This window comes from Rhipicephalus sanguineus, chromosome 10 (genome assembly GCF_013339695.2).
Source record: "Rhipicephalus sanguineus isolate Rsan-2018 chromosome 10, BIME_Rsan_1.4, whole genome shotgun sequence".
NCBI classification, from domain to species: Eukaryota; Metazoa; Arthropoda; class Arachnida; order Ixodida; family Ixodidae; genus Rhipicephalus; species Rhipicephalus sanguineus.
In genome coordinates this window covers 89,821,540-89,893,628 of record NC_051185.1, presented here as the reverse complement: position 1 = coordinate 89,893,628, position 72,089 = coordinate 89,821,540, and positions in this window count along the sequence as shown.

The window sequence follows — 72,089 nt, the reverse complement described above, 5'->3', positions numbered from 1 at the left end:
CCCATAACGTGAAGTCACATGATGATGTCATCACACAATATCGTCGCTTGGTCATAATTGGGCCGATCATAGAAGTAGTGCAAAACGAGATGACGTGCAGTGAGTATGTGATGTCTTCGATCTTGGAGGCAGTGCAAAACTAAGGAAGGTACGAAGAGTTTTCATGTCGCGGGAGGGTCTATACTTCGAATAAGAGAAAACAAGAAGACAGCTTTTGTTGTAGTCGTCTTAGGGAAATGCATTAGGCACCCTGTGAGTTTTATTGATATGCCAGTCTTTGCCGGCCATAGTGGGTTAGATTTAGTATTTCTTGGGGCTAGATAATGTGCCTTTGGAAAACCGACTGCTTCAGGTGAGTGAAGAAACGATGCACGTTTTGAGCATGTGACGTCATTTATTGTAACCTCAAAGCTTTTTGTGTTTTATTGCTGCTGCGTTTATTTTTGCGTTTACTCACACAGGGTCATTGTTTGTGGTTGCATTTTTTTTTGTCCCGCAATTTTTATCGCGAAATACATGCCATGTTGGCACGCATTCCGCGTTATTTGGAAGAGAGTCGAGATACTTTTAGGCGTCTGCAAAGTGCGGTAACGTCACTCCTTGCTTCATAGGCGACAGTTGCCACTTCCCGACAACTGCAGCCTGTGGGACCGTAATATTTAACGGGAAAAGCGTGCGGTGAATGTTACGTACTACACATTAGGATGGAAGGTTGGGCGAGTTGCTACATGATGAACGTGAACAAAGGAGCAATAACCTAGACGAAGCGGAAGGAACAGAGAACACAAGACGAGCGCTAGTCCTGTGTTGCTTCTCCTTTGCCTACATTCTATTGCGCTGTTTCCTTTCAATGTACTTCCCGTTCCGGAACATGCCTTATCTACTACTGGTATTGGATGCTTGTATTGCTTTTTCATTGGTGCAAACTGTTGTTCGGTATGTCTTCCCTCCTAATTCTCATGAAAAATCCATGTTTCGTATGGGGCCAGCGCCACTTTTCGCTTTAATTTGTGTGTGATCTTCAGTAGACTGTCCTGGTAATGGAGACGAAGAAATCCCTGGATATGGGTCATGCAGAGCATCCTAAAACTGCAACAGTTGTTTCGTAATAACTTTTCTGGTGGTCCTGCAGAGCTTTCGCAGACCGGGCCTTAGGTGTTCCAAGTTATATTCAATAAAATTGCATCTGATGACGTTTACGTTGTCGCATAGTCGATGCCAAACGCTCCTGAACACCATTGCTCCACGCGCATCACACCGTAATTCATGGCATGAATTTGTATCATGCATTGTTGGTGCTGGCGCAGAGAATGCGAAACACGTTCTATCGTGGCATCTCATACACTGCGTTTCGCAACCGGAATCGCTGGGCGAGCTTCTAGAATGCACTCGAGGACTCGTCTTGTTACAGACCGCATAAGCGCTCAATTGTCTTACCGCTTTTCGCGAATGTTCACATTTGTAAAAAAAATTATGTTTATGGCACGGTTTAATGAATACTTTTCCTGGCTTGTTTCATTGAACCATTTCTTTCTGGCAAAGTTGGACAATCATATGGCAAATGCCAACGTCCCAACAAAAGAGCAGTAAAGGGATTTGAGGGCGAATCTTTCATATAACACGACTGCAAAGCAGTGCAGTGCACTTCATTTCCCGGCTTTTCTTGCCAGAGATACACGCCTCCTCCCGGTGTAAATATTTACCACATGTGCTTTTGTCATTTATTCATTTTATGTCATTCTTCTCGCGTTTCATTGTTTCACGCATGTCCGTCATTAGTGCCAATAGCAACAGAAGGGTTGCACTGCAAAGGACATGTGTGAATATTTAATTCCAATGTGTAGGACGGAAAAACTAGGGAGTAGCTTTGCGCAATGCGACAGAAACAAAAGAAAGAAAGAAAGAAAGACAAAGAAAGGAAGAAGGAAATAAAGAAAGAAAGAGAGAAAGAAAGAAGGAAAGAAAGCAAGAAAGAGAGAAAGAAAGAAAGAAAGAAAGAAAGAAAGAAAGAAAGAAAGAAAGAAAGAAAGAAAGAAAGAAAGAAAGAAAGAAAGAAAGAAAGAAAGAAAGAAAATTGGACCATCTGCCCGAAGGGAACCCTGATGGGATGCGAAGCAGCAGCGTTGCGCACGGGTGGCGTCACGGGTTGAACGGCGCTAACGCGGGTGCTGCGGTGAGCGCTGGAAGATTCGTTAGAAGGGAAACTAGGTGTAGCGTTTACTGGTGTAAACGTTTGTTTGAAACGCAGACGTGGGAGGCGAGCGGGTGTTGGAGCCGGCAGCTGCGGGCGCTCCGGCGGGTGAGGGAGAGAGTGACGTACGCGCGCACCTGCAAGGGAAGCGTGCGAGGGGAGCGTGACGTCAACGCCCAGCGGCGGCGTGACCTACTTGGCACCGCTCCAACATCTGCGCCGAGGGAAGCGCGTTGCACCGCGTTTGTGCGGACGGAGTAACAGTGTTACACAGGCTAGTCAAAGCGCTGCTTCGCATCTAAAAGAAAGAAAGAAAGAAAGAAAGGAAGAAAGAAAGAAAGAAGGAAAGAAAGAAAGGAAGAAAGAAAGAAAGAAAGAAAGAAAGAAAGAAAGAAAGAAAGAAAGAAAGAAAGAAAGAAAGAAAGAAAGAAAGAAAGAAAGAAAGAAAGAAAGAAAGAAAGCAATTGGGTGAGCATGCGCACGCTAGCTTTACTTGCCCCCATTTTCCCTACAGCGTAAGGGCCTCTTATTTGTCTTTAGCGCCCACTACCTCATGTTTATCTTAAGACCTAAGTTCTGTGAAGAAGAAGACGCGCCGCCGGTCAGCAGTATCGCGAACGCTCGCCGCGCGCTGCTGGTCGCTGGCATATTTCTGGACGGTGCTCTGCCCCGACTCGCTGTGTTTGTTCAAAGCGTCACCACAGGAACGCATCGCCAATAAACCTCGTCTCAATTGGTGGAGGGTGCTGAGGGTCCCCGTCAACTGAACCTGGAGCTGCGAAGCAGAACACTTCCGCCCGTCATGACAACCAACGTGGACCAACCGGCTCCGTGCCCAAGTCCTCGCACTTCTCCTGCTAACGTAGTTGCCGTATCTGTCGATGGTGTTCCTTCGTTTGCCCTTGTAGACACCGGCGCAGCCGTTTCTGTTATAGCCGCCAAGCTCTGCCGTTCACTACGCAAAGTGACCACACCGCTCTCTGGACTGTCGCTACGCACGGCCAGCGCACAGCACATCACACCTCTCGCAGCCTGTACTGCCCGCGTATTCATACAAGGCACTATGTACGTCGTGGAGTTTATAGTTCTTTCTGCTTGCTCGCACGACGTCATCCTCGGGTGGGATTTTCTATCACGTCACAATGCCGTCATCGACTGCGCACGCGCTGAAGTTGAATTTTCGCCGCTGTGTGCAGAGCCATTCCACGACGCTCTTGTTCAGCTGCCTAAACTCGTCGTGCGCGAGGACACCGACATTCCGCCTGCCTCACTTGCCGTTGTCCCTGTCTTTTGCGGTGGCCTCAACGATGCTACGGTCTTGTTCACACCTTCCGACACCTTCTTGAGTCGCAGAGCCGTCCCACAGCCTTTTGCTGCTCTTGACATCGCTGCCGGCCACAGCAATATTTTTGTCTACAATCCCCTCTCCGCACCGGCTCCGTTGCTTGTCGGCGAATGTCTCGGTCGCGTGGAAGAGCTTGACTCTTCGTTCTTTCTGAACACGCCAGACGAATCGTGTCATACTGACTCGAGCGACCTTCTTGCCCTTTCAACACCGGAGGGCTCGTCGAGTGAATTATTCACGAGTTCAATCGCCGATACCCTGACTGCCGAAGAACGCGCCGCGCTTCTTCGACTTCTCCAACACTTCTCGACTTCGTTCGATGTTTCTCAGCCGCAGTTGGGCCGCACGTCGGAAGTCCACCACTACATTGACACCGGTTCGCACCAGCCGTTGCGTCAAAGACCGTACCGCGTCTCTGCTGCAGAGCGTCGCGTAATCAACGACCAGGTCGAAGATATGCTACGCCGTGGTGTTATTCAACCATCCCACCTGCCACGTTTGAACGACTCATGGACAACACATTGCGTGGCCTCAAGTGGTCTATGTGTTTATGCTACCTCGACGATATTGTCGTTTTCTCTCCCGATTTTCCTACCCATCTACATCGGCTCAGACAGGTTTTGACGTGTTTAACGAACGCTGGACTGCAACTCAACCTCAAGAAGTGCCGCTTCGCCGCGCGAGAGCTGACCATCTTAGGCCACATAGTATCTAAGCACGGTGTTCTACCCGACCCTGCGAAACTTCGTGCCGTCGCCGAGTTCCCGAAGCCTGTTACCATTAAAGAGCTTCGAAGTTTTGTCGGACTGTGCTCCTACTTCCGGCGCTTCGTCCGAAATTTCGCGTCCATCATGTCGCCGTTGACCCAGCTCCTACGCGGTGACACAGACCTCTCCTCCTGGTCTCCTGAGTGCGACGTCGCGTTTGCTACGCTCCGTCGTCTGCTCACCTCTCCTCCCATCCTTCGCCATTTCGACCCAACAGCTGCAACTGAAGTGCATACAGACGCTAGTGGGGTCGGTCTTGGCGCTGTCCTCGCCCAACGTAAGCCCGGCTACTCCGAATACGTCGTCGCCTATGCGAGTCGCACGCTGACAAAAGCAGAGACCAATTACAGCGTCACTGAAAAGGAGTGCTTAGCTCTAGTATGGGCGCTTACCAAGTTCCGCCCGTATCTGTACGGTCGCCCGTTCGACCTGGTAACGGATCACCATGCCCTTTGTTGGCTCGCCACGTTGAAAGATCCGTCTGGCCGACTAGCCCGTTGGGCACTCCGAATTCAGGAGTACGATATTCGCGTCATCTATCGCAGCGGACGCAAGCACTCTGACGCGGACGCCTTGTCCCGCTCGCCTCTACCTCCAGACTCGGCCTGCGCAACGAACTGCACAAACTCAGTCACATCTCTCGACATTGACTCCGTTGCTACTGAACAACGCCGTGACCCATGGATCGCTTCTCTTTTCGGCTATCTTTCTGGAGCATCGACCACTCCTGCATCCCGATCTCTCCGACGCCAAGCTGCCCATTTCGCCATTCGTAATCGGCTGCTACACCGACGGAACTACGCTCCCGCAGGCCGTAAATGGCTCTTGGTCATTCCCCGCAGTTTAAGATCACAAATATGTGCTGCCTTCCACGACGATCCACAATGTGGCCATGCCGGAGTTTTCAAAACCTATGAACGTATTCGCCATCGCTACTACTGGCGCGGCATGTACAACTTTGTACGAAAATTTGTTCAGTGCTGCCCTGACTGTCAGCGTCGCAAATCAGCGCCTTCACGCGCGTCTGGAGCCTTGCAGCCACTTCCGTGCCCTGCCAACCCCTTCGACCGCGTCGGCATGGATCTCTACGGCCCACTTCCGATGACACCGGATGGCAATCGGTGGATCATAGTCGCTGTGGACCATTTGACACGCTACGCCGAAACTGCTGCTCTGGCAAGTGCCACAGCGCGGGACATAGCGTCTTTCGTCCTACGCCGATTCATCCTTCGACATGGCGCACCTCGGGAACTCCTTAGTGACAGAGGTCGAGCCTTTCTCTCGGAAGTCGTCGAAGCTCTGCTTTCCGAATGCCATGTTGTTCATCGACGGACCACGGCATACCATCCGCAGACTAACGGGCTCACCGAACGATTCAACCGCACCCTCGGTGACATGCTCGCGATGTACGTGACATCTGATCATGGTAACTGGGACCGCGTTCTTCCATTCATAACGTTCGCATACAACACCGCGACACAGTCTACCACGGGATTCTCACCTTTCTTCCTCCTGTATGGCCGCGAACCTTCGCACACCATCGACACTCTCCTACCATATCGTCCGGACGCTTCCGAATGCCCACCTGTGTCTGAAGCTGCCCGACAAGCGGAAGAGTGCCGCCAACTCGCGCGCACCTTTACATCCCAAGAACAACAGCGCCAGAAGGAAAACAACGCCGACTCACTTCGAAGTCCCAGCTATTCCTCTGGATCTCTTGTATGGCTGGCTGTTCCCTACCAAACTCCTGGGCTTTCCTCAAAACTCGTCCCAAAGTACGAAGGGCCTTACCGTGTTTTGGAGCAAACATCCCCGGTGAATTTTATCATTGAGCCAGTTTCCCCATCTGACGACATGCGCCGGCGTGGACGTGACCTCGTCCACGTGGCACGTCTCAAGCCATACCACAGCCCTCTGCCTCCAGACTCCTAGGTCGCCAGGATGGCTCTTTTTCGGCGGGGGCGAATTGTGAAGAAGAAGACGCGCCGCCGGTCAGCAGTATCGCGAACGCTCGCCGCGCGCTGCTGGTCGCTGGCATATTTCTGGACGGTGCTCTGCCCCGACTCGCTGTGTTTGTTCAAAGCGTCACCACAGGAACGCATCGCCAATAAACCTCGTCTCAGTTCTTTCATGAACAGTGGATAAAAAGAAAAGGTGTTGCCTGCTGCGCGCCCCAAAAATGGCGGGAGCCGCCTGCTTGAGCCCATTTCCGCTGTGGCGCAATGAGACGGCACGCACGAACCTTGTTTACAGAGAACACAGGTGTCGTTGTGTTCTTTCTTAAGGAGCCTGGAAAACTTGGCAATATTATTGGCGATGTTACCATGAATCGCCTGGATGCACTGTTTTCTTCGAAAACAATGATCGTTTATTTTGTCATTTGTGCCTTTAACGATATTCAGTGTCGTTATTCAACGTCGGCTACCACAAATTTCGACATTCAGTGTCGAAATTCGTGGTAGCCGACGTTGATATCCCTTCTTGCCGTTCGAGGGTACCTCAAAACGCAGCGGCTCATCGCATGCTTCTACACGACCTTCACCTCACCTACACCTCACCATCTCTACACCTCACCTGCTTTTACATTGCTTTCGTGATCGACCCCCGATCACGAAGGTCAATCACGAAAGCAATGTAAAAGCAGGTGAGGTGTAGAGATCTTGCAGTGCCTTCGATCCTGTCGACAGTCCGAAACCACGCTATGTGGAGAAAGCTTTCGGAGAGGAGCGAGGAAGGATCAATGCATCGACTGACGAAAAAGATGGCTTTCGTTTTCGAGTCATCTCAGGCGAATGCATAGGAGACCATGTTTTTTTTTTCATGTATTTTTTCGCATATATTTTACCTATGCGGTCTGTTCTTCAAACTTTATGGGTAAGTCTAACATGTTTACATTGATATTGGTGACCACCGCGTTTTTTATAACCTCAAGGAAACAAATCGTCAGGCCACACATCGTCAGAAATATTTCTGGCTACAGAAAGCGGGTTTGCGCGCCACACACCATGTTATTATTGTTAGTCTTGACGCAAATGGCAAGCATGTCAAGTTAGTGATGCCATGACCTACCGGTCGTGTTGGGCATGCGTACATTCGTGCCCCTCCGTGCCAATTTTCGTGTATACCACGTGAACGGGACGCGAGTAATTGTTTACTTTTGGTACCGCGGCCACGCCGAATGACACATTCGGCTTCGCATGAAATGGCTTTAAACAGCAAAGCGCCGCAGGCAGCCTTGTAAAAGAAATCGAATGCACGAAATAAAAGATAGGATATGAAGGGTGGAAACGCTTTAGCATACATGAGGTAGTTACTACGTGCATTATGTGCTACGTTCTCCTGGTTATCTCCAGTTTATTCTCTCCTGCAGCAAGTTTACGTTCGTCATTCCACACGAAAGTAAGTTAAGCGCTTTTTCTCACGATGGAGTGCGCGCAGGCTGCGTTCCTCAAACGGCTGCGGAAGTGTGGTCGAATGCGCTCACAAACCAGCTGAAAGGATATATACAAAATTCCCGTTTCACAACACACACACTAACAAACGCGTTCTCTGTGCGATGAGTCGCTGCATTATTATGTTGCAGTGACGCAGTATTAAATATTGCCCAAATGTCCGCAATTTTAGCTAATAGCGGCCAAAATATCACGCGCGTAGCAGACGCTCGCCGCTTTGACACGGCTTCCGCCGCGGAGAAAGCCCACTGATGGATGGATGGATGGATGCTATGAGCGTCCCCTTTATAACGGGGCGGTGACAAGTGTGCCACCAGGCTCGAAAAAAAAAAACTTTACACTTTATTATTCTTAGTGTTGGCCTAGTGTCTTTACTTCAATTAAAACTATTTTACTCCAGAAGAAAAAAAAAACCTTAAGTTTTCAGCTCCGTTCTCTGTCCTTTACGGCAGAGTGTCCTTATTTTTTTTTCCCAATATTTATTTTTGTCCTTTCTCTCTAGTTTTCTGCCCCCAATACTCTAATTGTCTCTAACTTATTTCAATCGCGGGTGTGTTCAGCTTTCCATTGTCTCTAAAACCCAAGGCGTCATGTAGGCTCGTGCCCAAACGTACACATGGGTGGATGTCTCCACATTCAATCAGAACATGGTCCGCCGTTTCCTGATCTTCCCCGCAGCACGCGCATTGTTCTTCTTCTGTACTGAATCTCCCTTTATAACTGCCCGTTCTAAGGCAACCCGATCTCGCTTCAAACAGTAAAGTGCTTCCCATTGAATTGTCGTAAATGCCTCCCTCCTTATTTCATTTCGTGAATCTTTGTCACCCGGCGTTCACGTTCGCCGCGGCGCGGAAGTTCACCGCAAAAGGCCCTCGCTCCTCCCATGTATTCGCGCGGCGCTTTGGACACTCCCCCTATTCTAGGTCACTCTACCCAAGGAGCCATCCAGACCGCGGGGCTTCGTCCGCTCGCCGCTAGGTGCCGACACTGCTCGATCTCGCCGCCAGTAGCCATGATCACCCTCCGTGACAGAGGAACGGACGAAGAGACAGTTTTTCTCGCTGAGTCGGCATAGAAGTGCTTACGCATTTACAAGGCTCTCTCTAAGACAAGATCTAAAGCGGACATTGGGGATTTTACATATCAGGCAACTTTTGTACTTCGCTAAAACTTAACGCCGAGCTTTCGTTTCGGTGGGCGCGGGATGCGGCTACAGTGGAGCCCTTCCAGACGCTCACGCATGCTAGGAAGATCAAAGGCGCCATAGCGATGCCGCCTAGAAACAGCTTTCTGGGGAATGTTGTAACCTACAATAAAGCTACACGCTTACTCATCACTTAGCCAACTCGCAAAACAGCTTCTGCTTGGATTTTAGGGGCGAAGCTCCTTAAAGCGGCACCCGTTCGTCCCTCGTAGTAGTGCGTAACCAGTCGTAACGCTAGTACCAGATCTTGACCTCCAAGGTGGTGCCGGTGGGAGATTTTTCCTGTGCGTTGTTGAACAATAAAAAATTCGCAGCGTGCGCGTTAACTAAAAGCCGAATTCTTCTGTCTCTCATTCCCCATTAGCAGCCATTGGCATGTTCCAGTAGGAAACGTTAGTAGAAGTAGAAGTGTAAGTGTTAGCTAAAAGCCGACTTCTTCTGTCTCCCATTCCCATTAGCAGCCATTGTTTACCTCCAAGGTAGTGCCTGGTGAGATTTCTCCTGCGCGTGATTAAACAATACAAATTTTGTTCAAAACGCCGTTGATTGATGAAATAAACCAACGAAAGACGGCAGATGTTTTCTAAATTCAAAACGAAAAGACACCAGATGTTTCTAAAGCAAAACGAAAAGACGCTAGCTGCTTAACGAAAGACGCCAGATGTTTTCTAAAGCAATGGTTTTCTAAACAATGAAAATTCACAGCGTACATGTAAAATTAAAGTGAGCTGCAAGTCGTCATAACTTTCATCGAACCTTTAGTATAAACGCGCCCGATCTCACGTCGGTGATGATGTACTGGGCAGAATTCACGGAAGATTCACGGTTTACCGATGAACCTCCGCAGCTTCGCCCACTCATCATCATTCACTCCGTCGATATGCTGTGATTTCTTTGCTTCCACATCACGAGTGGGTACAGAAAAGGCCACTTTGTCGTGCGCGACTCAAGGGAAGTTTTCAAATTGAAAGAAAATAAGAGCGTTGAGTGACGGAAAACACGCTCAGGCTACTCCGAGATTTGCTTACAAGCAGCGGTACATGGTGTATATAAATAGCTCGCCGTTATTTCGCCGGTGCATACATGGATTCGCGGTCGTGTACTTCAGAAATCTTACTTCTGCTTTATTTTGCCTTGCGCCTTTTATATATATATATATAAATATATATATATATATATATATATATATATATACATATATATATATATATATACATATATATATATATATATATATATATATATATATATATATATATATATATATATATATATATATATATACGGGACATAACGGCGTCGACAGACGGTGACGGCAAAAATCAGCCGAGAGTGTCCATATAATTGCTATAGCAATAAAAGACTTTCTCTATTATTGTACTTTATCGAACACGTTATTTCAATTATTTCTATGCCGATTTAACGTGAGCACTGTCTGTAAGAAAATTCATATGGCGGTGCTGGCTATGTACCAAGGAAGACTTTAGCAAAAATGTAAGGCAGCTTTGCGCTAGTAGTGCCAAGCCAGAAGGAATTGCGGACTGGGCAGTCTTCTTTTTTACAGCGAAAGCTGTTATGAGATCATTTCACCGGCCGTTTTTGGTGCCGTAGTTGTCCGCCGCCGCCGCCGCCGCCGCCGCCGGTGTCCGTAACCAGTATCGCTCGAAATAAGAAAAAAAACTAAATAAGAAAAAAATTCCAGGATGGAACGAGGTTCGAACCTGGGCCCTCTGCGTGGGAGCCCAGTATTCAACCTCTGAGCCATGCCGGTGCTTGAAACTGCTATGCAAAAAGGTCCTATACAGGCTTCATGTCGGGAAGGAACCACATTAGCATATGCAATATAGCGTGGTAAAAGAGTAGAATAAGCACCAAGCGTCGCACAACGCGAATTCTGTAACCAGGCGTCACACAATGCGAATTGCGCAACGAGTAGGTTGTTGAATGCTTCCAACCCATTACAAAGAGCTCTGCCATAATTCTTCATCGTCATCACGCACAGCAGCAACAAAGTGCGCATAATGCCTTACATGCGTTTAGCAGGTACCACGGCTGTCTGTAGAATGACGAAAAATGGCCACAGTGCCTACTGCCCTACTTCTCAAAAATTACAATGATTTATAGCGTAGTGGCTTCCTCGCAAGTGCACTTCTGTTGGTTGCCAAGGAAGCCCATAAGGCTCCCATGATTCATTTCCTCAGGGTCTCAATAAAGTCAATTCTCTCTCCCGCTCTACGTTTCTCCGGTTAAATTGTGTTATAAATCGTGGTGGGACAGTTAAATAACGACCGGGCGTCACACAATATGCATTACGTAACTAGTGGGTCGTTTAAAGCTTCCAACCCATTACAAAGGGCGCAACCATAATTATTCATCGTCATCAACCGCCGCATCAACAAACTCCACATAATCGCTTACATATGGTACCTCGCTTCTCCGCAGAACAACGAATAATGTCGTGCTGGGTGCTTCCCAACTTCCCAAAAATAGCGCTATGTGGCGTAGTGGGTATGTTGGTAATGTACCTGTATTAGTAGCCACAGGAGAGTTTATAACGGGCTCTAGAAATGCCGCTCTTCCAGCTTTCGCTGTGACTGTGCTGCGCTTTCCGCGCAGGCCTGGCGTTTTTTGTTAACGTCGCTTTCCACGGGAGACCAGTGACGTCATCACAAGATGATGGTTGTTTGCTTCACTCGTGTTGACTCAGCCGAAGACGACAGTCACTTTTAGCGTTTGATGATGCAGCTAGGGTTTTCCCGTAAAAAAATGACAGCTAATCAGAATACTGCATACTCTACTACGGAAGACAGGACAATGTTCTCTGTGTACTCGCGGACAACGTTTCTTGGCAATGAAGGGAAAGATACGGGGGCGGAGCGGCTGCACATATACTGCTACGCGAAGTAGTCCGGTTTGGCGCGCATCTCGTAACGCCGTGGAAAGTGATTGCTAGCGTTGCATTCCGACGCAAACTCTGCTTAGCGTCTAAGGTACGGGTAAAAGGCGCGACTTTTTCACGCATGCAAAAACGCAAAGTGACAACGTATAAAGTAAAAGAAATACAGGTATCTCGCTTGTGTTTTCTGCGTTCCGTCTCAAAAAGCTACGTGTAGAAAATGAAAGAGTATTTATACATCTCACGCAGAAAATGCGGGCGCAATGTGTGACTACATTCATCAGCGGTAGGATACGTGCATTGTGACTCTGTAGCCTTCGCTTTATTGCCAAGAAAAGTTGTCCGCGAGTATAGTCCTCGTGCGTTCAATTGATGGCGCCACCGCTCTCCCGAGTGCGCAGCGCCAATGCGGCCACTTCGCGCATTTTGTCCCTGTTCTCCTCCCGGCGTGTACCTCGAAGTTGTGTGTAGCGAACGTCGATGCGTGAAAATGTGAACGCAAAACAAGCCCTGCTTGCTTTTTTGCGGCTACGGACGGATAGCAAACGTTCAGGAATACTTCAAACAAAGTAGTTCGCTTCGGCGTGGCGACTTGTACGCCGCTAATCACGTTTACTGCGTGAGGTAAGAACTCCAAGTGCCGTCGGTCCGTCGAAAATATTCGGAAAATGCGTCGCACAAATAAAAAGCGTGGAGTACGACGAGCGTTTAGAAGCGAGTAAACTTTTTTCTTGGCGTACGATAGAGAATACTTTTTATCCGCAGCCTCGCTCGTCGCTTGTGCTGTGACCGGCGCGCATTAGCAGAAAGCGGGGATAGTTGAAATGACATATTAGCAACGATAAAAAGATAGAGGCCGCATGAAGTTCCCGTCTTTTAGTTTTCTAGCGTTGTTGGTACGTCAAACACTTTGCTAAATTATATTTTTGAACATGTGCAACTGTGTTTTTTGTCTAGGTCGTGCGATCATCAAGCCGATCCTGAGGCCCCTCAGATACAGTCGTGCACAGCCGACAAATTGGGCACTGCAGAGGAGTGTCTTGCGCCGCAATCGTTGCCACAAATCTCCGTTCGGGCGAACAGTAAATAAGAGGATCAAGGGAACCAACAATGTGTCAATATTACCTGGGGCAGTAGCGCAGGCAGAACTTTTTTTTCGGTGGGGGTTAAATCATACTTTATGTATCTTCGTCCGTGCGCGTTTCAATGTGTGCGTGTATACATAATATACATACACATGCAAAATTTTTTAAAAATTCGGAAGTAAGGGCGAGGAAGGGTGTCAATAGCCAGTGACTTGGATAGAAATCGAAAGAAACTGTGCCAAGACAGGACCAGTTTGCTTATCGGGCGCGCCGAACGGCTGCGACCCAACGTTTTTGCCGATCAGCCTCGTACGAATTCCATGGAAAATGATAAAATTGCACATTCGGCAGTTTCCCGGCCGTGTTCTTGTACCTCTTATGACATGCGAACTCGCAAGAGCAGATAGAAGTCGACTTTTTTCGCCGCGTACACCCGCTTGCGATGCTAGGGGTCATTGCCAACCTGCTGCGGCCAAGCGCGGCGGTACGGAGGGAACAGGGACATTTTCCGCAGTCGCGCTGCATATCCGATATGAAACAGCAGCGCACGAGGCCTATGGAAGAAACTCAGGAGCCTTTCCCTTATTGGCGAGTGGGGGCAAGCGAAGTTTAGCTTTGGCCCGTCTTACCTACTGCTTTTCTTTCATTTTCTCTTAATTTCTTTCTTCCTTTCGCATTCCACAATGATCCCTCCTAATGTAAGCTTTCAAGTTTTTAAAGAGGGCGGCCTTCCTGGTGACGCTGTTTTCGGGCATGGGATCGGCATGGAAGCTTTCATGCTCTAACGTGCCTTCGTCAGCCTCTATACTCCTTTTCATACATCAAGTGCAACGCTGCAGAAGCTATGCGAGAAGTGCGGCCAGAAAGATGTGTGAGTACGCGCGTCTATCCCTTGGCTTTCGTCATTGTAAACGCCCGTGCGGGCCGAGCACGAGCCCCCGCGTGATGCATGGCGACGGGCTGCAAATGAAACATTAAGGAGCGAAAACAGAGACGCTAGGTGGTCCAGAACAACTTAACGACAACTCTATAACGACGTTTGTTGGTATCTGAGGAACAAAGCGTCTTCATTTATTAGGCCGAAAGACTTTGATGTCTCATTAAACCCGATAATTGACGGTCAGCGTCGGCGGTGTCGGCGTTAACACGAGTGGTGGAAAAATCATCATCACATGATGACATGACGATGTGATGTTGAATGATGCAGTCATGACATGACGTCGTTGCTTGGTCAAAGGTGTGCCGGTCACGGAGGCAGTGCAAAACCAGGTGAACTGAAGAAGACTTGCAATGCCTCCGATCCTGGAGGCAGTGGTAAACCACGTTAGGTGCAGAAATATCTCGGAGGGGTGCGCGGGTGCTTCGATACGTCGACTGCGAAGAAAAGGAAGATGCCTTCGATGTCTTGGGCGAAAAAGACGCCTTCGATTCGACCTAGGTGAATGGGTAAGTGGCCCTGTGAGTTTTTACTCAGCCTAAGGACGAGAAGAAATCGCATAACGGGTGGTAAAATCATTGGCGTATATCTGGGTGCGAACGCATCTACTGCGAGAAGTCTCGTCAGCCTCTACAGCGTTGCACCTGATGTGTGAAGCGGAGTATAGAAAGGCCCAACGAAAGGGCAATCACGCGACCATGTACACGCGGGTTAGGAATTTAATTTTCTCCAAATCGGAATTTTCCTCGAATGTGCAATCCATGATATCGACCTTACCCGGTGTCCGGCAGATTGCTTTTAGTCCGCCAACATTAAATATTTCCATGAAGCGCCCATAAGAACTCTACTGCTTCACAGTTGTCTATTTTTCTTGCATCGTTGGTAGTACGCATTGACTGCCAACGGAACCAATTCTGCCAACGGAACCAACGGAACGCTTCAGTTCGGTTCACATTAGGCAAGCATGCACGCGTGACCTAGTGGTGAAGGCACGCGCCTTCGGAATGGCGGGACAAGCCACGCAAAATTTATTTTGTTTTATTATTTGGTGCGCGCCAGTTGTGGGTGCGGAGGATTTTTGGGTGAGCGTGTGACGCGGTTTTGCACGGCGCTCGATTTTTTGGATCACCACCAGCGTCAAACATCAGTCAATACAAGCTTCGCTTGAATATAAAAGAACACGATGGACTTAGCTGCGAATAAGCTTTCCCTCCATCCAAAGATGCATTTACAGAAATCAGACTTCTCGCAAAGGTGGATACATCCGAAGAGGACATAATCGACTTCAAACTGCTACAATTGGAGCCGAATGTATGGTGCCAGCGCTACGCATTCGCTACTTCACCGGAACTTCGATGTTGATCAAGGCAAATGTGGTAACATTGAGCAAATATGACGTAAGTTTTCTACGAAAAAGCCATATTCTGTAATTTTTAAAGCACAATTTCAATGCCGCCGCGTTTCTTTTAGCCTTGGCCTCCTGTTCTGGCCGAAATAACAGTACAGACGCGAATTCTCTCTCAAATATAATTAAAAATACTACTGCTGAGGGGCCATTTTTTTGTTGTAGTCAATGTGTATAGAACGTCAGTTGATGAATTGCTATGTGCACCGATATTTCATTGAACGGGGTCTCGACGATCCTCCGTCAGCGTTGCTAATATATGTAATGTCTATGAACCCACAGGCTTGCGATAAGGAAGCCCTTAAGCCCACAGCTCATGGCTGAAGGTAAATGTTAGGAAGGAGCATTGCACAACACCACTGAAGCCTACTACATCGGTCCAACAAGCAAAGAAACACTCGGCAGATGCCACGTACCATGGGAGTCGATGTTATGCGAAGCATGCGGCGGGAAGGTCATTGTGGCGTAATTTTAAAGACGACAGTCTTTCTTGAGATACTTAAACGGATAAATTTTGGTCCGCCTTTCTGTTTGTCGGCACGTCACTCGATTCAGCCACTCGGCCAATGTTGAACCACTTGCCCAAGGGCCAGCCATCTTGAACGGCTGACTAGGTTCATACTTGTGTACATTGTCGATCAAAAAGCAAACATTACGCATATCTGAGGCACTACACCACTAGGTAAGTATTAGGTGGCGTGTTCCTTTAATTGAAAATGCATACATACGTAATTCTAAACACCCTAGTTTCTTAAGCTGTGCTGAAAATGCGACCGCGCTGAAACTTGCCTTCCTCCGTGCCCTCTGCACGAGCTGATTGTTGTGTTTCGGTTTTGGTTCTGTCTTGCACTCTACGAATGCTATGGGGCGCCGCTCTGGCATTCCTGTTTTACCCAGGCGATAATAAAGTTGCTTCTCTCTCTCTCTCTACCCAGGCGACATGTAAATAAAAGAGTGTGTGGAGAGTACTCGTTGAGTGCGGACGTTTCTCCTGCTTCAGCGCTTCGCGCCAAACCGCGTGTTCGAGCTGGTTGGCGTCACCGCCGGTCGCGTTGGTCACCGCCGGTCTTCGCCTGCTGCTGCGCAGGGACTACCAGCCCGCAACACAGCACTCATGTTGCCCGACGTATTGTCAGATGGCGTCCATATCTCACGCAGCGCCTCTTCTATCGTCTTTAGACGACATTTGCAGCGAAGCACGCAGTTACGCGGCCAATTTTTTTCTCTGAGCGTATCGTTACAAAAACGACAATAAATCTTTGTACAAATTTTATACGCACACATATATGCTGAAGAGCCGCATATGTGTTATATAACCAGTTGTTTACAGCAGTGTGTCGGAACGGAACGAAAACCGAAAACGAAAAACGAAAAAAACAACATTTTGGACCGGAACGAAAACGTAACCGAAACTTTATCTATTATTTCGTTCCGGAGTGAAAACGAAATTTTTTCAATCGTTTTCCGGTTCACGAGAGAACTTCGTAATCCGGAGCAACTGAGCTCGTGCAATGTGAGCATATCTCAGGGTACGGTATTAGCGCGTACCTCAGGCAGGAATTCCAAAGCAAAGATATGTTGAAATTGTGCGAAAAACGAAAACAGTGGCAACCAGGGATGTTTATATTAACGCAAGTGGATTTTTGCGCGCCTGTCTCTTAGGCCAGCGTAGAGAGCGCATTGTCGGCGCCGAAGTTTGTTACAGCGAAAGCTGTTATGAGATTACAACAGCTAATTTTGGCGCCATAGTTGTCCACCGCCGCCGGTGTCCGTGACCGCTATCGCGTGATATAAAAAAAATAAATGAGAAACAAATTTCTAAGATCGGATGGCATTTCAACACGCGCACTCTGCGTGGCAATCGGGTCTTCCACCACAGTGCCACGCTAGCGCTTCTGTGGTTGCTAGGAGCGCTTGACTAGCGTGAGTGCTGACGAGCAGTGCGGCCTAGTGTTCCCTATTCGATACAAAGGCACAAGGTGCCCGAGCGGTGCACTGTTCCAACTAATACCAGCAGATCTAGAGGGTCTTATTCCCCATTAACCAAATCTTTATTTTCTCCATATTCACGACCACTCCAGACGCATGGCAAAACTGCTTAGTCTTCCCGAACACTACTTTTGTCAGCATAAAAATACGCTACGTCGTCATTTTAGCGTTGACACATTTAAGCATAAACAATATTAAAACAACACCATTCGTTCAAACATGCTGACCATGCAAATACTACAGGTAGCGCGAGAACTGCCCCTATGGGAATTAGTAGGGTGGTTGTACTGCACAAGATATGTAACCAAGCTACTATCCCTCGACCTTGGTAACCTGGGGCCGAATTCACAAAGCTTTCTCTTGCCTGCGCAATTTCTTAGCCAAGAATTCTCGTATCTCGAGGGAATACGATAGCAATGGTACGAATTTAACTTACTCGCCACTTTTGAGGGCAAGGAGGCAACGCGAAAGCCGATGAAACGACAAGGAAAGAAAGAAGTGGGCGCAGGTGATAGCAAGGCAGCACGCGAAGCGTCTAGCATCGAGGGTATACGATGATAGCGAATGTATTTTCGAAGTATCTCAGCTGCCAGTTCCGGGCGTCTGCTACAGCGCTTACGCGTTGCAGCAGACGTCCTGGGGTCTTGCGCGAAGCCATGTGCTCGTGTTTCATCGATGACCATAGCTAACAAAAATCTAGTTGCTCGATGGCGTTAATAATAAGTGCGCTATCTCGTCAAGTGCAGGCTAACAACGCTCCAGATGGACCGCATCTATATATGAAACCGCGCGTAAATTGAAACATTGAAGGTTTGAAGATGTGACCGAAGCGTCTCCCCCTGTTTACCACAACCAGTTACATTTTCATGAAGTTGCGCTGCCACTCAAATTAGGCATGTTCGAGCACGGTATGGTGGTTGCCATTAGGGTGTTTTGTAGCTAGACGTAAAATGTTGCATTTCTTACAAAGATCTCAGTACAAGAGATAGGAGCGGCTTTTGAGCCTACGGGGAACTGTACAGAAATATAAAGCAGCAGTAAGAAAGGCATGATGCGCGTAATGCCGCAAGTTCAATTAACCGCAGCATTTTGACAGGGCCGGAATGCCAGAGCAATCGTATACGCTTATATATGTGAACGCGTAAAACGATGAAGATTCGTCGGGAGGTTTCTACGAGCTAATGCTTTTCAGTAGACACGGCGCAGTCCTTTCGTCCTTGCGGAGTTTGCGTGAGCAAACATAAAAGAAGTGGCGGTCAGTTATCTCGGCTTGAAGTGACATCACTACACGTGCGCGGGATTCACAGGGCGCGCGTGCTGCGCGTTTGCACAATTAACAAAAAGAAAAAAAAGAGACGGTGGTCGCGTTACTTACTAACGTCTATGGGAGCGAAAGCCATGCAAAAGCGAGCGAAAGTGTGATTGTGCTTATATATAAGAATCCAAGCAAATTAATTGAGCAGTGATTTGTTCAGTGAAAGTTTATTTAAATGACGATAATCGAAACAAATAGAATATTCAGTTAGTGAAAGTGACATTAGTGACAGTCAATTAGCGATAGTTGATTAGTGATGTCGCACTCGATACAAAGTGCACGGTAATATAACCACACTTAATGGCTTTAACCTTCGAGTCACCTTAGGCAAATGCACTAGGATCCCGAGTTTTTTTTTCTTCTCTTTTTGATCGACTTTCACCGGACGTTTTGCATTAGGTGTCTTTCGAGGGAAAGATAATATATATACAATGAAGTAAGTGTTACAGTGGCCAGCTCTCTTGCGAAACACTGCAGCGGTGGTCGAGTCGTTACAGCGTCCGGCTGCCATGCGGGAGGTACTGGGGTCGATTCGCAGTGTCGCCAAGCACTCACGTATTTTTCTTTATGGAAAAACAGATAGCAAGGCCTGAGGTTATGTGTTGCGGGCACTCTTTTTTTGATAATGTGGCCTTTCCGCTCTCTTCTTTCACTCCCCTTTAGACCCAAAAACGCTGCGCCGTGCTCCCTCACGGATCACAGAAATAAGAGTACTTTTTTTTTTCTCTAACCACTACTATCGCAAGAGCGCCCAGTCCCGAAACCCAATTACCATACCTGGGCATTACTTTTCACGACTCTGGCTATTCGGGCGCCGGTCAGACATCACGGTGTTTTCAAGAACATCAAGAGACACGCGGCGGCCAAACTGCTTGCGGCCAAGATGACTGCCTTTGTCGGGACATGTTTCCGTGCTAGTTGGGTGGGATTCATTCCACGCAGCACCGCAAAACGACAGGGACAGAGAGAAAAGACACACACGCAGTGATGTGTTTTCTCTCTCTGTCTCTGTCGTGTTGCGCAGCTCCGTGTAATGCCTCTGTCAATGGTTCTAAAGAACTCCAGCAGGCTATCGAGTTCTGAGGAGAGGGCAAAACAGTAGGCCTGCGAAAAGATTACGGCAAATTCATTTGCGTCATTAAGGGCTGCTCTTCCCTTTGTAAGTACTTGAAAATTTTAAACCCGAGTTTATTCTTTATCAACAGCAGTTAAAGTATAAATGACAGGTGGACAGACAAAAATCCGCGTATTTAGCTTGACTAGTTTGGGCCCTAAATAGTAATTGGCAACACGTATGACAATACGTAGAAATACCACGCACATATGTAAACGTATGTACAGCCACGGGCGAAAGCTTGGTTATGCTGGTTGAAGTCGACTAGTCTATTCTACATATTCGACAAACGCAATGTGTAGAAGCAATGTTACACGGAGGAGCTGTCCTATAAACTTATTTATGCTGGTTGGTTGCATAGTTTTCAACTTCTTGCTCAGAACTGTACGTTGTAAAACGAAACATCTTGTTTGAATGCACACATTTTATGTAAGGTTACATTCATTTTTGCACAGTAGGAAACATACTTGAGAAATGAAAATGAGATAGAAAAAGGAGAACTAGAAAGCAAATAGCGAAATTCTTATAAAAGTTACAGTAAACAAAATAACGTAAGTTTTTGTTTAAGATACATGCATGCATACATACATACATACATACATACATACATACATACATACATACATACATACATACATACATACATACATACATACATACATACGTAAGTACATACATACATACGTTGAGGTGTAGTTAACAGGATGAACTGCTATAAAACAACAATGCTGATACACTCAGTCTTGAGCACATGAGGTTTCAAGGCAGTAACTTACGAGAGAAATCTCTCACCACTCTTATGTGCCAACTCGGCATTTCTCGAACCCTCTTGGAACAATTTGATGCATAGTTCCTGCTGCTGCCCACTCACAAGCAATTTTTATACATTTGGTGGGCGGCAGCCAACGACGATATATAAGAAAAGAGCCCGTGACAATGTGATGCCAAGGAAAAGCGCAATGCATCACATTTTGGTACATGTCTGCAATATGACACATAATTTATTTACATAGTCGGGCACATTGACAACACTATAACAAGCCATGTTAGGTGACGTGGGCTGAAAAATTGGCACAGGTCGGACAAATTCTGGACAATACATAAATAAAACAATTCGCTGTTACTAAGCTCCTCGGTACAAAAATGCTGTTGACATGTCAAGACCCTATTGCTTCTCCTGAAAACACTCCTCAAAAAGGTTCAAAAGTGTGCACATTGAGAGACTGCTGTATAGCAGTCTCTCATTCCGCTCGAAAAAAAATTTCACTGCACTTCTGGACAAGGCATGTGATGTGAAGCTTCAGTGCCTTGCATGTATATCTTGCTGCTGGCCTCAGCTGCAATGTTTATCAGCAGAAATTTGCAGAATAACATTTTATAATGTACCACGATGAAGTAATTACGTTTCAGGCACATAAAACATGGACAACAAAAATAATTTAAAAACATTTACCTGGCACAGTTTACAGAATCTTAAATACATTTTCATGGAGTAATCACGGCTTATCTGAAGATAGTAGTAATGGTTATCAGCCTAGAAATTTTTTTGAAGTCGCCAGTTTCAAGATTAGAGTATACCAACAGCCTTCTTCAGGCTAAACCATTGTACAGACGCATCAAAAGGCATAAGTAAATGCATGCTATAATCACCCTACAAAAAGCAATAAATACTTTCAGCAGTAAAATGAGCAAAGCTCCATAGATGATAAACTAATTTGCAGAGTATACAATTACATAATGGAGAAACCAATGGCAACAAACACTATATGAAAAGAAAGTAAAACTTACACAGTACATGCAGAGAGGTTGACTGTTGATGAGGACAGACAGGCGACGGGATAACATTACACACGTGCTAAAGCCTGTTGGACGTACTAGGAATAGTGACGCTCCTCTTGTATCTAAATAATCCGTGGAGAAGGACTTTCCAGAGCTTATATAAACATAAAATCATTTGTGCTACACTAATGCGCGTATCCTGAACGACTATATCGACCAAGTGCAAAATTACCCGCTTCAATGGTTTCATTCTTGCACTACCAAACATGAAAACACGGTTTTGGTTGCCGGCCATGGCTGCTGTTTCTAATGGCAGTGAAATGCAGAGACACACATGCATTTGCTTTACGTGCATGTTAAAAATTCATGGTAGCCGAAATTAATTTGCACACTACCACTACAGTGTGCTTTACATTAATGTCAAGGTTTTGTATATTAAACGCAGAATTTATTTAATTTTGAATCCTCAAGTGCAAGGAATTGCTGAATGATTCACTGCTCAACAATTAAACTGCAGCTGTGCAGATTCTCACCATACAATTCTAACTGTTCCAGATATCACAATGCATTCTGTCTGTTGACGTGCACATTGAACAGCAGGACACAGTCACTGGTAGTCGCTGTCTACTTGTTGGCCTTGTGCGTTTTGTCCGAGATACACTGTACAATTAGATGACAGTGAGGCACCTGATCCCGTGATACTGCTGGAACATAGAAAAATGCAGATGATTGTTACAACCGTGCTATGTGTAAAACTGGACAACTGATATGTGCTAGAAACTTCCAGCTCTCGTATTTTCAGAAGCCGATTACAAGTATTAAGAAATATTAAAAACAAAAAAAGGTCTGAACATAGAGCCACCAACAATGAAGTCTTTGAAAAAATATTTTATGATATAAATGTATAACTACGATGTTCATTTTGAAGGCAACAAACTTCTGCCTAATAGTGAGACATAAGCCAATAAAGTATCTTCTATTTCGACTTTACACTAGGTGCAAGAAGCCGACCACAAATGAGTTCACTGTGCTACACTCTAAGAAAAAAATAAGTATATGGGGAGTATTGCCACCCCACAACTACAATCGTCATCCATCTCACATTCTTTCCTCGCGTTACCACCACGGTTTGTTACCACCACGTACTTTCCTCGCGTTACCACCGCGCGTCATTAGAGTGACAGCATTCTTGATAGGAAAGTGCCAAGAGTCAGGTTTTCAAAAAAGAAAACCCGAGCAAGCAAGATTACGTTATTGTTGTGTGGCAGAAATACTAAAAAATACTCTATTTTTTCTTAGAGTGTACTCACGTATTGCTATGTTACAAGACAACAGCTATTGTTCATAACTTTAACGTTATCTAACATAGCCACCTCATCATACAGTGTGGAGGAACAATTTTGAAGACTAGAAAACACAAAGCACTTGCGGATTATGTGTGTTTTTGTTTCTCAAAGCCGTTTTTCCTACCAAAAGTACACTTTGAAAAAAAAATGCACTGAATTAGAAGAAATGATTGTGAGCAACAAACACACTCATATTCCACAAATGCATGTTAATAGGCTCTTATGGTTTCCACAAATACTCACCATCATCACTATTGCTGTCAATGCCATGCCGGGCAGATATGCTGTGTCCTGCTCAGAACACCAAAGGTGCACTGTATGACTTGTCTTGCATGGGTGGGGGCTGCACTGCACTGCTGCTTAGCTGGGCCAGCCACGGACAGGAGGGTGAGCACCCATGGCTCTCAGGCATAGGGAGAGTCACCTTCAGAGATCAACAAGCGTGTATTCAGGTCAAATACGATTTGTAGAAATAACCGTGAGACTATGCAATTGTGCTGAGAACATGTACGACGGAAATGCAACATATGCAACAACATTGAAAAAAGATGAGCTACGACCGGTAAAATGCGCATTTACTGCTCCTGTGTTGCCTGAGCTGTTTCTCCCTGCATGTTGCGAACAGCCAGGCGATTTTCACCCGCTTGCTATTTCCATACAGAGCACTTGATACAGTGAGTGAGTCACAAGCACAAGAGCTCAATAAGCAATAAAAGTATGTGTGCTATTTCAAAAGCACAACTTTCCAGTCTCACATGTATGAAGTAAACTTCATAAACTGCAGACTTTACACTTGCGACATTGTCAATTCCATCATAGTTTGCTTCTCCTTAAGTGTTCATTAGCATTGGTGTGTGAAAATAACACAAGCATCCACTGTTACTAACAATGTTTGAGTTGTGAAGGTGTGTACATTAACCGGTGTTTACTGTACCATCCGTACTTTAAAAAAACTAACCTAGCAACCAGCTATTAGGCAGTTTTCTGCCCTTGAAGCTCCCAGGCCGAGCACAGTCCATCCAGATGAGGCTGCCATGCGTGCTTCCAGGCCCCTTTGAGGTCGGCTGGATGATGACACCCCTACTGTTGCAAAAGACTTGTACATTTAGGGAGCACAAGTCCTTCCTATTTCTGTACAGGTGCTCCAAGCCATAAGGTGGCTTGATTTGCCAGTGCTTGCAATCGATGGATTCCAGGACCTTACGAAAGTCTGCGATCTGTGAAGAGGCCAAACAGGATATATTCAAAAAACCATGATTGAAAGCGCTCTTAATACATATTTGGCAGTAACACAAAAACTATCACTTAGTCAAAGCTATCAAATATGCCATATTCAATTTGCAACAAACTGAAGCCCCATGTAAGCTTTACATACCGTAAGATATATATGTCCTGGTAAAGTATAGTGCTGCCACAGCAGTAATCTCCTATACAAGTAATTTTGCAATATAAAGGGAATTCCTGAAGAAGTGCTACATGGCTCCTGGAAAATAAATTCGCATCAAATATTTTTCTCTCAACTATCAAGCGTGGTAAACAGACAGGCTCCTCTTAATAACCAGATAATAACCTGCTTAACCCAAATCATAAACACTGCTGGTGTACTTGCTCATATTCGAATATATGTGTATTGGCCATATATACGTATATACAAAGCGGTAGTAGTACATTTTTCGTACTGGAACTTAACATGGGGTGACATTACATCTGCTGGGATGAAAAACTTACAAACGTACGTTATAGCGCTACACGAATAACAACGAAATTAGTTGCGCAAGTTCAACTCACCGATGGCACAACGGTATTAGCAGCAGTCAGCGTCATCGGGAATCGAATGTGCTCTGCAGCCACAGGCAAAACACGTCTGTGGACTGGAAGCTGCCGTTGACGTAGAAATGCAAGGCTAGCAAGACGTGTACGTCCACTGGTGAAGCGTGAGCAATCGCCGTGGGCCGCTGTAGTCAAGGCTCCAGTGCCGTGCAAAACGATAGGACAGATGCACTCGAAAACCTGTAGTTAGCAGGTGCTGGTCTACGACTTCATCCAAGGCAAGGCACCAGTGAGAAGTGTGTTCTGTCCGGAGCGAAGCGTGACGTCCACGTGCTTTCGCTGCCAGGTACAAGTCCAAGTTTTCACCGGAGAACAGTCAAGGCGTACTGCCAAAGCAGCCACATTTACAGCAGAATGTCTCGGCGCGCGACTTCGGTTCGACACGTTATGACGTTCGGATTACGGTTATCACAAGGAGAAGCAACGAGTTAAAAAAAACGCCAAGCCCAGCGCCAAATCCTTAAAGCCCTCATAAAGCACCATCACAACTTCGTAGGGCGAAACACGGTTATCAACGCTTTTAATATTCTGTCACACGGGCACAGCCTCTTCACAAGTCTTGGAAATGTCAACACAGCACCACTGTTCACAACGCACATCGTTTCGCTCCCGAACACTGCATTTGCCTGGACTGCTCACAAGAAAATAGAAGCGCACGGGCTAACCCGTGCCGAAGCAAGAACCAAATACAGAGCGTAGTTCATGTGTTACCGTGCGAGCACGGAATCACTCAAGTAACGTGCCGAAATGTTGTCATTTCGAAATGCCGCACTGCACCTTACTGAGACACTGGAAAGCGAAGCAAACGAACTGTTACCAACACTCAAACACGCACTGCAGGCTCCTCGAGTGCTAGTTACCGTCGGTACACAGGCGCCGATCCCCGCTTCATAAACACACCGAGGCACAGGCTTCGCTACGCTTCACCGCACACCAAGAGACACTGCCGTCGGTCTTCACACGGCTTGCGCGCACCGAAAAAGCAGCGGTATTCACAGCACATCCAGTCGCTGAAGGAACCCAAGCGTTTGCGAAAATCGGCACCGACACATACTGACACATACAGCTTACGGCGCCATGTTGTTTTCGCAAACTGCGCAGCAGGGGCAAGCGCTAAGAGATCTCACAAAAAGCACTTGGGCGTTTTTCACGGCGAGATAAAAATTTCTCTTATGTGCGAGGGGGAAGATATGACGAACACGACAGGAGCGCGCGATGAAAGAAGTGTTTTGTCAACGTCATAAAATGACCTGATGTGGAGAGTACTGGTTCCCAACCAATCATAAGCTGCGCCTCTCGCCCAAGCCGTCGTCTGCTAGCGTTTGTCGTCTGCTACGATAGGAGCCTACAGCGGGGGTTTCGCCTTGTCTACGCGATGATTTCCAGGTCACGCTGACGCTTCTGAGAACAAAATAGATATATGAGTGGGTGAAGCCACCTTTAATTGATATTCTCACGCCAAGTTAAATGGCAGTTAATAATCAAAGGGACATGAATTCGGCAAAGGTTTGTTTACACTCGAGAATCGTGAGCATTCGCACTTATTTACGATGTCATTTCAAATTACTGGAGCCATTGCTTTCTGACTACTTGCCATATAAGCGCGTTCCGTTTCGTTTTCCGAACAATGAAGGTCGAAAAGCTCGATTTGTTTGTGATTTCATGCATAATCGCGCACATCTATAATATGCTGTGATTTGCATTGTACGAGCCCGCTATGGATAGGCCCAAAGTGCATAGCGACAGCTGCATTTCGGAGACCGTGCCTATTGGTCAGTTAAAGCCAATCCAACTAGACAACTTATGGCATCACATAATAGGCTTTAATAACGGCTAACTGAAATGCTCCGCTCAATTTTATTTCCAATAACGTGCAGCTGATGTGCTCCTCTGAACCTCTTTGGTGGTAATTTCGACCAATGCTGCGTACATCATCATAAGTTGGACGTCTCATTGGGGGAAGTAGGACGCAACACAACAACATAACAAGAAAATGTTGACCAAATACCGCGCCGCTTTCGACTTCATGGACCTTTCATGTAGAACTTTGGTTTTAATCCAATCATAAGCCTTTGCATGCATACTTTTTCGCCATTGACACCCAATAGGCTTCTTTAATTACTGCGACTCTCAGGTTATTGGACGACTGCGAGTGCCAATACTGTCCATAGCGTACAAGCGAAAGAACACACGAAACTCAAAGCGCCGAAATAAATTAAAACGTACCTGCAATCGTCAAGTATCCTTACATGGCCGTGAATTAGCTTAAAATCAGCCACGGCACAGTTGCACCCGCCGCAGTTGCATGTTCTAAACAGCCATATTGTTCGTAAGAGTGGTCCGGACCACTCTTGGGATTTCGTCGTAGCCACGCTGTTTCTGCGCAATTTTTTTGCTTCGTGAATCCACTTACGAGCCTTTTTGAGTGACGTCACCAAATATAGCAACTGCATCACCATCGCTAGCATGTTCCTTGACAGTCGCAGCGCGCTTTACCGCAGCGGCCGATGTGATAACGATGGCCTCTTACGACGTTTCTTTCGCTTCATGAATCGACTTACGCGACAAAATTTCTCTTACGCGACAATTTGCTCGTAAGTGAGCTTTGTGAATTCGGCCCCTGTTTTGCGTACTATTGCAGTTCTTAATGCATCTGATGACGTCAGCTTTATGGGGAGTTCATTCTTAACTCAATAAAACTATCAAGATGCCTTTCTTACGTGTAGGAATTACACTGATGGAATTGAACTGCCCGGCCATTCCCGGAATGCGAATGGGCAAGTTTTTTCATTCCGAGGAATTGAAAGGAATGGAATTGCGGCAAGTTCTAATTCCCCGCAATGGAAGTGAAATGGAATGGAGGCGCCCATTCCACCACACTGCTTCCCACCCACTGCAAAGTGCTCAGCTATAATTCTTTATCATCATCAGTCACAGCGCAAAGTGCACATAATGCCTTACAGATGTGTGGCGTGTACCACGAGACTCCGAAGAATGACGAAAAATGGCATAGTGGGAACTTCTCTACTTCTAAAGAATTGGGATGATTGATGGCGTAGTGGGTACCTTGTATGTGTACTTGTATTGTTGCCCCTAGAGACTCTCCAGCGGGCTCTACAAAGTCCGCTCTTCCAGCTTTCGTTGTGACTGTGCTGCGTGTGTCGCACAGGCCTGGCGATCTCTTTATTAGAACAGCGGTCTCGCACATCAGATAGTACACTCAATGACGTGCTGCTTCTGAGATCGTGCTCACTCCCTTGACACAAAGCATTGAGCCCACTAAAAAAAATTCGTATTTGTCTTTTGAGAAAATAAATACAATGACTTTGAAATTAATACTGGTTTGTGCTATTTGGTAGAAACACGTCGTACAGTTACTTCCGCTCCTCTGAAGAACGTATTTTACCCTTGTCCCACTTTTCTAAGAACAGGGCAAGTAACTACATCACAAATCCAATGTTCGTTATGATTACCTTAACTTGAAATTTTTCCATAAAAAACCGTTACAAACCGTTACGGAACATTTTTTTTTTCGTTCCGGAACAGAAGCAGAACGGAACTTTTTGCGGTGGAACGAAACTAAAACCGAAATGTAAAACATTTCGTTCCGACACCCTGGTTTAAAGTTGGGTAACGCTGCCAACGGCAACGTGGGTATTATACCGACACCAGAAGGGGAAGCTGATATGTTGTGGTTATGATGGAGAATGCACGCGCGTTTCACGGTCCGTGTGCATGTGTGGAGAAGTTCTTGACAGTTTAATTCTTGAACAAGGTCGTCATCCCCGTGATCAGGGAGCACCAGCAGCTGGTCGTGACTGTGTTATCGGATCAGGTCGGGATCACGGTGACGAGGGGTCCATGTGTGGTGAAGTATGAGGCATAGTACGGCTGTTGTAAATCGTGGATGCCTTGCTCATTTCGTCGACAAAATGTATGTCGATAGAGCCGGCGACATGTCGGAATCTGAAGTCACCCTTCGCGTTTGTGAGGTATATAGGACGTCGAGGGTGGTAGGCCTGGATAGTGCTACGTAGACCAACATCAGTGGATGGCGCTTGTCGTATTCGTAGACTACCTGGGCGAATGTGGCCTGCGTAGCCTAGTCTACAAAGCGGCTGTCAATCAATCTGGCATCATCCTCGCTCAGCATGAGGCCATCGCCCAGCCTCGTAAAAAATAAAGAGTAGAGTGCGTCGTTCTGGCGGACTAAGATCACTTTACGGTGCAATGATGTGAATATCGTGTGTAACGTTCGTTAATGTATTCCTCTGTGGTCGAGCAATTCTTAAATATAGCTTGCTGAATTATAGGAATACAAATGTAATGTTTATTAGAGTGCTATAAATGCGGAGCCAACAATGGAACCACAGCCGTTAATCTGATATGACGCCTCTATCGTAGGAGTATACACGTCGTAGGAGTATTATGTAATGCTTATTGACTTTCTTGTAAAATTAGATAGCAAGCACCACAACCACAATTGACGTTGCACCGACAATACGCCTGCATAGGCTGTTTTTCCAAACCAGTTTATAGACCTGGCGTGGCTCTGTGGTGGAATGCCTGAATGTCACGCAGAATCCTTGGGTTCGATTCCTGCTGGGATCCTAATATTCATTATTTCCATTCGTCGCGTCAACACTGCCGATGTCGGTTTTTCTTAACGCTGTCGCATTTAATGTCTGTTCTCGCCGTTTCTGGGCAGATATAAACTGTCAATCACCCGTGGCGCATACCCGTGCACCGCGGCCCATGGTAAACGGGTATGTGCCACACGTGTCTGGAGGAAAGGGTTTGACGACGTACGCCAAAGGATTTTCGCGTTATTCATGTCATGACTCGACAGTCATATTCATCAAATCCTCTTACCCTCTCATGCCAATTTTGGTGTACACCAAGTTAAGGAGCCGATCGTGAGAGCCCCTAGACCTAGGCGGCTAGATAGATAGATAGATAGATAGATAGATAGATAGATAGATAGATAGATAGATAGATAGATAGATAGATAGATAGATAGATAGATAGATAGATACGTAGATGGAAACGCTCAAAGTGCCAAAGGTTCGCTAAGAAATGTGTCGCATTTAAACATTATTACGGTTTTACGGTTCTATGTCGTCAAATAATTGTGAGTGCTGACTCTGTAGTTATTGCCTTGACATCATCCATCACGAAAAATATCGTTACTAGCGTTGTGGTTGCTCTACTCCTGTTTGGTCATGCGGTATTACGAAAACGGCAATACGCTTAGGGACGATGTAAGAGTGCAGAGCGTTGTTTGTGCCATCGTGGGAAGGTTTCTAGGTAGCGTTCATGCAAGGAGATGGCAACCCGCTAGCTGGTCGCCAAGTATAGAGCAGCGACACTCGTCAGTTAGAAAGGTTGGTTGGTTGGTTGAAAAAACTTTATTTGGGTCCTGCAAGGCGCGCGTCAGCGCGCAGCGGGCGACTCCCACGTCGGGACCGTCTGTCAAGGAAAAACCACTGACAGTGCAGCGTGTTAAGTGCTGTCACGTTAAGCAGCCAAACAAATCTCAATAAGTTGTTTCGGAATGAAACTTATATGCTTTGAGCAAGAAAGACAGAACTTTCGGGATGCAAACAGATCATTAATTAAAATTAGGCAAACTTCGACACAGTTAAAAATTGTTGAAGTAAACACATTTGGGCATAGGTCTTTGGTGCTTCATTATATGTATCTATAATAGCAAATTTGCAAATGTATCAATGTGTCTTAAGATACAATTGGGAAGTATCGTATCGGATACAATAATTCCTGAAGTATCTTTTATATGTATCTCAAACACTTCTTGCCCGAGTATCTTGTATCGTATCGCGATAATACTTTAAGGTATCTCTGCCCAGCCCTGACATTGAATGAGAAGAAAAATAAGATACGTTTCGCCTTCGAATCATGTTAGGCGAGGCAGCCTACGTGGCTTAAACTCGCTTATCCCTCACCCCTTCCATTGATAAAGTTGTTACTCATTCGTGTTAGGCGAGTGCATAAGGGACCCTGTGTGTTTTCGCATTGTTGATAGAACGCGTTGCTATGCTTGAGTTCAGTTCACTTTGGGCAAGCACGAACGCGTGACCTACTGGTCAAGCATGTGGTCAAAGCACTCGCTTTCGGACTTGGGGCACCCAGGTCACACCCCGCCGCAGAATGAAAATTTGTTTCGCGTTATCATTATTTCATTGGCGCGCCAGTTGTTCGGAGGAAGCTTTTGCGTGTGCGCGTCACATGTTTTTGCAGCGGCGGTGGGTTCTTTTGGAACACCACCACCAGCATCACAAGACACTCAGTACAGCGTCGCTAGAAAAGTGTGTGGTTTTAGTGTAACATATACTTAGGTACGGGAGAGCTGGCCCTGCATTCAATACAGCATACAGAGGTATTAGAGACAACTTACAGCATTATGTGCTTTACAAAGGAAGAGAGGATCCTGAAAGAGCCTAAGGAGGGTATTATGCCTCCTATACAAACTATGCATGGTAAACTAAACGCGATTGCATGCGAGCCAGTTGGTACGAAGCCCATAGTTCAAAACAGCGTGAAGTCGACACCGACAAGAAAGTACACAGGACTTGCACTGAGTAGTTCATTGTAAAGACGCCCAAATATACACTGAAAAGGAAAAATTTGGGAAGGAAATCATACCAGAGCTTCTAGCAGCGCATGCGTCAAGCGGCCCATTATTGTTCAATGTTAGCGCGCCCTCCATTAATCTAACAGACAAGAAGTGTTGCTGTCTCCGTAACTAATCGCTTTTGACTGAACAATAATGTGCCGCTGGACGCATCCGCTGCTATACTCGCGGACAACTTTTCTTCGCAATGAAGGGAAAGCTACGGGGGCGGAGCGTCTGCACATGTACTGCTACGCGAAGTAGTCCGGTATGGCGCGCGTCTCTTAACGCCGTGGAAAGTGATGGCTAGCCTTGCATTTCGACGCAGACGCTGCTTAGCGTCTAAGGTATACGGGTAAAAGGCGCGACTTTTTCACGCCCACAAAAACGCAAGGTGACAACGTATAAAGTAAAAGAAATACAAATATCTCTCTTTTGTGCGCTGCGTTTCGTCTCAAAAAGCTACATGTAGATAACGGAGGAGTATCTTAGCTATCTCACGCAGAAAATACGGACGAAATTCTGGGACTACATTCACTAGCGGTAGGATACGTGCATTGTGGCTCTGTAGCCTTCGCTTCATTGCCAAGAAATTCTCTTCCCCGACTTTTCCGTTTCAGTGTATATTTGCGCGTTTTTACAATGAACCAGCAGTTAGCAGGCAGCGCTAGTCAAGTGTGCTTTCTTGTTTGCGATATACGCCACAATTTCACTGCAGTTGGAGCCGAAATATTTGCAGTAGCACTACGCATTCGCTACTTAACCGGAACTTCAATGTTGCTCAAGGCAACTGTGCCAACGTTGGGCAAATATGTTCACAAGTTCCTACGAAAAAGCCATAAAGTGTAATTGTTTAAGTAAACCTTCAATGCCACCGCGATTCGTTTAGCCTAAAGCGCCATTACTTCCAAAGCGCCATTACTTAAAGGGACACTAAAGACGAATAGCAATTTATGTCAGAGTGAAAGCTCAATGTATGACAAAGTCTAAAAAGTAGGGGTGTGCGAATAGTGAAATTTCATCTCGAATTGAACTCGAATTGAATAGTGCCGAATAGTTGCCCAAAATATCGAATATCGAATCGAATATCGAATAGTACGTATATTTACTCGAAACTTGTACCGCCATTTACAACAAGACAAAGGAAAAATCACGGATGCGGCGGCTTGGTGGTAGCTTTATTACGCGCTTCTTCGGAAGGGTGTTTTCCTTCTGCTTTTATGAGCGCGCAGGCATATTCATAGAAGAGCCGCCACTCCAGTTAGCAGGGGCGCTCCTAACCTCTTAACGGCTAAAAGAAAGGGGATACGGTAGCTGGATTTTGTTTCCCCTGTGGTCGCGGAATACGGCTTCAATTGTGCTCCATTTATGGTCGGGCATTTGTGCTTTATCTCCGTGGGTACTCGGGGCCCAACAATCTCCGGGCGCCCGTTCACAGCAGCGTTTTAACTACGCGCCGGAACGATGGGAGTTTTAGGGGCGAAGCTCCTTAAAGCGGAACCCGTTCGTCCCCGTCGTAGTGCGTAACCAGTCTTAAAGGGGCCATGTAACACTTTTCGAGCATGTTCAAAAAGCGCTGCCGATCGGTAGTCGAGGCTCCCGAGAACACGCGAGCCAAATATTATAGCGATGCGCACGGCCTGGAATTTACAATAAATTCTCAAATTCAGCTGAAAATCGCTCCCTCTTCTCTCGACAAATGATGTATTAGTCCGCAAAATATGACGCGATTTTCGGCAGTTCCACCATTGGCTGATGTTATAATCACGATAACACCCTCATTATTACTTTCGTTGTTAATGTTGAGTTCAATAAGTAGATAATATGTATGTTTATATTCTATTATCGCGTTAAAAACACCGAACAAACATTAATATTAGCACTTCCGGTCTCACCGACAGCTCGTCTGCTCGTAGTTGCGTGGTTCCGTTTTCTTCGCCATGCGCAGTGCCGAAAACGTGAATATTTCTGTGCTTTTGACCGTCGTCGGTTGCCGTTGAGAGTGGCAGCCGTTCGAGTGTTGCCTCGTCAGCTGGGAACTGCATCGTCGGCACGTTATCACGACCGACCGAGGCAGGGGCGCAGCATGTCTCCGATAACAGTGCTGGCGTCCGGTAATGGCGGCGCTTCGGGGTCGTCTGCCAGTGCCGTCTTACGAGGCGGTGTATCGGAGTATGGGCCGAAACCGATCTCAGCTGTCATTCGTTCCAAACGAGCGCGCAGGTTTGCTTCCATGGTTGGCAGAGCGATGAAAACACTACGGCGTTCGAGGTGCGCACCCAACATTACCAAAGCGACGCGCAGTTTTCAAGCACGCGCGATACACAGTGCGATCGGCTCCGTTCCACGAGAGCGACGCGAGCGGACCGGAAGCGGCGGCACAGACCACGTGGTTGCGCCCAGACGTGGTTGCGCCCAGAGAGAGAAATGTGGTTGCGCCCAGAGAGAGACCACGTGGTTGCGCCCAGAGAGAGAAAAAAATGAAGAAAAAAATTCCTCCAGCGCTCTTGGGCGGAGCCTCGCTCCTCTGCGCTCCCTCCCTCGACTCGCTGCCTAGCTTTCCGCGCGCTACGGCGTAGAGTGGAGGGCGAAAGCTGCGGGGCCGTGATTTCTCTAATTTGGTAACACCACTTAGATTTCACGGATTCGAAAAATTTTTGCGGCATATGACTCGTGAAGAGTCACGTCAATATTGAGACTATTCCAATATAACTCAGAAAGCTGTTGCAGGGCCCCTTTAACGCTAGTACCAGATCTTGACCTCCAAGGTGGTGCCAGTGGGAGATTTCTCCTGTGCGTTGTTGAACAATAAAAAATTCGCAGCGTGCGCGTTAACTAAAAGCCGAATTCTTCTGTCCCTCATTCCCCATTAGCAGCCATTGGCATGTTCCAGTAGGAAACGTTAGTAGAAGTAGAAGTGTAAGTGTTAGCTAAAAGCCGACTTCTTCTGTCTCTCATTCCCATTAACAGCCATTGTTTACCTCCAAGGTAGTGCCTGGTGAGATTTCTCCTGTGCCTGATTAAACAATAAAAATTTTGTTCAAAACGCCGTTGATTGATGAAATAAACCAACGAAAGACGCCAGACGTTTTCTAAAAGCAAAACGAAAAGACGCCAGATGTTTCTAAAACAAAACGAAAAGACGCCAGCTTCTTAACGAAAGACGTCAGATGTTTTCTAAAGCAATGGTTTTCTAAACAATGAAAATTCACAGCGTACATGTAAAATTAAAGTGAGCTGCAAGTCGTCATAACTATCATCGAACCTTTAGTATAAACGCGCCCGATGTCACGTCGGTGATGATGTACTGGGCAGAATTCACGGAAGATTCACGGTTTACCGATAAACCTCCGCAGCTTCGCCCACTCATCGTCATTCGCTCCGTGGATATGCTGTGATTTTTTTTTGAACGAGTGGTGCGGTGCGGCAGTGGCGACTGCACAGCGTGAACAAATTTTCATATGTGAATCCAATCACCGAGGATTTCGTGGGCCGAAGTCGGGATGTATTACGGCGCCTGCGGCATACGCGACCGAACTAGGCGAGAAAAGTTCATGTCTTCCTTTCAGAGGTGAAGTTGCGGAGAGCTTGACAGTTTTCTCATGTTTCTTTTTTTTACGTGTGGAAATTACTAATCTCCTTTAAAATAAACATGCGCTCGCTTTTGTAGCAGGATATCGGTGAAAATTTTAACAAAAGGCCTACTGTACTGATGTTAGCGTTAGTTTCAGCCACCCCGCCCCAGCGAAGTTGCTTCATTGACCTATGTGGCTCTTTAGATATTCGTCCTTTCGAATTATTCGAAACTTCAAATACTAGCTATTCGAAAGTCTAATCGAATTATTCGGTCAGGTATTATTCGATTCGAATTCGAAACTCGAATATTCGCACACCCCTACTAAAAAGGCAGTATTATCAACAACAGTGCCCTAATTACCGAGAAATTAAGCTAAATGTATCGCATGATGAGCGCCACGAGTGGAACATTTTGGAAGTGATCCCGATGACGTGGGAAAGTCGAATAGAATTATTCACTAGTAATCAAACTAGCTGCAATAAAAAAGAACCTTCCGTGCATCAAAACGCGTAACAAAATGCTGCTTGTTCGTTTCTGTTTCATTCATAGAAAAAAGAACCTCCTTGGCGTTGCCATGGGGAACGGCGCGCGTGGTTCAAAAGTTCCGTTTTCGCCGAACTGCGCTTCTCCCGGCGTCCTGCTTCGCTCACGTGGTAGCGTCTCAGTGGTAGTTTCGGTATAGCGTAATGCCGTGTGTGTTTTGCACGGTCGTGAAAGCCGCTCTGACAGAAAGTTCGACAAAATGCCGCATGCATCGATATTGCCGGATGCCCTAATTGTGCATGCCGCCAGTGGACGCCGCCACGCAGGAAAGGCGGGCAACGTTGGGCACGGCAACAGTGAAGTCAGAAACACCGATTTCAGGCGGGTGATTTGATGTGCGCTAACGCGATGCGAACAACTCAGACGTGATTTTATTTCAGAATTAGCACTTCCTTGGCACAAATACAGCACTACGCAGTTTCTGGACCGCTATTTACCAACTTCAACGTCGACTTAATATTTGTCTTTAATGTCCCTTTAACGCTCGAGTTGGAACAGCCTACGGCTGAGCAGCCGGCCATGGCTTTGCAAGGCGATAATGCCGCGTGCGAGAATGCCGAACAATCAGAGGCCAACGACGGCGTGGTTCGCCGTCTGCTTGCCTCGAACCGGAAACCGGCAGCAGACGACGCATCCCAAAATACCTCGCTCTTTTGCCATTCACCTATCGAGCTACGGCAGCGGTCATCCTGCCATCCACTTCATAGATTATTTGTGTGCATGCAAACCTGGGAGTGTTTGACAGCGCCTCTCGTAGACATGACGGCGTATGTGGAAAACTGGCCATCAGGGTTTTCATTGTAGTAATATGTTGGATTTCTGTTGGTTTTCATTAAGTTGTTGGTTTTTCTTAGGGTTGTATCAAACAAAGAAGCGAGCCCTCGAAATTCCCCTCCTCCATTCATTTGTAGCATCGCGCCACGTTGCTTATCTATGAAATAAACTGTTTTTCAGTATGAATTCAGCTAATGCTGTTTTCAATAATTGTGTTGGCTGCAATATCAAGAAAATGAACAGCATTTAGAAGTACAGGGTGAAGAAAGCACTGAATATTTATTTTAGACCACACTGAAAGAAAATTCAAAACACGCAAACTGCCGTATTTCGGCTGCATGCATTGCAATCATGCTTGCTGTTGGAGAGGAATATAACACTGACGGATGATCAAGCACCGAATTTATCCCTATAACACACGGCTTTTATGCTTGTAAAATTCTTCATGCTCTTTGTGGTGCTGCAAGGGCAGTTGAAGTCCCTTTTTGCGTTCCTAAGCTTCCCAGCTACCACTTGTTTGGACACTTTCACGTCCAGCTGTCTCCCGACGAGGGATCACGCATGGAGGTGTGGTAAAATGCCTGGTATGGGGCCATGCTTTACCCTTTTAGGCTTCAGGGACACCTGCATCACACTCCCCGGACTTCTCACAAATCTGAAAAGAAAATCGCCCCAGTGTAATATAGTGAGAGAAAACACACTGGAGCAACAAATTTATATGTGCACTGAGTTCGCTAATGTCCAGAAAAAAACACAGGGATCAAAGCAATGTAGAAGAGGAAAAATGTTCAGTAAAACTTGCTGCTGGCAGAGTTGGTTCATACTTCCAAGGGAAACATGGATACGCACAAACTATAGACAAGGACGCAAATATGTAGACAACGTTTGGGGGTTACTGTGACCACTAGCCCTGAAAATCGCTTTTTTCTCTCCTTGCAGCGTCCCTAGCCAAGATGGCACTCGCAGCCAAACCTCCTGGTCATCGCTAAGCCGGCATCGCTTTCAGGGAACGCCGTGCTCCGAGGCGACCGATCGACTAAATATCGAACAGGCGTCCAAAACACCTGCGCGACATATCTAAACATATCAAAATACGTACCAGTGTGTTTTGTCGGCACGAAGTTCTATCTTGAGGCGGCTTTCGTCCATGCGGCCCTTTGAGCCGGATCTAAGGAAAACATGAACATGCGGCTTGCACTAACTCTAGGGCAGTTGAGTGTGCAGGTAGGCGCGGAGCAGCATTCAGGCGTGTGCAACCGAACGTGCCGGCACATTGCTAACTACTCAACCAGGGTTCAGCGATGGGGCCAAAGCACTCGACCACAGTTCAGCGGCTTGCTCACAACATACGTGCCCATTCAACGCAACGCATATCCAACGCAAACTGACCCGCTTTTCTCTACCGCATTCCGCACAACCACGCGGCGTCTCTTCCTGCGTCGTCGTGCCTCAGATGTCACTGCGGTGACGTAGTGGGTGGGGAGAGGAGGGCATGCGCAGGCCTTCTTTTTTTGTTTTAATGATGTTGCCTAATCTCCCTCGCTTCCTCAAGGTGTAGTCCCAATTCACTTTTTGTACCGGTAAAGATAGCGGCATTTTCTTTCTCTATCAAGAATTGCTCATCTCTTTGTACCAGCGTAAGGACAGGAACACGCTGACGAATGCAACCAAGAAGTGGAAAGACGCAGTGCGCATACAACGTGACAAATACATTCTGTTGAAAGCCACAACGCGAAGTAAGCGCGGGAAGTACAAGCGTGTTGTACTGGACGCCAACGGGAAGAAACAGCGCCCTACTCGGCTTTTCGTAGTTCCATGCTCACATAGCAGTTAGGTGTTGCGACCGCGCTTCTGTGTTTCTCGGAATTACATCAAATACAGCAGCATGCGATGACGAAAGAACGAGCCATTCGTAGCAGGCAATTAGGCGTTACTTAAACGGATACCAGAGGGACTTTTCCCGCAGAAATTATCTTAACCATCTTTGCTAACTTCCGAGCACAATAAGACCTGCTATTTCAATGACAGAACGGCACTCACGAATATTCGCGCTGATATCATTATTCATTTCCAGGTTACTCGCACCACCTCATAATTAATGTAACGTCAGCATTCCTTTTATTTAATTACGACAGCGTTTATTTGAGCTTTCATTCTCAAGGTGTCTTTTTTGGTGATTGAATTTCATCTCCCCCACTGTCTGCCGCACTAAACGCCCGACGTCAGCGCGACTTCTGTATTGTTAGGGAGGCAGTTCATAACTTTTTAGGTGTCATCATTAGGATAAAAGCGGTCTTCAGGATTTTATATTCCAATTGGTAATATACAGTTTAGTGCTTGTTTCACTGATCTCATCTCGTGGTGTCCTAAAATATTGTTTACATAAGGTTTAGACTTGTGGCTTGCAAATAAATGATACAAAGAATCTTGTTCCACTACTATTGGTAAAACGAATGAGGCCTACCGTGGAATACTATATTAGCTGGCTCCATGCACACTCCGCTTCATGTTCGCACGTCCTATGGCCTACGACGTTAGACGAGAAGTGCTTGAGTGCGACAGTGAGTGCAGGAAAAGAAGCTTGTGCCCCACATGCTACCCACTATTTCTTATAACGGCCAATAACCCGCCACGGTGGTCTAGTGGTTTGGGAGCTCGACTGCTGACCCGAAGGTTGCGAAATCGTATCGATCGTATCCCGGCCACGGTGGCCGCATTTCAATGGCGGCGAAATGCTAGAGGCACATGTGCTTAAATTTCGGTGCATGTTGAAGAGCACCAGATGGTCAAGATTTGCGGAGCCCTCCACTGCGCCGGCCCTCCCAATCATATCGTGATTCTACGAGGCAACACCCGAGCAAATATTACTATAAGCTTGAACACAATTTCTTCTCTGCTGCCATATATGCGATGTCTGTTGCTTTAACCTAGTAGCGGATGTAATGCTCGGGATCGTTTACACGATCTCAGCTCACAGCGGCCGCATTTCTAATGAGGGTGAAATTCAACAAGCGCCCATGCGCTTAGTTTTACGTGTGCGTAAAGTACCCCATGTGGTGGAAACCAGTACGGTGTCCCCTACAATGACGCGCCTCATAATGCTGTCGTGCTCTGGGCACGTAAAGGTCGTCTCACATCACGCAAAACACAGCGATGTTCAGGCGGCGAATTCGTTCGCAGCGGAAAAACCGCCGATCGCTCTCGCCACAGCAGTCAGCGGCGGGATACGAACATGTTAGAAATTCCTCGCTCTATTCGAAGCCGCGAAGCGAATTTTCGGAGGGGACCCATCGAAATTACCATAGAGTTTCCTATAGATATACTAGAGGGAACTCTGGCGCTAGTGTCTATGGGAGATGCAACGCATGGCGCTTCAGCCAGCATGGGAACGACGGGTAGTACACGGATTTGTCTAAACTTCGTTCTTTTGGCTCCGTTTGGCTCCGCGTCCTCTGCATCCGCTTTGTCGCAATATAATATTCAGCAAAAGTCTGCACTTTCACTTCCCCACTTCAACCTTTTTAGGCTCACCAATTCGAATCTGGTCACGAAGTTCGCAACAGTCCATTGTTTTATCCGAAACGAACGCCAAAACACAGCAATAAAAAAGCCACAAGTGCGTTCGAAGCCGTAAGCACGAATATTGGGCAAATCCGTGTCTATCCATCATTCGCATGGTGGCTGATCAATCGCAGCGCCAGAGTTCCGTCTAGGTCATCATCATCAGCCTGTCTAAGCCCACTGCAGGGCAAAGACCTCTCCCATGTTCCGCCAATCAACCCGGTCCTGCGCTTTCTGCTCCCCCTAGGTGTCTCCCCCTAGGTGAGCTAAGTGATCTGCCTTCCCACTGTTTTGGGCCCCGAGCTAACAGCTCTCTAAGATTTGATTTGGTTTATTGATTCCATTAACAGATGCGCACTCATACAAATAACGCGCACAAAGATTAGTAAATGGGGGAGGCTGAGGAGAAAAACCCCACCAACGCATCTTGAGGAAACCATACCCAATTTGTAAATACGGCTGCATGATTTTGAATACGAAACACATTATACAACATACTTAAACGGTGCCCATGGAAGGATTACAGTTTCTAAAAACGGAAACAGACAAGATGTTTCGTTTGTACAATATCTTTAGAGATAATGCGGCAATGAGAAAGACAGCATGAATACATAATAACAGGCACACATAAAACAATAACTCCAGAGGCATTCATACCGCACATGAATGCCAAAGAAAAAAAGCAACAACGTTTTAAATTGCGATGGTTACAGACCTTGTAATGAACAAACTAGTCTACTGTATGAGTTATGCGACTTGTATGAGCTATTGGCAACATACTCTTGGTCTAGGGGATTAATATGGCAAGTTCGGCGAGTTGGAGTGCTAACATATATCTTTGAATGTGCAGCGTGGCACAAACGAGTGAAGACTAATTAGACGCCATTGCCGTCCAATTCTTCAAAAAGTGAATCCATTCTTTGAGAAAGGCACCGTCCGATTCATGGCCTATCCCCCTTAGTGGGTTGCACCAAATGTTTGAGGAACAACAACAACAAGAACAATGCTTCGTCCCTCGTCTGCGCCACACGGCAGGTTCACCATGCGTTTCGGTCTATAGTTCCGTCGCGCAATCGGTGTTTATTGCGTGCATGACTGTCGAGCCCGGCTTGTTCCGCTCAGTTTCCTTTAGCATCACTTTTCGCACAATGGTATGTTAAAGCACAATCATCTAATAATTCTATAGAATATATAGTGATTACATAAGAAACAGGAATAAGACGAGACAGTGATGAAAGATGCAAGGACCGGAATTAAAAGCTACCGAAACAGCTCGCTGATGAGATTGACCCTCAAGTTTGGAACAGATTGTCAGCAAGCAGTGACTGCAAAACAGATGCACACGCTAACACACTTATCGTCTTCTTGGATGATTTTCTTCGCCTCAGTGATTAATCTTACCCATTTATCGTGGCTTCTGGCGACAACAGAGCAGGCGCGAAAGTTAGGCCAACATAACAATCACGGCTATGAATTGCGAGGTAGCCTTCTTTGCCACGTCTGACGTTGTTGTTATGCTATCTCAGTCTATCGCTCAGGCATTGCTCGGTTTGGCCTACGTACTTCATACCACACGACAAGGGGATCTCGCATACCACACCCGTCTTACAGCTGGCGTACATGGTTTTGTGATCCATGGTGCAGGCCTGAGCTCTTCGGAGACACGGGTTAGTCATCCTGCAGAGCCTGGAAAGCTTTAATGGTGCAGAGAAGACCACCTTTACATCAGCATGTTTAGCGATCTTTTCGAAATTATATGTGACACGCGATGTACATCGGGAATCACGGCTAGCTTTACATTCTCTTGAGGCGACTCTTCGTTCTTGCGGCAGTTCCGTGACTTCTTCAGCATCTTTTTCGTAACAGAAACCAGAATGGCCTGCGGGTAGCCTGCATCCTGTAGGTGTTAAACCTGCTTGAGGAAACTTAGATGTTGCTCTGTGTAGGCAAGACTTCTTAAAAGCATGTCCGTTGTCGTAGAGCAAAACGTATTTCATGTTGCGACGTTGCCCCCCCCCCTCTCTCTCTCTAGTGCGCTTTTGAAAATGTTGCGCCAGTATTCAGGATTGAAAGTACGAGTATATACGTCACTAAAATGACTCAGAGAGAAGAAGACGAGGTCGAAGACGCGTGTCTTTGTCTTCGTCTTCTTCTGTCTGCGTCCTTTTACCGGTAAATATGCTTTAAAGTACACACGAACTAGGCCAGGAACAAGTTCTCCTCAGCATAGGCGTGCGCAGGGTTGCCCATCAGGGGGGGCAAAGGTTCATCGCAGCGCCCCCTCACCCTACTAAGTCAACGTATGGGGCAGATTTCGCGCCCCCCCCCCCTCTTAGGTGATTAGGGGGGGGGCGCCCCCCCTGCCCCCCCTCCCCTGTGCGCACGCCTATGCTCCTCAGTATTCAAGTGTAGTAGCCAGAGCATGGCAATTGGTGACAGCATGCTGTTCGCACAAGGACAAAGAAAAGATACACACACGCAGCGCTTCTTTCTGTATCTTCCAATTGTGTCCTTGTGTCTAGTTCGCGCTGCAGTAATTTGGGTCTAGTAATCAACTAACAAGCACACTTACCGACTCTCAGAGCATAGCATTTAGTATGAGGCCGAGAACGTTGTTGCAATTGATTGCGGAAACTTTAGTGGAACAATACCAGAGAAAGAAAGAAGGAGCCATTCCAAAATATAAAAATGTGTAAAAAATCATGAAACCCAACATTATTCGGGGTTATCCTAAGATGAAGAACCTGCAATGAACGCGGTGCCACTAAGTTGTCATTGCTGCTGCCAATTGAGAAAACATGCTCACAGGATTAAACCATAATTACAAGATTAACGCATCAGCACTAGTCTCTCTAGTGAGCGGCTGTTTTCGTTCTCTGGAGGAATGTTGACATGGAGAACGGGGTCGCTGCTTCCAGAGCACACCAAGCAAGCATGTATCCCTCGGGACATTATATAACTGCGTATGCTGTACCCTAATACAATACTGTTGTGCAATGAATAAATTTCCTCTACATTACTTGCTGTGTAACGACTTACTTTCAGGTATCTGGTTGGCGAAACAAATGTTTTCGAGAAAGTTTGTAGTTGCACTATTCGCATGCGAGAGCCTTCAAAAATTTTCATTTGATTTACAACTGGTTTTCATCATTTGAAGTCGCTTGAAACTTGAAAATTTCATATTCGCACACTCACAGACAAAATATTCACGTCCTGCAAGCCAGCCATCAAAAATGCAGTTCATGTATATTCATGTGCACATTATAAAGTGCAAAAAAGAAAGAAAAACCCACAAATAATAAATGAAAGCCAAAAGAATTTACGGAAACTTACTTGTATTCAAACTTGGATTGCGCGTCAGCGCAAACACGCAGAAAGCACTAAGCAAAAAGAAAACTAAGCAAAACTAAGCAAAACTAAGCAAAACTAAGCAAAAACTAAGCAAACTAAGCAAAACTAAGCAAAACTAAGCAAAAAAGAAACAAATGCGTATCTGCGTGTGCAGTACGGAACCTGCTAAAAGCATGAGTCGTAATGACTTAGTGAATTCTGCTTGCTACATTGGTGTTCCTAATTAAATCATTTTCCGCTCCTTCTTGTCGACGTATCAGCGGTAATACCACTGTTATTGGGGAGTCCATGAATCGCGGACGTGGAGAAATATATTAGACCGTGTTATTTGAGCGTCCGCAGAGCGCCTCTGGACACACTATTAAAACGACGTATTTACGTGCTTGTCGCCTATTACCTTTTTGGGCTGTACTAAAGTTGTATGTTGCCCAGCTGTGCAAAAAAGGCATGGACAAAAACCTAATCTTCATCAAATCGCAGTATATTAATCGAGATAAAACGGTTGCGGAAATCAGTTTCACCTTATACGAGCCCATGCTCCGAAATCGATTGTCTTACGCACGGGGTTTCATCAAGCACTCGTTTCCTGAAGATGTAGAGCCTGTGCGCGTGTTGTAACGATGGAGGTAGCGCAACTTCCTTTCTCCATCAAGAATTACTTGTCTCTCTGCACCGGCGCAACTACAACGAGACCCTGACGAAGGCCAACGACACGACGAAAGACGCCCTTTGCATGCCATACGACAACATTCCGTTGAAGGCCGCAGCGCAAAATATACGCGAAAAATACACGCACGTGATACTGGGGGACGTCGGCAATCAAGAGAACACTAATTGGATCGTGTTCGGATATCAAAGTTCTTATCATGCTCACTTCGCTCTTAACACTGACGTAACAATTCCATCAAACCTAGCGTCACGCGTTGACGGAAGAACTGGCGATTAGTAGCAAACTCTTACACCTAATTTAGATGGATCAGAGAGGAGATTTTTGGGCGGAAATTATTTTGAAACTTTACTTACTTTCAAGCCGAATATGACCTGTGATTGCTAGTACACAGCTGCATTAGGGTGTTTTAGCGCATAGGCCCTTGCTAATTTCGAAATTACGTGCACCATCTCGTATCTGTAGTAACCCCCGTACTTCATCAGAGTTCATAACTACATCGTTTGAGTTTGCTTTGACTTTCATAGCGTCGTTGTCGGTGCTTGCGTTTAATCTACCGCGCCGTCTCTTCGAATTCTTCGTCTCATTTTAAGAGGAGTTGATAAGGTTTGAGGCGTCATAGTTAAGCAAAAACCATGCTTTAGGATAGCATGTAGGAGCCCATATTATATAGGTCAGTGCTTATTTTACTGGTGTCGCCTCACGGTTTCCTAAAATGGCGCTAATGCAAGCTTAGGCTTCTGGTATACAAACAAGTCGTAGAGAAGCTTGTGCCACTACTGGTAGTAAAAAGAATGACCCTTACCTGACAATTCTCGTAAAGCTGGCTTCATTGTACACATTTCTCTCCATATTTATTCCGCCTCCCTCCCTACATTCACCGCAGCCTTCAGAGGGCACAAATGTGAATAAAAAATCACACCATTTCCCGCTAAAGGGGACCATGAGGCGATGCGAAGCCGGAGCACTTGCACGATCGCGTTCCGTTGGTGTTCTTTGGGCATGCTACCGACCTCGCGTCGTGGAACGCGAAGAGAAATACCACAAGCGCCATCCACTGATGTTGATCTACGTAGAACTAGCCAGGCCTATCAGCCTCGACGGCCTATACCTCACCAACGGCAAGGGTGACTTCATGTTCTGACATGTCGCCGGCACTATCGACACACAATTTTTCGACCATATGACCAAGGCATCCACGAATTCATACAGCTGTACTATACCTCATACTTCACTGCACATAAACCCCTCGTCCCTGCGATCACGACCGGATCCGATAACAAGTCATCACCAGCTGCCGTTTCGCAGTGATCACGGTGACGATTACCTTGTTCAAGAACCGTCAAGAACTTCTTCCACACAGGCACACGGGTTCGTGAAAAGTGCGTGCGTTCTCCATCATTAGGGACAAGTATAAGCACTACACATTAGCTTACCGCTTCTGGTTGTAATACCCACGTTGCCGTTTGGCAGCGTTACCCAACTGTAAACTGGCTATGTAACAAATATGCATCTCCTCAACATATATGTGTGCGTATAAAATTTATAAAAATATTTAGCGGCCTCTTGTAACGTTTCGCCCAGTAAAAAATTACGCCACAGTCACCTTCCCGCCGCATGCTTCGCATTACATCGACTTCCACGGTACGTGTGATCTGCTGAATTCTTTTCTCGGTTTATTTGCACGTGTTTAAATTGTCTTTTGCCTATACTACAATATAAACTATGTGGCGCGACTGAGCCAATGAAGTATTTACTTCTTGCTCTAGCTGCTACAAAGAAAGGGAGCCTGTATTTCTGCGTAATTAGATGAAGTAAAACTTTGTGCACTCTGCTTTTCTGTTTGCATGAATACGCGTGCTGCTGTAGATATGCGTGGCTCAGGTCTTCCTTACCGCTAACCATCCTCTGCAGACGCTAGTTCATGATTTGCGGTATCACAAAGATTTGCAAATCGCCAACACATCACGAGATGGTGTCGCTAAAATTCTACGTTCACACCTCGACATTTAGTACTTTTTTCTCATTTAGGACGACGCCGAATGAACAATGTGACGTGCTTGAACGAGAAAGCGGTAGCCACATTGAAATGATTTTGGCGAATGAACAGTACGATGGTTTAGACCTAGCGCCATGCCGACACGGGCATGTACTCACTTATTAGAATGCATACAAGTCTCTTAACGCGAAATGCTTATATATATCGTGTAGGCATGCGTACAAGCATTCGATACTGTGTTAGCACAACGGAATAAGCTGAATCTGAGGACGCGCATGGCGTACGCACGCATGCAAACAAGGCGTGACTAGCAGACGACCGCAAGGAGCCATCCAGACCGCGGGGCTTCGTCCGCCCGCCGCTAGGTGCCGACTCTGCTCGATATCGCCGCCAATAGCCATGATCACCCTACGTGACAGACGAACGGGCGAAGAGACAGTTTTTCTCATTGAGTCGGCATAGAAGTGCTACGCATTTACAAAGCTCTCTCAAGGACAAGATCTAAAGCGGACATTGGAGATTTTATATATCAGGCAACTATTGCACTTCGCTAAAACTTAACGCCGAACTTTCGTATTCGGTGGTCGCGGGATGCGGCTACGGTGGAGCCCTTCCGGTCGCTCGCGCATGCTAGGAAGATGAAAGGTGCCATAGCGATGCCGCCTAGAAACAGCTTTCCGGGGAATGTTGTAACCTACAATAAGCTACACGCTTACCCATCACTTAGGCCAAATTGCAGAGCAGCTTCTGCTTGGAATTTTACTGATTGATTGATTGATTGATTGACTAATTGTCTGATTGATTGATTGATTGATTGATTGATTGATTGATTGATTGATTGATTGATTGATTGATTGATTGATTGATTGATTGATTGATTGATTGATTGATTGATTCAGATTGCGGAGGCACAGGAGAGGGCACAGGTCATCAGTCTCTCGGGCACGAAGGCTGGGAGGCGACTCCTGATGGCCATGGGTATCCCGTCGGCCACAGTGGACGACAATTACCAGGGATTGCCAAGAAGACAACGTGAACAAATCATCGTTTCCCCCATTCCGCGCAATATGCACCCACTGCGAAACACGGGAAGAAGACGGGCCAGGGCAGGCGATCCTCCGTAGTGTAGCAGAGGTCCCTGGGGAGAGCTGTTTTGTCGACGCGGCCAGGTACGGGAACAGCAACAAACTACAGTGATCTCGGTCGACCAAGCTGGTTCGGTCATCAACGCCGCATCGATTGAATGTTCTTCCTCGAGCGCTGCCGAGCAGGTGGCCATCGCCGTCGCTCTCCTCGACGAGAAGCGCGCGAACGTATACAGCGACTCACGGGCAGCCGTCCGTGCCTTCGCCGTCGGCGCAATCGCCAAGGAAGCACGCCGTATTCTCGGTGAAAAAGGCATCTCTAACCACATCTTACTGTGGTTCCCTGCTCACATGGGTCATTTTGAAGGAGGCCCCACCAACCTCAACGAGCTGGCACTCCAAGGCGCGAGGTATGACGTTCCGCGCCGACGGAGGTTCTCCCAGCCCACGACGTTGGACAATAGAGATCAGCCCACCACATACAATGAAATTACGCAGCATTCTACCTAGGCAGGAGGGTCTACCCCCTCCTCACAGAAAACTACACAGAGCCCAGGCCATGACGCTTAGACTCCTGCAGACTAATTCATATCCAAATCTGGCCTTATTTCACGAAATTTACCCGGATACTTACACTACCAGCTCGTGTCCCCTTTGTGGGGAAACAGCTAACTTAGAGCATATGCTCCGGCGATGCCCCTCGTTACTGGGCAGTGAACAAGCCGACCCAGCCAAGTGGAGCTCCGCCATCAGAAGCCCCAACAAGGGGGATCAGCTTTGGGCCGTCCAGAGAGCCCACGATGCGGCGGTCAGGCTAAGCCTTCCCGTCCAACGTGGAGAAGCCCACTGCGCGCTAGTCGGTCTCTCAGGACTATATTTAATAAAGTTCCACCATCCATCCATTCATTCATTCATTCGCCGCTATGGCTGCCGTGGCTTCTTCTGGTTGAACCTACTATTTTGCATGATGAGGAATTTGAGCAGACACTTAAACGGCACCGTTTCAACCATTTTCTTTATCTTGCATTCGTTTCATTAATGGGTAAAATAGAAACGTAGTTCTATTTTTGCTGTGTTTCATTGTACCCGTTACCAGAGAGCTATTTGAATAGACATCCCAACTCCGGCATTTAACCAGATCAAGCACAGAGGCTTATCGGGATGACGGAAGCTAGGTTTGCCTTTACTTGTTTGCTCCACCCTCAATTTGCTTGCAGAATCGCATCTGCTGATTAGCAGGCGGTGAGGATATCTCACTGCTTTCCCATAGTCGTCGACATACTAGTGTGAGTCCTATATGCTGTAATGGAATATTATTGAATGGCTGTTCGGCAGGAAATGTAAAATACGTTACCTTCGAGGGCGTGCAGGTGGCTGTTAGAAAACCGAGCGCTCTGAAAACAAGTGATCGTATAGCGAACGTTGGAAGGTTATTCAGTAGAAGGCACCCAACTCCCTGACAACGTGAAAGGCAGAGCGAAATCGGCTATATGCTGCGAGGCAGCGTTCTGACCCAGGAAGACCTTATAACTCTTCATTCGATTAACGACTAACCATTCACCGGCTGAGCCATTGATGACTATCGATGCTGGCTTTTTCTTCGATTAATCTGCATTTCAACCTGGCGCTTTCAAAAAGTCGCCCTTAACCTGACGCGTTCCCCGAAGACGACTGCACGGCGATATTGTCATCATCTTCGCCTTTTAAACGCGTAGTACTTTTCGGGCCCGTCTTGTCGTCCATCAACCGTCACGCAGTGGTCAATACAGACCTAAAACAAGGCTCAGAATTCTGAAACCAGCGCATAATAAACTATCAAGGTCTACAATAATATAAACTACAGAAATTGCCAACAATCATTCGCAATAATTTGCCTAAAATCGCGAAAGACGCATCGGTAGCATCCGGCTGCAACCCGCGCCACGCAAGAGAGGGCGCGATTGCCAAGGCATCCGCTGGGTCGCTCGTGCAACGCACTTCCTCGGGTGACCCGATAGTGGAGCTGCATTAGGCGCAGGAATTAGAACTGCAGGCGAGCGTCGTAGCCACTCCGCTATCCAGCATACCAGCAGAGCATAGCATAGTCTTGCGTAGTATAGTATAGCTAGGGGTTGGAAATGCACTTAAGGGTGATGATGGAGAGCTTCTTAGGATGAGGCGTAGGTAAAGGACGTGGGTAGAGAGTTAAGCATAGCATAGCAGGAAAAGATAGAATAAAAAAGAGAGACAGAAAGAAATAGAGATAGGGAGAGAGGATAGAAATAGGAAGCGCGCAATTCAGAGAGAAGAACGAAATGGAAGGAGAGAAAGAAAGGATTAGAAATAAACAGAGAGAAAATAGAAAAATAGAGCTAGCATAGTCATGTGTAGGATAATACACCGAGGGGCGGGAAAGAGAAAGGTGTGGGGTAAAAGCCTAGCCAAGCCAAGACCAGCTAAGTGTTCACCACCTGTGCTGTGACCCAGCCTTGATCGACTTAGTGGAAGCGCGCTAATTTTCCCCCTCACAGCAACGACAATATAAATCCGTGAGATACGTTGCAATGGAAGTAAATTCTCACAACATGGAGGTTTTCATTGTGCAGATTACAAGCAAAGAGTTTTGAATAGATATCACAATTCGGCGATTAACCAGATCGAGCACAGAGGCTTTTCGGGATGACGGGAGCTAGGTTAGCGCTCATTCATTTGACTCTATTGACAGTCCGTAGTACACGTCCCTCTCGGCTGATTACCATGCGGCGAGGGATATCTCACTGCACCTATCCACCGAAGTGGTTTGCGCAAATTGTCTATGGAACAACAACGACAGCATCATCTGGTTCTCCAGTGTCGACTTTCGCAGCGCGTTGCTCAAGCACAAATGTAAAACTGCGACACGTGCCTGTGCGTTCTTTTCGGGCGTCCTTCTTTGTGCTTCAGCGGCGCGCTGCAAGTATCGAGCTGCTTCGCGTTTTTCGTGTGACATTCCAATTTCTTGTTATCGCATTCATTTCTTCACGCTTGTGGGGGAACTGTGACTTTTTATGAAGAAATTAATTGGATTAGGAATTACATCACCGTATAATGAGCCGGTCGGGCCGACGAAGCAAAATGCATGAAGGCGATCAAGATCTTGGTGTGGCGGGGTTCACTTGCGTAGCGAGAAATTTTTCAGGGGGTGTTTACTCCGCCGACAAAAAGAAATTTCCAGCGCCCATACAGTATCTTAGTAATGAAAATGTATTTATCTTAGTCACTTTACTATATCGATGTGGTGTGTAAACAGCATGTTCAAAAAAGAAAAAAGAAAAAAAATCACAGGGTTCGCCATGCATTTCCCTGTAAGACGACTCGAAGGCGAAAGGCATCTTCTTTTTCTTCCCAGTCGATGTATTAAGCCTACCACGCCCACTCTCCGAAAGGTTTCTGCACCAGACGTGGTTTGCACTGCCTCCGCGATCGGCTCAACCGTCACAGTTGTTACGCCTATGTGCTTGAGCAACACGCTGCAAGTGTCGACAAGGGAGAATGAGACGCTTGCTTGCTTGCTTGCTTGCTTGCTTGCTTGCTTGCTTGCTTGCATGCTCGCTTGACCCTTAATTCTCTGCTCCTAGCCACTACGGGGGATTGGCCAAGAAACCGGCGGGTAATATAGGTGGGGAAATTTACAATTTAGACGCTCTTAGATATTTCTTCTTCTTTTAAACTGCGGCCCTGGAGTGACCCTCTGCGTCTCCTACCACAGGAGGCGTCTGATGCAAGGTGTGCCCGGTGTTCTTTGTCTTTTTTTTCCTTCCCCATCCGAGTGGGTACAGAAAGTGGCCCCTTTGTCGTGCGCGACTCAAGTGCAGTATTCAAAATGAAAGAAAATTAGGAGCGCTGCGTCTGCAAGTGTCGACAATGGAGAATCAGACGCTCTTAGATATTTCTTTTCTTTTAACTGCGGCGCGTGCACTTACCCCCCTGCCTCTCCAGCCACGCGGGGCGTCCGATGCAAGGTGTTCCTGGCATTCTTTGGTACTCAAGGGCAGTTTTCAAATTGAAAGAAAATTAAGAGCGTTGCGTGAGAGAAAACACGCTCACGCTACTCCGAGATTTGCTTACCAGCAGCGGTACATGGTGTATATAATAGCTCGCCGTTATTTCGCCGGTGAACATGGCGTGTAGCTGGGTTGTCGAACGCAGCGCGCTGGGGAGTTAGGGGTTGCTGGTTCGGATCCGTGGTCGTGTACTTCAGAAATTTTACTTCTGCTTTATTTTTCTTTGTCTTTTTATATATACATCATATACGGGACATAACGGCGTCGACAGACGGTGACGGCGACGGCAAAACTCAGCCGAGAGTGTCCATATAATGCTATAGCAATAAAAACTTTCTCTATGATTGTACTTTATCGAACACTTTATTTCAATTATTCTATGCCAATTTAACGTGAGCACTGTCTGTAAAAAATCCTATGGCGGTGCTGGCTATGTACCAAGGCTATGTACAAAAATGCAAGGCAGCTTTGCGCTAGTAGTGCCAAGCCAGAAGGAATAGCGGAGCGGGTAGTCTTCTTTTTTCCTCTTCGGTTTTCTCTTTCTTTACTCCACTCTGTCTTTCTTGTTCACTGCCTCCGCGATCGGTCCATCTTTGATGAAGCGACATGGCATGACGTCCTCAGGCGACGTCACGCTATGAGACGCCAAAGTAGTCATGATTATGTCACAAACTTTGGCGACATGTGACCGTGAGTGACGTCACGATGGCCTCGATGGGGGTGTCATCCCGCCGTGTAGACTTTTTTGCAAACTTGTGTGGACGCCGACGCCGAAGATCACTATTAGCGTTTGATGAAGGATGGTGCTGTGCAAAATACGTGTTGAGCAAATATACCCGGAGGACATTAAGCCACAATGCAAGTGGTGCCAGGCAGTGGCAACATGACCTATACTGTGGAATGTAGCAGAGTGCCGGCGCCGGCAGATATTAAGCGTGATCCCTCTCTCGAGCTGTAGGAGGCTGTGTTGACCAACTCAGACCCAGTGGTCGGGACAAGAGTCGTGAGTGGGCCACACAGGTCACCATCAACCTTGATTTCATGGTCATCTAACACGGAATTGTCCTCAGCTGCTTTGTGACGAAATAAAGCTTTTCCATCCATCCATCTCATTTACGAACTTTGCCGAACTTGCATCTGGCACGTAACGAACCTACAGCCTGCGGAAAACGCGTCCAATGCTCTACGAATAAAAAAAAAATGAGTTCCTGTTTCATTTCCTCTCATTCTCTCATAGCAAGGTTCTCGTTCCGGCAGACTTGATGTCTTCAGGTTGTAAGCGAATGTTTATTGCTCGCCATGTTCAGCGCAAAAAAAGGACACGAAAACACAAGGAAGTGCACGACACAAGCGCTGTGCTGGATTATGAAGTCAGGTTAACACACTGAAAAGAGCCCGTTGAACTAGTGATGAACTGAAGTAAGGTGGCAAATTGGGCTAGTTGGAACGTACTCGCCATGTTCAGCGCAAAAAAAGGACACGAAACACAAGGAAGTGCACGACACAAGAGTGTTTATTAGTCAGCCGTGACCTTTCAAAAAATTCACACCGTCCCTTATTTGTTCACTTCAGACGACAAGAAGGCGAAAGTTATCTCCTGTTTCTTTTGAGCCGGTGTACTGACCTTCGTCCAGCATCACCCCCCCCCTCGGCCCCGCCGTGTCCTATAGCTTTTACAGCGAAAGCTGTTTGAGATCATTCACCGGCCGTTTTTGGCGCCGTAGTTGTCCGCCGCCGCCGCCGCCGCCGCCGCTGCCGCCGCCGCCGCCGGTGTCCGTAACCAGTATCGCTCGAAATAAGAAAAAAACGAAATAAGAAAAAATTCCAGGATGGAACGAGGTTCGAACCTGGGCCCTCGCTGTGAGCCCAGTATTCAACTCTGAGCCATGCCGGTGCTTGAAACTGCTTCGCAAAAAGGTCCTATACAGGCTTCATGTCGGGAAGGAACCCATTAGCATATGCAATATAGCGTGGTAGAAGAGTAAAATAAGCACCAAGCGTCGCACAACGCGAATTCTGTAACGAGGCGTCACACAATACGAATTGCGAAACGAGTAGGTTGTTGAATGCTTCCAACCCATTACAAAGGCTCTGCCATAATTCTTCATCGTCATCAGCAGAGCATCAAAAGTGCGCATAATGCCTTACATGCGTTTAGCAGGTACCACGGCTCTCCGTAGAATGACGAAAAATGGCACAGTGCCTGCTGCCCTACTTCTAAAAATTACAATGATTTATCGTAGTGGGTTCCTCGTAAGTGCACTTGTATTGGTTGCCAAGGAAGCCATAAGCGCATGATCAATTTCCTCGGGGTCAGTAAAGTTCTTCGCCCCCCCCCGTCTCTCTCCCACGTCAACGTATGTTATACAGCATGACGGGAGATGGAAATAGCAACCGGGCGTCACCCAATGCAAATTACATAACTGGTGGGCCGTTTAAAGCTTCCAACCCATTACAAAGGGCTGAGCCATAATTCTTCGTCATCAGTCGTCGCGTCAACAAAGTGCCATAATGCCTTACAGACGTGAGCTGGTGCCTCGTTTCTCCGCAGAAAGACGAATAATGGCTTAGTAGGTGCTTCCCAACTTCACAAAAATTGTGATTTATGGCGTAGTGGGTACCTTTCTAGTGTACTTGTATTGTAGCCCCAAGAGAGCTTAGAACGGGCTCTATAAACGCCGCTCTTCCAGCTTTCGCTGTGACTGTGCTGCGGTTTCAGCGCAGGCCTGGCGTTTTTTGTTAACGTCGCTTTCCACGGGAGACCAGTGACGTCCTCACATTATGATGGTTGTTTGCTTCACGTGTTGACTCAGCCAGAGACGACAGTCACCTTTAGCGCTTGATGATGCATCTAGGGTTTTCCCGTAAAAAAAATGACAGCTAATCAGCATACTGCATACTCTGCTACGGAAGATAGGACAATGTTCTCTGTGTACTCACGGACAACTTTTCTTGGCAATGAAGGGAAAGATACGGAGGCGGAGCGTCTGCACATATTGCCACGCCACTTCTTGTCTTGTTTTGATGTATTCGGGTTTGACCGGCAGGGACGGTTATCGACGCTCGACGCTGTCCGCAAAGTAGTGTTCTAGAAGCGTCGCGATTGTAGTAGATCGGTTTGTTAGATTGCGCCCCGCACGCGAATGTTCCAGTTTTGTCTAGAGATAACGCCGCCACCAGCGATATTGCTGGAAAGTTCGATAGCGCCTGTATAAAAGCCGACGCGCTTGATCGCTTGTCAGTTGATCGACGGACGACCCTGTTCGCCGCTATCATTGTACAGCGTGCATTGCTGTAGTTCTAGTTCTCATTTTCCGGCCACAAGTTCGGCCAAATAAACAGTTTCATCCACAAACGCCGACTGCTGTGTTCGTCGACGTCACGACCACGTGACATCTGGTGGAGGTGCTGCTTCTTCCATGATCCGGACGCCCCGCGAAGCGCTGACCCAAGCCCAAGCCGCGAGGAGGACGACGGCAAAGAAAACCCGGATCGTCGAACAAGCCGCAGGCAGAAGGGCTGCAGCCAGAGTACGGGCTCCTTCCCGAAAACACCAGGCAGCCCCAGGTCCCAACACCGACCGCAGCGACGATGACCGACCCCGTGCAGCCTGCGCCGATACTTCTCCGGCAGCCCAAGGAGCCGCCAACTTTCCGCGGGTCGTCATTCGAAGACCCGGAAACCTGGCTCGAGACCTTCGAAAGGGTCTCAGCGTTCAACAACTGGGACTCCGAGGAAAGCTGCGCCACGTCTACTTTACCTGGAAGATGCAGCAAGGACCTGGTTCGAGAATCGGGAGTCCACTCTTCGAACCTGGGACGCCTTTCGCAGCGCTTTCCTGGAGACGTTCACAAGCGTCGTCCGAAAGGAAAGGGCCGCAGCCTTGCTGGAGACACGGGTCCAACTTCCAAATGAAAGCGTGGCCATCTTTGCAGAGGAAATGACCCGGCTATTTCGCCACGCTGACCCTGCCATGCCCGAGGACAAGAAAGTCCGCTTCCTCATGCGAGGAGTAAAGGAACAGCTCTTCGCTGGACTTATGAGGAATCCGCCGAATACCGTCGAAGAATTTGTCTCCGAAGCAACAACAATCGAGAAGACGCTTGAGATGCGAACACGGCAATACAACCGCAGCTTCTCACCACAAGCTACGTCGACGTTCAAGCACTAGGATCCGCCGACCTGCGTGAGACGATTCGAGCAATCGTGCAAGAGGAGCTGCGAAAAATTCTACCTTCGTCGCAACCTCAAGTGGATTCCATCGCCGACGTCGTGCGCCAGGAGATCCAGCATTCACTGGGTGCGCCTCAGCTAGCAGAGGCGCAGCCGCAAGCTATGAGCTATGCTGCTGCAGCCCGCCGTCATGCTCCTCCTCCACGCCCACGCCAAGACGACACACCGCCGCAGTATCGTCGCCAGACGCCGCCAGCGACGCCTACCGTCCACCTGTCGGCCAGACGCCGCCGCCGCCGCACCGACGCCCTACCGCCCACCTGTCGGCCAGCGCTACACCCCGAGGAAGACCGATGTCTGGCGTGCCCCGACAACCGCCCGCTCTGCTACCACTGCGGGGAGGCCGGCCACACGTACCGCCGCTGCCAGTACCGTCAGATGGGGTTACGCGGATTCCCTGGCGAACGGCCTCGCGACATCGACGACTACCTCACAGGCACACAGTGGCAAGAACGACGACCTTCCCGCTCACCGTCGCCCGGCCGCTACATGTCACCGCACCGCCGGCAGTACACTGGCCCAAACCGGGGCCGGTCGCCTAGCCCGTATCCGGAAAACTAAGGGCAGCAACCGATGGAGGTGCGGTTGCTGAACGACGAAATGCTGAAGATCCTCCGCCGTCGACGACGACACCGCGACGAAGTTCCGAGCCCCCGCCGCACGCCGAACGACGTCGACGTCCCGAAGACGAACTTTGCGACCGGAAGCAGACCTGACGACGCAACGCGGAAGCAGCGGTGCAAACCGACGTAGCCGTGACCCGACGCCGCGACGTAACCGCAACGCAAGACGGCGGACTAGCGACCTCGACGTTCTGATCGACGGCCACAACGTCACCGCTCTCGTCGATACTGGAGCCGACTATTCCGTCATCAGTGGGCCGTTCGCAGCAGTTGAAGAAAGTTAGGACTGCTTGGGAAGGCCCCGAGTTCCGTACCGCTGGAGGCCATCTAATAACGCCGATTGGTGTCTGCACGGCGAGAGTCACTATCAACAACCGGACTTATCCTGCGAGCTTTGTAATCCTACAAAACTGCTCCAGGGATGTGATACTTGGAATGGACTTCCTAAGTGACCACGGCGCCGTCATCGACTTAAGAACCAAGTCGATAACCCTATCGTCGGAGAAAGCGACACCACCGGATACGAACCCATGTCAACATGCCCTGAACGTGCTCGAGGATCAAGTCACCATTCCTCCTAGATCCAGCATCATAATTCCCGTCGGCACCGAAACGGCTGAATGCATCGAAGGTGTCATCGAGAGCGATCAGGGTTTGCTGCTAGACCGTGACATTTGCGTCGCAAGAGGCACTGCTCGGCTGTATGAAGGGAAAGGAAGCGTGATGCTAACGAATTTCAGCCAGGAATACAGACACCTGAGCAGGGGCACGACGATTGCATACATCGAAGAAATCTTGGCCGTCAGCGATGCGTTTGCCTTTTCAGATTCTGACGAAGCTACGACGACGATCCTGAGCCACCCTTCGACGTAAACCCAAGTCTTCCCGCTCGCCAACACAACAGCTTCGACGCCTTCTGCAGGAATACAGGGACTGTTTCTCGTCGTCGTCGCGGGTCCGACAAACGCCCCTTGCTAAGCACCGCATCATAACAGAAAATGCTCGACCACTCCGTCAGAGTCCCTACCGGGTTTCGACGCGGGAACGGGAGGCCGTTAAGAAACAAGTCGATGAAATGCTACGCGACGACATCATCCAGCCGTCCAACAGCCCGTGGGCGTCTCCCGTGGTGTTAGTGAAGAAGAAGGATGGGACCCTACGTTTCTGCGTCGATTATCGTCGCCTGAACAAAATCACAAAGAAGGACGTATACCCTCTCCCACGGATAGACGACACCCTGGATCGACTCCACAACGCGAATTACTTTTCGTCGATGGACCTCAAGACCGGCTACTGGCAAATTGAAGTCGACGAGAGAGACCGAGAAAAGACCGCCTTTATAACGCCGGACGGCCTGTTCGAGTTCAAGGTCATGCCCTTCGGTCTTTGCTCGGCACCTGCGACTTTCCAACGAGTCATGGATACTGTATTAGCTGGCTTGAAGTGGCAGACTTGCCTTGTTTACTTGGACGACGTCGTTGTGTATTCCTCGAACTTCGACGAACACCTCCAGCGACTTCAATCCGTACTTCAAGCAATCAAGAACTCCGGGCTCACCCTGAAGCCAGAAAAGTGCCGCTTCGCGTACGAGGAGCTCTTGTTTCTGGGTCACGTGATCAGCAAGACTGGAGTGCTCCCAGACCCGCAGAAAACAGCTGCCATCGCCGCTTTCCCGCCACCCACCGACAAGAAGTGGGCGTGGCAATATACTGCTACCCGAAGTAGTCCGGTTTGGCGCGCGTCTCGTAACGCCGTGGAAAGTGATTGTTAGCGTTGCATTTCGACGCAAACTCGGCTTAGCGTCTAAGGTACGGGTAAAAGGCGCGACTTTTTCACGCATGCAAAAACGCAAAGTGACAACGTATAAAGTAAAAGAAATACAGGTATCTCGCTTGTGTGTGCTGCGTTCCGTCTCGAAAAGCTACGTGTAGAAAATGAAGGAGTATTTATATATCTCACGCAGAAAATACGGGCGCAATTGTGGAACTACATTCATTAGCGGTAGGATACGTGCATTGTGGCTCTGTAGCCTTCGCTTTATTGCCAAGGAAAGTTGTCCGCGAGTATAGAAGAAACTCAGGAGCCTTTCCCTTATTGGCGAAGTGGGGGCAAGCGAAGTTTAGCGTTCGCCCGTCTTATCTACTGCGTTTCTTTCCTTTTCTTAATTCTTTCTTCCTTTCGCATTCCGCAATGATCCCTCCTAATGTAAGCTTTCAAGTTTTTAAAGAGGGCGGCCTTCCTGGTGACGCTGTTTTCGGGCATGGGATCGGCATGGAAGCTTTCATGCTCTTACGTGCCTTCGTCAGCCTCTATACTCCGTTTCATACATCAAGTGCAACGCTGCAGAAGCTATGCGAGAAGTGTGGCCAGAAAGATTTGTCAGTACGCGTGTCTATCCCTTGGCTTTCGTCATTGTAAACGCCCGTGCGGCCCGAGCACGAGCCCCCGCGTGATGCATGTCGACGGGCGGCAAATGAAACATTAAGGAGCGAAAACAGAGACGTTAGGTGGTCCAGAACAACTTAACGACGTTTGTTAATATCTGAGGAACAAAGCGTCTTCATTTATTAGGCCGAAAGCCTTTGGTGTGATTAAACCCGAAAATTGACGGTCAGCGTCGGTGGTGTCGGCGTTAACACGAGCGGTGGAAAAATAATCATCACGTGATGACATCACGATGTGACGTTAGATGATGAAGTGATGACATGACGTCGTTGCTTGGTCAAAGGTGTGCCGGTCACGGAGGCAGTGCAAAACCAGGTTAACTGAAGAAGACTTGCAATGCCCCGATCCTGGAGGCAGTGGAAAATCACGTTAGGTGCAGAAATATCTCGGATGGGTGCGCGGGAGGTTCAATACGTCGACTGCGAAGAAAAACAAGATGCCTTCGATGTCTTGGGCGAAAAAGACGCCTTCGATTCGTCTTAGGTGAATGTGTAAGGGACCCTGTGAGTTTTTACTCAGCCTAAGCACGAGAAGAAATCACATAACGGGTGGTAAAATCATTGACCTATATATAGGGCGAACGCATCTACTGCGAGATGTCTCGTCAGCCTCTACAGCGTTGCACCTGATGTGTGAAGCGGAGTATAGAAAGGCCCAACGAAAGGGCAATCACGCGACCTTGTACACGCGGGTTAGGAATTTATTTTCTCCAAATCGGAATTTTACTGGAATGTGAAATCCATGATATCGACCTTACCCGGTATCCGGCAGATTGCTTTTAGTCCGTGAACATTACATATTTCCATGAAGCGCCCATTAGAATTCTACTGCTTCACAGTTGTCTATTTTTCTTGCGTCGTTGGTAGAACGCATTGACTGCCAACGGAACCGATTCGTACGTTTCAGTTCGGTTCACATTCGGCAAGCATGCACGCGTGACCTAGTGGTGAAGGCACGCGCATTCGGAATGGCGGAACAAGCCACGGAAAATTTATTTCGTTTTATTGTAGATTTTGTGCACGCCAGTTGTGGGTGCGGATGTTTGGGTGAGCGCGTGACGCGGTTTTTTCACGGCGCTCGGTTTTTTGGAACATCACCAGCGTCAAACGTCAGTCAACACAAGCATCGCTTGAATATGAAAGAACACTATGGACTTAGCTGCGAAAAAGCTTTCCCTTCATCCAAAGATGCATTTACAGAAAGTAGACTTCTCGCAAAGTAGGATATATCCGAAGAGAGCATAGTCGACTTCCGACTACGTACAGTGTCAGCGCTACGCATTCGCTACTTCACTGGAACTACGATGTTGATCAAGTCAAATGTCCTAATATTGAGCAAATATGACGTAAGCTTTGTAAGAAAAGCCATATTCTGTAATTTTAAATGCGAAGCATTTCTTAGCGAACTTCTGCGACTTCGAGCGTATCTATCTATCTATCTATCTATCTATATCTATCTATCTATCTATCTATATCTCTATCTATCTATCTATCTATCTATCTATCTATCTATCTATCTAGCCGCCTACGACTTTGTGCTCTTCTGGCCGTTTCGTTAATCGGATGTATACCAAACTTGGTGTGTCATAACATGGCCTTATTACGAACATAAATGACAGGTCCTATCATGAAAATCATGACACGCATGTCATGAACAGCATGATTTATATTCCACGGCCTTTGGGCTCTTGCGACACTTCCGTTAATTCATATATACCAAAATTGGTACGGCGTGACAAGAGTTCATGACGAACATAATGACGGTCCTAACATGCAAATCATGACGCGCATGTCTGTGCATCATGATTTACATGACATGGTCCTCGGGCCGCTCGCGGCCATTTAATAAAGGGATACATACGAAACTGGTATGACGAGACATTTCTGTATGACGAACATAACTGACACGTAGTAACATGAAATTCATGATATGCAGGTCATGTATGACATGATTTACATGACACGCTCATGGCGCACTCGCGGCCGTTTCGCTGGATTGATATACACCAAAATTGGTTTTGTGCGAAGTGACTTTATGAAGAACTGAATAACAGGTGGTAGCGTGAAAATCATGACATCCATGACATGTATGTCATGATTTACATGCCACGCTCGTGGTGCATTCGCGACCGTTTCGCTTGCGTGATATACACCAAAATTGGTGTTACGCGACACGACTGTATGACGAACGCGTGACGTGGTAACATGAAATTCATGACATGCAAGTCATGTACGACCTGATTTACAAGCCACGCTCATGATGCGCTAGCGGCCGTTTCACTAGATTGATATACACCAAAGATTGGTATTGCGTGATGTGACTGTATGAAGAACATGAATACCTGTTGGTAAGCATAAACCATGACATGCATGTCATGTATGTCATGATTTAATTGCCACGCTCATGATGCATTCGCGGCCGCTTCGCTAGCTTGATGAGGAAGGTAAATCAGACGTGGTAACATGAAAATCATGACATGCATGACATGCACGACATGATTTACATGTCATGCTCATGACGCATTCGTGCCGTTTCGCTTGCTTGACATACACCAAAATTGGTATTGCGCGACGCGACTGCATGACGAACGTAAATTAGAGGTGGTAACATGGAAATCATGACACGCAGGTTATGTATCACATGCTTACATGCCACGCTCATGGTGCATTCCGGCTGTTTCGCTATCTTGGTATACACCAAAATTGGTATTGAGCGACGCGACTTGCATGACGAACGTAAATGAGAGGTGGTAACATGGAAATCATGACATGCAGGTTATGTATGTCATGATTTACATGCCGCGCTCATGGTGCATTCCCGGCCGTTTCGCTAGATTGATATGCACCAAAATTGGTATTGCGCAATATGACTGTAGAATAACATGAATAACAGGTGGTAACATGAAAACTATGACATGCATGCCATGTATGTCATCACTTACTGCCACGCTCATGGTGCATTCGCGGCCGCTTCGATAGCTTGATATACACCAAAACTGGTATTGCGCGATGTGACTGTATGATGAACATTAGTGACAGGTGGTAACATGAAAAACCATAATATGCATGTCATGTATGGCATGATTTACATGCTCTACTCATGGTGCACTCGCGGCCATTTCGCTCCTTTGATATACACCAAAATTGGTAATGCGCGATGTGACTGTATGACGAACATAAATGAGAAGTCTTAACATGCGAATCATGTTATGCATGTCATGTACGGTATGATTTACATGCCACTCTCATGGTGCCCTTCGGCCATTTTGTTAACGTGATAAAACCACAATTGGTATGGCATGACACTAGTGCGTGATGAACATAAGCGACAGGTCATGCATTTATATACCAGAATATGCGTTTCATTGGCATGGTGTACACTACATTGGGCATGCATGCGTGCATGGCAAACATGCGATATATGGTGCACTAGATGCCATGGCATGATTGATTTCATTTGGCTCAAGACAAACAAGGCGATGTATGCAGCTCTTTGCTGGCTGCTTCGCATTACATCCATTCCCACAATGCGTTGGTATCTGCCGAATTTTTAAAGCACTATTTCAATGCCGCCGCGTTTTCTTTAGCCTTGGCCTCCTGTTCTGGCCGAAATAACAATATAGACGCGAATTCTTTCTCAAATATAACTCAATATACTACTGCTGAGGGGCCATTTTTTGTCGTAGTCAATGCGTATAGAACGTCCGTTGATGAATTGCTATGTGTACCGATATTTCATTGAACGGGGTCTCGACGATCCTCCGTCAGCGTTACTAATATATGTAATCTCTATGAACCCACAGGCTTGCGATAAGGAAGCCCTTAAGCCCACAGCTCATGGCCGAGGGTAAATGTTTGGAGGGAGCATTGCGCAACACGACTGAAGCCTACTACATCGGTCCAACAAGCAAAGAAATATTCGGCAGATCCCACGTACCATGGGAGTCGATGCTATGCGAAGCATGCGGCGGGAAGGTGACTGTGGCGTAATTTTTTTCGCTGAGCGAAACGTTACAAAATGACGCTAAAGGATTGTACAAATTTTATACGCACACATATATGCTGAACAGCCGCATATGTGTTATGTAACCAGTTGTTTACAGTTGGGTAATGCTGTCAACGGCAACGTGGGTATTACCAACACAGAAGCGGGTAAGCTGATATGTTGTGCTTAATTTGTCCCTTATGCTGGAGAATGCACGCGCGTTTCGCGAATCCGTGTGCATGTGTGGAGCAGTTCCTGACAGTTTAATTCTTGAACAAGGTCATCATCCCCGTGATCAGGCCTTGGTCATTTCCTCATGCCTCCGTTCATGCCTTGGTCATTTCCTCGACAAAATGTATGTCGATAGCGCCGGCGACATGTCGGAATCTGAAGTCACCCTTCGCGTGTCTGAGGTATATAGTCCGTCGAGGCTGGTAGGCCTGGATAGAGCTACGTACACCAACATCAGTGGATGGCGCTTGCCGTATTCGTAGACTACCTGGGCGAATGTGGCCTACGTGGCCTAGCCTACAAAGCGGCTGTCAATAAATCTGGCATCATCCTCGGTCAGTATGAGGGCCATCGCCCAGCCTCTTAAGAATAAAGAGTACACTGCGTCGTTCTGGCGTACTGAGATCACTTTACGGGTGCGATGTCGTGAATATCGTGCGTAACTTGTGTTAATGTATTCCTCTGGGGTCGAGCAATGCTTTAATATAGCTTGCTGCATTATAGGAGTACAAAGTAATGTTTTTAGAGTGCTATAAATGCGGAGCCAACAATGGAACCACAGCAGTCAATCTGATATGAGGCCTCTATCGTAGGAGTATACACATCGTGGGAGTATCATGTAGTGTTTATTGACTTTCCTGTAAAATTAGATAGCAAGCACCACAACCACAACTGACGTTACACCGCCATTACCACCTGCATAGGCTGTTTTTTCAAACCGGTTAATAGACCTGGCGTGGCTCTGTGGTAGAATGCCTGATTACCACGCAGAATACTTAGGTTCGATTCCTTCTGGGATTCCTAATATTCATTCTTTCCATTCGTCGCGTCAACGCTGCCGATGCCAGTTTTTCTTAACACCGTCGCATTTAACGTCTGTTCTCGCCGTTCCTAAGCAGATATAAGCTGTCAATGACCTGTGGCGCGTACCCGTGCACCGCGGCCCATGGTAAACGGGTATGTGCCACACGTTTCTGGAGGAAAGGGTTTGACGACGTACGCGAAAGGATTTGCACGTTATTCATGTCATGAACAGACAATCATCATATTGGTCAAACCTTCTTACTAATCCATGCCAATTTTGGTCGACAACAAGCTGAGGGTGCCGATCATGAGAGCCCCCAGACGTAGGCGGCTAGATAGATAGATACGTAGATAGAAACGCTCAATGTGCCAAAGGTTCGCTAAGAAATGCTTCGCATTTAAAAAAATGCCAGGCCTGCGCGGAAAGCGCAGCACAGTCACAGCGAAAGCTGAAAGAGCGGCATTCTAGAGCCCGTTGTAAACTCTCTTGGGGCTACTAATACATGTACACTAGCAAGGTACCCACTACGCCATAAATCACAATATTTGTGAAATTGGGAAGCACCTACAACGCCATTATTCGTCATTGTGCGCAGAAGCGAGGTTCCAGCTACACATATGTAAGGCATTATGTTCACTTTGTTTACGTGACGACTGATGACGATGAAGAATTATGGCTCAGCCCTTTGTAATGGGTTGGAAGCTTTAAACGGCTCACCAATTACGTAATTCTCATTGTGTGACGCCCGGTCGCTATTTAACTCTCCCACCATGCAATATAACATACATTGACGGGAGAAAGAGAGACAGAGACAGGGGGAAAGAACATTATTGAGACCCTGAGGAAATGGGTGATGGGCTTATGGGCTTCCTTGGCAACCAATGCAAGTGCACTTGCGAGGAACCCGCTTCGCTATAAATCATAATTTCTGTGAAGTAGGGAAGCAGCCACTATGCCATTTTTCTTCATTCAACAGAGAGCCGTGGTACCCGCTAAAACATTTAAAGCATTATGCGCACTTTGTTGGTGTTGTGCCTGATGACGATGAAGAATTATTGCAGAGCCCCTTGTAGTGGGCTGGAAGCATCCAACAGCCCACTCGTTGCGCAATTCGCATTGTGTGACGCCTGGTTACAGAATTCGCGTTGTGTGGTGCGTGGTTGCTATTTCACTCTTCTACCACACTAAATTACATATGTTAATGTGGTTCCTTCTGGACATGAAGCCTGTATAGCGTCGTTTGGAAGGCGGTTCCAAGCACCGGCAGAAAAACAAAACTCCTGGCCCAGATGGCCTTAGTGCGGAATTTTACATAAAATGTCGCTACATGTTGATGGGGAAGGCCGCCTTATTTGTTGTGACCTCTCTTTTCATTCCCAAAATTGGAGGTTTGTCTGTGTCTATGCTCCCTCAAAAGTAAACGAGAGGAAGGCTTTTTTCCTCTCCTTAGCTTCGCTGCTGAACACTAACAGAAATTTGATAGTGTTCGGAGACTTTAATTGTGTTTGCGACTCTAGAGATCATTCATGTATAACGAATCGTTATGATGCAAGTGCGGCTTTCCTGCAGCAATTACTGAATGACCACAATCTAATCGATGTGGGAGCACATGCGCCCTCCTCGGTAAAGTTCACGCACTTTCAGGGTGTCTCACACGCTAGACTAGACCGTGTGTATGTATCTATAAACCTATGGTCTCACATTCATAACTATGCTGTAAAGCCCATATTTTTTACAGACCATTGCTTAGTAGCCGTTTCATGGGGTCCCCAAAAATTTCGTAAGTTTCCTCCAAACTGGGAACTATGGAAGCTTAACGTACAGCTCTTGCGTGAGGAATGTTTCGAAAAAATAGTCAACGAATTGCTACGTGAGGTAACACAATGTCGACAGCTGCCAATTTTTGCTCAGTGGGAAATGTTCAAAAAGAAGTTAAGTATGAGGCAATTGGTATTTCCATGCGAGTTGACCCATAGAAAAACTGTTGAAAAACGTTATCTTTATGATTTACTTTCATAAGCTCCATGCATTTGAAAGTCAAGAGCCGGGATTGTACGTTGATGAGATAAATTCGGTTCGAGCACAGATACAAAAACATGATGCAGAAGTATATAGAGGAGCAATGGTTCGTTCACGTGTTACTCGTTTCACTGATGAGGAACCCACAAAAAGCGCTCTTGGGGATGAAAAGCGGTATGCACTTTCTAAACAGATATTGCAAATTGAATCACGTGGTTCTCTTTGCACAGAGACATGTCAAATAAGAGCCGCATTCGAAGAGTATTATAAAAAACTATTTACCGCGGCTGAGCTTCGGGATGATTATGAAGAAAAGCTGACCACTTTATTGCGCTTGTGCCACCCTTACAAGAGGACGACAGACTTAGTGTTGATGGGCCCATCACTAGTGAAGAAATAAGGTTTGCAATAAGCACGTTGCAGAAAAACAAAACTCCTGGCCCAGATGGCCTTAGTGCGGAATTTTACATAAAATTTCAGGAACTTCTGGTTCCTTTTCTTGAGCAACTTTTTAAGGAGGCTTATGAACGCGGTGAGCTTCCTCCTTCTTTCTATCAGAGCCACACAACATTAATACCAAAAAGTACTGACACTGAAGCGTTAAAGAGAGTTAACGGATATAGGCCTATATCATTATGTAACGTTGATTACAAATATTTGCGAAATTGCTGACAAATCGCTTGCAGACAGTGATCACTAGATGCGTAGGTGACCACCAAACATGTGGAATTCGAGGCCGCTCTATACATACAATATCCATATAGCGCGGTCAGTCCTTGAATGTATCGATGGTAGTATGGACCAAGTAGCCCTTCTTCAAAATAGACCTCGCTAAAGCCTTTGATAAGGTACAGCATGCTTTCCTGTTCAGGCTCCTAAGACATCTGCAGTTGGGTGACGTACTGTACAATGGTATTTCACTCTGTTATAAAAAGTGCACTACAAGGCTCATTGTAAACCGCACACTTTCGGATATAATAGAGTTAAATTCATCCGTACGTCAGGGGTGTCCGCTCTCGCCTTTGCTCTTTGCAATATACCTGGAACCACTATGTTTAAGTGCGCTTCTAAATTCTAGCATTAGAGGATACCGATATGAGGCTGAGGAAATTAAAGTTCTAGCTTATGCCGACGACATCACCTTCTTTTGCATCGATAAACCTAGTGTTCAAGAAGCAGTAAACACTACTTTACGCTTCTGTGAAATCGCTGGAGCCAGTATAAATTTTGATAAAAGCAGAGGGTTCTGGCTGGGAATGTGGGCTCAAACTCCCTCAGTGTTCTCAAATATCCATTGGAATGCGACTGCTATGCGGTATCTTGGTGTGCCTCTTGATAACTATCGTAACAGCGGCCCACATTGGACGTCCGCGATAAACTAATATCCGTCGAAAGGTGTCAACATGGCACGGACGAGACCTTTCCATTTTTTCAAGAGCTAAAGCGTGCAATATATTTCTTGCATCAAAGCTTGTCTATGTTTTTGCAGGTATTGCACTGCTCTCGTGTGCACATTCAAGCGTTTCACAGGATATTTGCTTGTTTTATTTGGGGCTCTTCATGGGAACCTATGAGAAGAGACAACCTTTTTCTTCCACTTGAGAAGGGCGGCCTCAGTCTGGTGCATTTGTTTGTGCGACAGTTGGTGTTGCGATTTTTTTATCTTAAAGACGTCTGTCACCCATTTCTGTTGGCAGTTCTTCGAAACCGTCTGAGTTACATGTTCCTTTTCTTTATGTCACGACAAATGTTGCCAAGGAATCGCAGTTGTCGGGATTCTTAAAAGAAATTGTTGATACTGTCAACTTTTTGAAAACCAGATTTACATTAGAGTATTATATAATATAGACAGAACAACGCTAACCGCTGCACTTGTGAATAGCCTTTTCCCAGAACCTGTATACCGACTGCCATATTTGCTTTTGCCTGGCCATGATGTATTATTCCGTGTACGTAGGATGTGCATATCGCCAGCAGCGAAAACGTTTTTCTTTAAACTGCACACATCCACTCTACCAGTGAAGAAATGGCTCAATGAAAAAGCAATATATGTGCCCTGGACTGTAAATTGTCGACTCTGTGACCAACCTGAGACGATAGAGCATTGTTTTATCCATTGTCGTGACGCATTTTATTTCTGGGACATTCTAAAGAGAACAATCAGAAAAGACCTTCCAATCACAGCTCATGGTATTCGGTTCCTTCCTTTCAAAAAAAGCCCCACCAATAATACACCGTATGATTTATTTATGTTATTAGGACTTTATGCGCTATGGAAAAGTCGAATGATCGACAGGCACGCCGAGCCACCACGATCGACGAGGTCTGTCTTCCGAGAAGAAGCTGCTCAAGTGCGCAGTGTTGTTGAGACTTTTGAGCCCGTTCCAGAGTGGCTTGCACTTCTGGACGCTTGTGTGTGTTTGCCTGACTTTTGAACAGCCTCTTACTGTAGGCGACAATGTGGGTGTTCTGAATGTTAAGGTAATTCTAATGTGACGAAGTATGTAGTGTGTGGTTCACAACAATAACGGGTCATATTTCCATGAATTAAAGAAAAAAAAACACCGGCATGGCTCTGAGGTAAAACACTGGGCTCCCACGCAGAGGGCCCAGGTTCGAACCCCGTTCCTTCCTGGAAAGTTTTTCTTATTTCGTTTTTTTTCTTATTTCGAGCGATAGTGGTTACGGACACCGGCGGCGGCGGCGGCAGCGGCGGCGGCGGCGGCGGACAGCTACGCCACCAAAAACGGCCGTTGAAATGATCTCATAACAGCTTTCGCTGTAAAATTATTACGGTTTTACGGTTTTATGTCGTCAAATAATTGCGAGTGCTGACTCTGTAGTTATTGCCTTGATAGAATCCATCACGTAAAATATCGTTACTTGCGTTGTTGCTGCTCTAAACCTGTTTGGTCATGCGGTATTACGAAAACGGCAATACGCTTAGGGACGAAGTAAGAGTGCAGAGCGTTGTTTGTGCCATCGTGGGGAAGTTTCTACGTAACGTTCTTGCAAGGAAATGGCAACCCGCTAGCTGGTCGCCAAGTATAGAGCAGCGACACTCGTCAATTAGACAGGTGTCAAGAAAAAACCACTGACAGTGCAGCGTGTTCAGTGCTGTCACGTTAAGCAGCCAAACAAATCTCAATAAGTTGTTTCGGAATGAAACTTATATGCTTTGAGCAAGAAAGACAGCACTTTCGGGATGCAAACAGATATTTAATTAAAATTAGGCAAAGTTCGTCGCAGTTAAAAATGTTTGAAGTAAACACTTTTGTGAATAGGCCTTTGGTGCTTCTTTATATATATCTATAATAGCAAATTTGCAAATGTATCAATGTGTCTTAAGATACTATTGGGAAGTATCGTATCGGATACAATAATTCCTGAAGTATCTTTTATATGTATCTCAAATACTTCTTGCCCGAGTATCTTGTATCGTATCGCGATAAAACTTTAAAGTATCTCTGCCCGGCCCTGACATCGACTGAGAAGAAAAAGAAGATAAGTTCCGCCTTCGAATCGTGTTAAGCGAGGCAGCCTACGTGGCTTAAACTCTCTTACTCCTTACCCCTTCGATTGATAAAGTTGTTACTCATTCGTGTTAGGCGAGTGCGTAAGGGACCCTGTGTGTTTTCGCATTGTTGATAGAACGCATTGCTATGCTTGTGTTCAGTTCACTTTGGGCAAGCACGAACGCGTCACCTACTGGTCAAGCATGTGGTCAAAGCCCTCGCTTTCGGACTTGGGGCACCCAGGTCACACCCCGCCGCGGAACGAAAATTTTCGCTTTATTATTATTTCATTGGCGCGTCAGTTGTTGGATTGAGGCTTTTGGGTGAGCGCGTCACATGTTTTTGCCGCGGCGGTGGGTTTTTTTGGAACACCATCACCAGCATCACAGGACACTCAGTACAGCGTCGCTAGAAAAGTGTGCGGTTTAGTGTAACATATACTTAAGTACGGGAGAGCTGGCCCTGCATTCAATACAGCATATAGAGGTATTAGAGACGACTTATAGCACTATGTGCTTTACAAAGGAAGAGAGGATACTGAAAGAGTCTAAGGAGTGTATTATGCCTCCCATACGAACTATGCCTGTTAAACTAAAAGCGCGTGCATGCGAGCCAGTTGGTACGAAGTCCATAGTTCAAAACAGCGTGAAGTCGACACCGACAAGAATGTGCACAGGACTAGCGCTGACACGTTTGAGACGCCCAGATATGCAGTGAAACGGCAAAATTCGGGAAAGGAATCATACCAGAGCTTCTAGCAGCGCATGCGTCAAGCGGCCCGTTATTGTTCAGTGTTAGCGCGCCCTCTATTAATCTAACAGACAAGAAGTGTTGCTGTCTCCGTAGCTAATCGCTTATGACTGAACAATAATGTGCCGCTGGACGCATCCGCTGCTAGGAGCTCTGATGTGATTCCCTTCCCCGACATTTCCGTTTCAGTGTATATTTGCGCGTTTTAGGGGCGAAGCTCCTTAAGGCGGCACCCGTTCGTCCCTCGTAGTCATCGTAGTAGTCCGTAACAAGTCTTACGCTTTGACCTCCAAGGTGGTGCCGGTGGGAGATTTCTCCTGTGCGTTGTTGAACAATAAAAAATTCGCAGCGTGCGCGTTAACTAAAAGCCAAATTCTTCTGTCTCTCATTCCCCATTAGCAGCCATTGGCATGTTCCAGTAGGAAACGTTAGTAGAAGTAGAAGTGTAAGTGTTAGCTAAAAGCCGACTTCTTCTGTCTCTCATTCCCATTAGCAGCCATTGTTTACCTCCAAGGTAGTGCCTGGTGAGATTTCTCCTGTGCGTGATTAAACAATAAAAATTTTGTTCAAAACGCCGTTGATTGATGAAATAAACCAACGAAAGACGCCAGATGTTTTGTAAAAGCAGAACGAAAGAACGCCAGATGTTTTTCTTAAAGTGTAGTAGTAGTAGTTGTATGTAGCCACCTCTCCCGATCGTCAACGGGCGAGGTGGACCGGCAACGGCGCGAGGACCCTGCCGTACGAGAGTTAAATCACACTAAAAGACATACTTTGCGGGCGATACACTCTAGTGAGCTTTCAACTTTCCGTCTTAATGTACATGATAAAGAAATTATTTCTACAAAAAACGCAAGGCACACCTTGAGCAATATATTTGGTTTTGGGACGCTAAATGGAACCATGAGGCGATGCGAAGCCGGAGCACTTGCACGATCGCGTTCCGTTGGCTTTCGTTGGGCATGCTACCGACCTCGCGTCGTGGAACGCGCGTCCTGTCTTCCCTCTAGCCTTGCCTTTAATTCGCACAGGGCTAGCGGGGAATGCGGTCGCTCTTGGCGCTCTTTCGCTCGGGAGCGGACTTCTTCCTTGCATTTCACCGATCACAAGTGATAATGCAGGGACCACGTAAACCAGCAGTACAATAAAAGTTTGATGTTTATTATATACACGATGTTTCACACTCTTTATATTATGTACTGGGCGCATTTCACGGAAGAGTTTCACGGTTTACAGATGATTCCCTCCGTAGCTTCGCCCCACTCATCATCATTCACCCCGTGGATATGCTGTGATTTGTTACAATAAACCAGCAGTTAGCAGTCAGCGCTAGTCATGCGCGTTTTTTGCCCGTGTCTACTTCGCGCTCTTCGATAACCGTGATCGACGACGAATGGCCACTGCAGTTGGAGCCGAAATACTTGCAGTACCACTACGCATTCGCTATTTAACCGGAACTTCAATGTTGCTCAAGGCAACTGTGCCAACGTTGGGCAAATATGTTCACAAGTTCCTATGAAAAAGCCATAACGTGTAATTGTTTAAGTAAAGCTTCAATGCCACCGCGATTCTTTTAGCCTAAAGCGCCATTCCTTCCAAAGCGCCATTACTTAAAGGGACACTAAAGACGAATAACAATTTATGTCAGAGTGAAAGCTCGATGTATCGCAACGTCTAAAAAGGCAGTATTATCAACAACAGTGCCCGACTTACCGAGAAATTAAGCTAAATGTATCTAGAGTTACTGTATATGCTACCTTTAGGTAGCAGAGTTGGGCATAGGTCCGCCATCTTGCCCGCCGTGGCATCCACGCTAAGCAGGAAAGCCACCTCTCTGGAATGTAGGAGCCGAGGCGGCTGCTGTTGTTGCTGCTGTCCTCTCGGCCCAGCGGCTCCGTGTACTTTCTCGTTCGTTCATTGCGCGTCGCTGGAACAGTGACTTTCGATTCGAAGAAAAAAAAGAATGGAAAGCTCGGAGAAACAATAATTTGAGATGGAACAGGTGGAAATTGAGCAGGTGGAGATGTAACGCTATCGCAAGTAATATTTTTGTTTTAAATGGCAAATAGGAAAAGTGCGACGGTCACGATTCTGGACCAAATAAATTCAGCCTAATTATTCGCTTCACGTAGCTTTTCAAGCAGCGCTTCAAAAGATTAAGTGAATAGCTCGAGAACACAAGTGCTAAAATTGTGACTGTGTTTTAGAAATAGCGCAAGCTAACGAGAATTACGCGTACGTCTAGGTACATGTGGCATATAATAAACACTCGGTCATGCTTCAAATTTTCATGCCGCACAGTGCTCGGAATGAATCATGCTGTTTTGATAGACCTGTAAGGTTCATATTCACACACATCTCCTCCTTCACAAAGTCACTCGCGCAAATTTTTACCGTTTTGTCCCGTTTGATTTTTAGCAGAAGACACCACCACAACAACGACAAACAATCCGAAGTCGCCGGACCGTCCTGCGCTTCACCAGACGGCTTGATTTGGCTTGATACAACCTGTGTGGCGCGGCGATCGATAGCACCCGCGCGGCCGTGAAGTTGGCTTTCCATAAAACGGATGCTATTTGCGCACGTGAGCGCGTTGGGCGAATGGTGGCGCGAGCGGCG